Source organism: Elaeis guineensis, chromosome 11 (genome assembly GCF_000442705.2).
Source record: "Elaeis guineensis isolate ETL-2024a chromosome 11, EG11, whole genome shotgun sequence".
Lineage (NCBI taxonomy): Eukaryota > Viridiplantae > Streptophyta > Magnoliopsida > Arecales > Arecaceae > Elaeis > Elaeis guineensis.
The window spans coordinates 610,533-682,621 of record NC_026003.2 but is presented as its reverse complement, the minus strand read 5'-3'; the positions used below and the strand labels follow the sequence as shown (position 1 = coordinate 682,621).

The 72,089-nt window shown below is 37.2% G+C and overlaps 1 pseudogene; it reads right to left on the bottom strand.

Annotated features, from left to right (window-relative positions):
* Window positions 1–32,983: 32,983 nt before the first annotated feature.
* On the bottom strand, window positions 32,984–35,535 carry LOC105053510 (protochlorophyllide reductase-like; annotated as a pseudogene).
* Between the last annotated feature and the right edge of the window lie 36,554 nt (window positions 35,536–72,089).

Sequence of the window (72,089 nt, the reverse complement as noted above, 5' to 3'; positions counted from 1 at the left end):
AGGGAGATTGAGGGAGACCTTGAGTAGATACTGAAGCTGGAGTGGGATCAGTGGAAGACTGAGCATGCCTTTTCTTTCAGACAATTTCTTCAGGCTCACGGATTGATTTTCTTCTTTGGGGAAGTTTCATCTTCGGAGCCATATTCAATATAGTAGCAGGCAATGAGACTTGGAGGAGTGGAGGAGGGATCACAAGATAGTGAAGAGGATTTTGGTGGAGAAAAGAAGTGGATTTTGGAAGATCGTTGAAGTGCTAGGGCACGTTCCAACCGCGCCAAACACTGCGAGAAAGCACAAAAAATTCCTTTTCAAGGTGGCGATTTTTGGTGGAGAGGAGGGAGAATTGCTTCGAATTGGATCCTTGGATTTGGAGCAAAAAGAATTGGAGAAGACGGCTTTTGAAAGGAAGACGATGAGAAGATGAGTCATCTCACAAACAGGGATCCAGTATAAAAACACTGAACTCGTTGGAAGTTGGTGGGATTTACAAGTTTGCCATTGAGTCGACTCATGGGGGTCGACTCATGAAGTTCAAAAAATCAAAAAAAATATGAATAAATTCCAGAAAAATTTGAAATTTTGGGAGAAGGAGCTTTGCTCAAAGATAAGTTTTTAGAATGATAAACTTGAGCTTTTGGGACCAGGATAGATGTTGAAAATTGAGCTCTAAGAATATTTGACATCAATTCTTGGAAATTGAGAGAAAATTTAGGCATATGGATCTAGAATTCCTAGATTTCTCCTAATTTCACAGAATCTATCCTCACTAAGGGCCTTTGTAAAGATATCAGCTAATTGACTTTCAGTGCAAACATATTCAAGAATAATATTTTTGTTTTGAACATGTTCTCTTATAAAATGATGTCTTATTTCAATATGTTTGGATCTTGAGTGTTGAATTGGATTTTTAGATAGATTTATGGCACTTGTGTTGTCACATCTTATTGGTGTTTCATTAAGTTTGATTCCAAATCTTCGAGTTATTGCTTAATCCACAAGATTTGAGCACAACCGCTTCCGGCTGTAATGTATTCGGCCTCAGCCGTAGACAGTGCCACCAAATTTTGTTTCTTGCTAAACCATGAGATTAGGTTAACTCCAAGAAATTGACAAGTTCCACTTGTGCTTTTTCTATCTAATTTACATCCAGCAAAATCAGCATCTGAATATCCTAATAAATTAATTTGTGAGTCCTTAGAGTACCATAACCCTAGAGTTTGAGTACCATTTAAGTATCTAAGGATTCTTTTAACAGCATTTAAATGAGATTCTTTAGGATTAGATTGATATCTAGCACATAAACAAACACTAAACATGATATCAGGCCTACTTGCAGTTAAATATAATAATGAGCCGATCATACCTCTATAGTATTTTAAGTCTACACATTTACCTTCATCATCCTTGTCAAGCTTACATGAGGGACTCATTGGTGTGCCAATTGGTTTGCAGTTTCCATTCCAAATCTTTTGAGTAGTTCCTTGATGTACTTGCTTTGGGTGATGGAGATTTCTCTTTTGATTGTTTGATTTGGAGTCCGAGGAAGAAGGTGAGTTCTCCCATCATGCTCATCTCGAACTCCCCCTGCATAAGCTTAGCAAAGTCTTGACAAAGGATTCATTAGTAGACCCAAAAATTATGTCATCAACATAAATTTGTATAATTAGCATATCATTTTGATTTCTTTTAATAAATAGGGTTGTATCTACATTACCTCTTGTAAAACCATTATTTAGTAGAAATTTGCTTAGCCTTTCATACCATGCTCTAGGTGCTTGTTTTAATCCATATAAAGCTTTATTTAATCTAAAGACATGATTAGGAAAAGCATGATTTTCAAATCCAGGGGGTTGTTCTACATATACTTCTTTAGCAATATATCCATTTAAAAATACACTTTTAACATCCATTTGAAATAACTTGAATTTCATAAAGCAAGCATATGCAAGTAGAGGTCTAATAGCTTCTAATCTAGCAACAGGTGCAAAGGTTTCATCAAAATCAATTCCTTCTTCTTGATTATATCCCTTAGCAACCAGTCTTGCTTTATTTCTAATTACATTTCCATGCTCATCTAATTTATTTCTAAAGACCCATTTTGTGCCAATTATTGAATAATTTTTAGGTCTAGATACTAAGGTCTAAACATTATTTCTTTCAAATTGATTAAGTTCCTCTTGCATTGCATTAATCCAGTTATGATCATTTTCAGCTTCTTCAAAAGTTTTAGTTCAAGTTGAGATACAAAAGCACAATGATTAACTACATCTCTAAGTGAAGAACGGTTTTTACCCCATGCATAGGATCACCAATAATTAACTCCTTAGGATGGTTGTGAACATACCTCCATTCCTTGGGTAGGTCATTTGTACCTTGAGGTTGTTCTTGAGTTTCTTCACCTCTCTCATTTTGTTCGTCTTCTTGATCCTTGTCTTCTGGAGTTGCTGAATCTTTCAGAGTGATCTCCTTCAAACCTTCTATTAGTGGATCTGCATCATCAACACCCTCATTCTTCCTTGAAGGAAGATCGTTAGATTCATCAAAGACAACATGTATGGACTCCTCAACTATTAAAGTTCTTTTGTTGAAAACTCTAAATGTTTTACTAGTGGAGGAGTAACCTAGAAAGATTGCTTCATCTGATTTTGCATCAAATTTACCAAGTTTTTCTTTGCCATTATTTAATACAAAACATCGGCAACCAAAGACATGAAAATATGCAATATTTGGTTTTCTTCCTTTCCAAAGTTCATAGGGGGTTTTCTTTAAAAATTTCTAATTAAAGCATGATTTAAAATGTAACATGCTGTGTTAATTGCTTCCGCCCAAAAATATCTTGGAAGGTTGCTTTCACAAAGCATGGTACGGGCCATTTCTTCTAAGGTTCTGTTTTTCCTTTCAACTACCCCATTCTGTTGGGGTGTCTTAGGAGCAGAGAAGTTATGGCCAATTCTATTTTCATCATAAAAATTTTCAAAATCTTGATTTTCAAATTCAGTTCATGATCACTTCTAATATTTTGAATTGAAAAACCTTTTTCATTAGTGACTTTTCGATAAAATTTAGTGAAAATATGAAAAGTTTCATTTTTGTGTGCCAAAAAGAAAACCCAAGTAAAACGAGAGTAATCATCTATAATTACAAAGCCATATCGTTTTCCTCCTAGACTAGTGGTTCTAGTTGGTCCAAATAAGTCCATGTGTAAGAGCTCTAAAGGTCTAGAAGTTGAAACAGTATTTTTGGATTTAAATGAAACTCTAGTTTGTTTACCTAATTGGCATGCATCACAAATTCTATCCTTTTCAAAATTCAGTTTTGGCAAACCAAGAACTAAATCTTTCTTAATTAATTTTGAAAGAGAATGCATGCTAATATGTGCAAGTCTACGATGCCACAGCCAACTAGTCTCATTAATTTTAGCATTTAAGGATACTAGGCATTGCATGTCTAATTTGGCTAAATCATTCAAATCTACCATATAAACATTGCCATGCCTATGTCCTATAAATTTAATGCCATCGTTAATAGGACTAGTCACAATGCAAACAGATGATTCAAAAACTACTTTATACCCTTTATCACAGAATTGACTAATGCTAAGTAAGTTATGCTTTAAACCTTTAACTAATAAAACATTCTCAATGTATTTGGAGGGAGTGATACCAATGTTACCTATCCCGATGATCTTTCCTTTGCCATTATCTCCAAAGGTGACCATCCTCCATCCTTAGCATCAAGCGTGATGAATTGTGATTCATCACCAGTCATGTGTCTCGAGCATCCACTGTCAAGATACCATTTCCTGTTTCCTTCTTGGGATGCTAGACCCACCTGCAAGCAAAGGTCAAGTTTCTGTCTTAGGTACCCAAGCTTTCTTGGGTCCTTTTAAGTTAGTCAAAATGGTTCCTTTTGGAACCCATATTTTCTTTGTGTTTGCATATTTGTTAATAAGACATGTGTATAATTTATGTCCTATTCTTCCACATTTGAAACAAGTAATATTTGTAGACTTGTTACTTGAATAATTTACATAGATATCCTTCAGAAATTTTTGTTTCTTCAGAGGTTTATAGCCAAGTCCAGCCTTATCATATATAGCTTTCTGATTATCAAGGATCATATTTAGTTTGTTTGAACTTAAGGTGAACTTATCTACTATAGGTTTCAGCTTGTTAATTTCATTCTTTAAGTTTTGATTTTCTTGAATCAAGGTGGATTTTTCAATTGAAAGGTTTTCATCTTGTTTCACTAAGGACTGATTTTCCAATTTCAGTTCTTTATTTTTCTTCCCTAGTTTCTTTAATTCATCAATTGAATCATAGAATGCTTCATGCAATTCTTCAAAAGTAAATTCACTAGTGGATTCAGAAGTTACCTCATTTTCGTGTGCCATCAGGCACAGGTTGGCTTGTTCTGTTGAGGTTTCCTCATCGGAGCTTGAGTCATCACTCGCACTCCAGGTTGCCATCATTGCTTTCTTTTTGAACTTTTTGGGACCTTTCTTCAGTTGTGGACATTCAGATCTGAAATGTCCCGGCTTCTTGCACTCGTAGCATATAAGGGGTTGATCTTTCTCTTTCTCTTTGCTTTGTTCCCCTTTTGTGAACTTCTTTCTCATCCCTGTTTCCTTTTTCTTAGAAACTTCTTAAATTTTCGGATGATGAGTGCCATCTCTTCATCCTGTTCTTCATCTTCAGTGTCATCCGTTTCATAATCAGGCAAAGTTATGGATTTGAGGGCAATGGTTCTTTTCTTTTTGACTTCATCCTCTTGATGTTGCTTCATGCTAAGTTCATGAGTCATCAAGGATCCAAGAAGCTCTTCTAGAGGTAGAGTGTTCAAGTCCTTTGCTTCTTGGATGCAGTCACCTTGGCTTCCCAAGTTCTAGGCAATGACCTGAGAATCTTCCTTACAAGCTCACTGTTAGTATAAGATTTGCCAAGACTCTTCAAACCATTAATTATATCAGTAAAACGAGTAAACATAGCAGTTATGGACTCATCATGCTCCATTTTAAACAATTCATATTTATGTACAAGCATGTTTATTTTAGATTCTTTTACTTGATTTGTTTCCTCATGGGTTACTTCTAACCTATCCCATATTTCTTTAGCAGATGCACAAGTAGAAATGTGATTAAATTCACTTGCATCTAGTGCACAATAAAGAACATTCATGGCTTTGGGTTTAATTATGCCAATTTCTTATCAACCTCATCCCATTCTTTCTCGGGTTTGGTTGACTCCTCACCATCTATAATCTTGATGGGTGTGTGAGGACCGTTCACTATGATACTCCACATATCATAGTCGAGTGCTTGTATGAATATCTTCATCCGAGCTTTCCAATAGGTGTAATGAGACCCATTGAAAAGTGGAGGTCGGTTTGTAGATTGCCCCTCGGCTAGAGAAGTATCGACATGGGTTGCCATAGATCTTTGGCTCTTTGATTGTTAGATCAAAGAAGGGCTAGAGCACCGGGCTCTGATACCACTTGTTGCCCAGCTATGCAACCCAAGAGGGGGGGGTGAATTGGGTTTCTAAAAATTTTAGGCTTAATTAATTACTTATGATGAACAAAACAAAGACTTTAATTCAATATTAATTACCAAAAGCAGGAATGCAAGGATATAATAAAGAAATAAAGAGAAACAATAAAGTACACCACAAACACAAGGATTTATAGTGGTTCGGTGCCAACCTTGCACCTACATCCACTCCCCAAGCTCCTACTTGGGAATTTCAATCCACTATACTTGTATTCAACCCGAATACAAAACGTCGGAAACTCCGACACTAGCTATCCCAAGCTAGTCTACTTGTTTCCCGGGTACAAGCTAACCCAAAATACTCCGATTTCAGGTTCGGATCAACCTTTCCTTGTTTTGGAAATCCTCCAAAAACAAGAACAATTACTCACAAAGAGTAAGAAAATTTAGAGCACAAATTAATACAATAACAGCTCCTTAAATGAGCGAATATAACAATAAAAATACTTTACTCAAATGAAGAAACCCTTTTTGGATTTTCTCAAGGTGGATGAACGCTTGAATGAATGCTTGAGAAGAGGATGATCTTTGATTGAAGACTTCTTGAAGGCTTTGAAAGATCTCTTGATCAAGGTTGAACAATAGGCTTGAAAGATCCTCTCTTTGAATGCTCTTGCTTTTCTCTTTCACAATCTCTCTTGTATATTGTGGATCCTCTCTCTTTTTCTTTTGGGTATTTCGTTGATCTCAGGCTTTTTCGTGTAGATTTTGGATCCTCTTGTATATAGGTTTGATCTCTCCTTTTTGATCTGCCATTTCTTTCACCATTTGAAACATTTTATAGCAATAAGAAACAAGAGAAAACAATTTAGGCAGATAAAGAGCCGTTAGAGCAATTTTAGGAAGCATAAAAGGCAATTAAAATGGGCAAAAAAATAGCCGTTGCTGACATTTTTCATCGTAGGGGTCGACTCATGAGTCGACTCATGCTTCAGGAGTCGACTCATGAGTCGACTTCTGTTGCAAAGACCAGAGAATGAGTTTCTGGAAATTCTTGGCTCAAATCAGCAGGGGTCGACTCATGAGTCGACTCATGCCTTGTGGGTCGACTCATGAGTCGACTCACAGGTCGTGCCAAGCCAGAAAACTAGCGTGCCAAGGGGAATTTTTGCGTGCCAATCAGCTCATAGTGCCATGAGTTGACTCATGAGTCGACTCATACACTTCAAACATTCATAACTTCAAAAATATAAGTCCAAACACAATGAAATTTTACCAATAGATTACTAATCATTTGTTCTACCAAATGATACTATCAAATTAGGATTTTAATAAATTATGATTTTGCCCCTGAAGAGCATAAGGACTTTTTCAATTTAAAATTATTTGTATCCCTTCAATCTGCTTTGTAATCATCAAAATCAATCTAGGAGCAACACTACCTTTGGCACTGTAGGCTAGGTCATATCAATAAGAACAGGATAAACAGGTTGCTCAAGAAGGAATTCTTGAAGTTAGTGATTGTGAATCACTTCCAACCTGTGAGTCCTATCTTCTTGGGAAGATGACCAAGTCACCTTTTACTGAAAAAGGTGAGCGAGCCAGTGAACTCTTAGGTCTGGTACATTCTGATGTATGTGGACCCATGAGCTCAAGTGCAAGAGGTGGATTTTTTTACTTCATAACCTTCACAGACGACCTATCTAGGTATGGTATGTCTATTTAATGAAGCATAAGTCGGAATCATTTGAAATGTTCAAACTATTCCGAAATGAGGTAGAAAAAAAACTGGGAAGTGTATTAAAACTCTTCGATCTGATCGAGGAGGTGAATACCTTTCCAATAAATTTCTGACGTATCTAGGGGAGAATGGGATTCTCTCTTAGTGGACTCCTTCTGGAACACCACAGCATAATGGTGTGTCTGAAAGGAAGAATCTGACCCTGTTAGACATGGTTCGATCCATGATGGGGTTTGCTGGTCTGTCGATCTCCCTCTGGGGATATGTGCTCGAATCAGCTTGTTACCTTCTAAATAGAGTTTCGAGTAAGTCTGTAGCCAAAATACCATATGAGATATGGATAGGACGTAAGCCAGTACTCTCACACCTTAGGGTTTGGGGGTGTCCGACTTATATTAAACATTTAATTACAGACAAGCTTGGACCTAGGTCTGACAAGTATAATTTTATAGGGTACCCAAAAGAGACCAAAGGGTATTATTTCTACCTTGCTGATGAGCAAAAGGTGTTTGTCAGCCTTAAGGCAATCTTTTTAGAAAAGGAGTTCCTTAGTGAAGGAACTGTTGCCTCTAAAGTCAAACTTGACGAAGTTCGACAGGTGGAAAAACTGACACATGTTACTGAACCTGAACCGATTTGATTAAATCAGATTCGGAGCCCATTGATTATGCTCCCTTAAGGCGGTCTGGTAGAGTACCACATCAACCGGACAGATACTATGGTTTCTTGGTCCGGGATGGTGATCCTGTCGAACTTGATGAAAATGATGAGGATCCGATCACCTACATGGATGCAATGCAGAGACCTGACTCTGAGAAATGGCTAGAGGCCATGAAATCCAAATGGAGTCCGTGAAGGTCAACGATGTGTGGACATTGGTTGACCCACCAGAAGGAGTAAAACCCATAGGGTGTAAGTGGGTCTTCAAAAAGAAGAGGGGCGCAGACGGAAAGGTGGAGACCTATAAAGCCCGTCTGGTTGCCAAGGGATATCGTCAATGTTATGGTATAGACTATGACGAGACATTTTCTCCTGTGGCAATGCTCAAATCCATTCGGATTATGCTTGCGGTAGCTGCCCATCTGGACTATGAAATCTGGCAGATGGATGTGAAGACAGCTTTCCTAAACAGAGAGCTAGATGAAGAGGTGTATATGATACAACCTGAAGGGTTCACATCCACAGATGAGTCTAAGGTGTGCAAGCTACAGAGGTCCATTTATGGACTTAAGCAGGCATCTCGGAGTTGGAACATACGTTTTGATAGGATGATCAAAACGTATGGCTTCATTAAGAACGGAGAAGAGTCCTGCATTTATAAGTGGGCTAATGGTCCAGTAGTAATATTTCTTGTATTGTATGTGGATGACATTCTCTTAATTGAGAATGATGTCCCTGCATTACATGGAATAAAGATTTGGCTATCGTCACAGTTCTCCATGAAGGATCTGGGAGAAGCTTCTACATCCTAGGGATGAGGATCTATAGGGATAGATCCAAAAAGTTGCTTGGCTTATCCAGTCCACGTACATAGATACTATGCTGAAAAGGTTCAGCATGGAAAATTTCAAAAAAGGCTATCTACCGATAGGCCATGGAATTTCTCTCTCGAAGAGGGATTGTCTGACAACACTCAAGAGAGAGAGCGTATGGGTAGGATTCCATATGCTTCGACAGTGGGATCTATCATGTACGCCATGACATGTACACGACCAGATGTGGCATACTCACTAGGGGTAGTGAGTAGATACCAATCTGATCCAGGAGAGAATCACTGGAAGGTTGTTAAAACCATCTTGAAGTATTTAAGAAATACTAAGGACCAGTGGCTTATATATGGTGAATCGGACTTGAGACTTATAGGATTTACAGACTCTAGTTTCCAGTCTGATCGCGATGATAGCAAGAGTGTGTCAGGATTTATTTTTACCCTTAATGGTGGGACTGTCTCCTGGAAGAGTTTCAAGCAACACACTGTGGCTGATTCAGTATGCGAGGTGGAGTATATTGCTGCATCAGATGCTGCCAAAGAAGCGATGTGGCTGAGAAAATTCATCACCGAGCTCGGAGTAGCACCCTCCCTTGTTGGTCCAGTTCTGCTCTACTGCGACAGCTCTGGAGCCATTGCTCAGCGAAGGAACCAAAGGCACACCAGCGGACGAAGCATATTCTGCGCCGCTACCATCTCATCCGGGAGATCGTGGATCGAGGTGACGTCGACCTTCAGAAGATCGACGGGAAGGAGAACCTGGCCGACCCATTCACTAAAGCCATTGCGGTGAAGGAGTTCAACGACTACAAGTCAAAGATGGGTATTAGATACTGCACCGATAGGTTTTAGGCCAAGTGGGAGATTGTTGGGAATAGTGTCCCAAAGCCAATCGTCAGCTATTGACGGTTGTGCTCCTTTTGTATTAGTACATGAATTATAAATAAATAAAAGTTATTTTGGTATTTTTTCATTACAAATGTTTCATCTTTTAATGAACTCCTGTGTTGTGGTGAAGTCCTTAGGACTATTTAGACTCGATAAAGGAGGATTTATCGCTTAGTCCTTAAACATGTTCGCGATCAAATGATACGTTGTTACCAAGGACGACAACGTTTATCGAGCATAGGTCGTTGTGTGCCATATGGGTTGGTTGTCCTCATAACTAAAGAGTGTGGAGACACTGGTATGGCATACAGGTGAGATGTAATGGTACATCTGCACTGAACGTGACCAACTCCGGAGCTATTTCTGCTGTCAAGATTTGCTCCGATGGGATATGGGTATAAATGTCCTCCGACCTGAGACTGCCATGGTGACTTGCAAGCAACTCACTGCACTTAGGCACTGGACTACCTAAATTTCTAATTCAATGACGGAAGGCTGCTGGGTGTAGTCAAGTACTTGACTTGTCGGTGCGTGTGTCAAGATGGGATTGACCACTCCAGTTTAGAAGCTGTGTACAGTCGTGTTTCAATTTAGCAAAACCTTGCCAGGGTAGTCCTAGTGAGGAGTCACAGGACTAATTGAGTTGAGCACGATTCGGATGATATCATCAGGGTTGACAGTTTAACCCTGAGTCGTCCTAAACACAGGGGTCAAAAGGGATGAATTATACGGTAACCATATTCACGTAGGTTCTGAATGTTGCGATTGTGATTATTCGACCTATCCGATCGTCGGGTACCATTGCTAGATGGTCACTTCGATTAGTACAGGAATTGGTTCCTGTGCTACCGGCTTAGGTTCGAACCTGTGGGGTCACACACATTAGAGGTTCCTTTCTGATCTGATGGCTGATTATGAGTCTTATCTGTCTGGGACTCTATGATTGAGAATTAAGATTCTCTGATCATGAGTTCCACACATTTTGGGTATCGAGGTCAAAATTTTGAATTTAAAATTTGAATTCTTTGATCAGGGTTTCATATCGATGGTCTCTGATGCCTGATTGCCCATCGGATTTGGACTCAATATTTATGAGAGGTTTAATTAGTGATTTGATCACTAATTAACTCAATTTGATTGAGTAATTATTTTTGGATCAAGTCCAATTGAATTGGATTCAGTTTGGATTGACCCGATTAGGTTAAATGTTGACCTAATCGCTAAGGTGGTTTAGTCCCTGATTTGATCAGAGGTTAGGCTTAGTTAATTCCTGATTTAATTAGGATTTTATTGAGCCTAATTAAGCCTAATTATGTTGGGTTTAATCTATTCTAATTGTGCTTAACCTATTTAGATTAGGTTGGCTCAATTTGAATCAAACCACCTTGTTTTAAATTCCCTGCGACACCCAACTTCCTTGCACCCATTTGAATTCACGAGAAGAAACTTCTCATGAAATTTTTCTCACGCAAAACCCTTCCCCACGCCCTCATTTGTGCACCATATGGATGGATAAAATAATTAGTTAGCCATTCAAATTCAAAGCATGTTTGAATTTGAATGGATAACTTATCACTTGCCCCTTCATCCTTATCCATTTTGTGCCCATATTACTTACACGAGAAAAGGTTTCTCATGAAATATTTTCCATACACAAAGAGCACCCCCTTCTCTTCTCACGCCCAAAAGGATAGGGATAAGTTGGTTTTTATTTGAATTCAAATTTGATTTGAATTCAAATGTGTAACCTCTTGTCTTTATCCTCTCACGCGGATAAGACACATTCGACGTTGTTTTAAAAATGCAAAAAAGGTGGGCCGTGCGTAGAAAAATTAAGAGAAAGAAAGTGGGGCGTGAGAAAGGCTGGTGTGCAAGGTGAAGGTCCAAAACCTTCCGAGAGAAAAAGAAAGAAAAGAGAGAACATTGGGCGCAGGGTTTTTGGTGTGTACCCTAGGGTTTCTACCTAGGGATCGGGAAGTGAGATTGGTGTGCCACGAGTGTCGTGAGTCCACCAAATTTTAGGAAGAGATCCATCAGCCTCTCAAGCAACTGTGCAGATGATCCAGAGCATCCGAGAAGTTGGCACACATCGATCGAAGGAGTTCGATCAACATCTGCCATCAAAAGGGTAAATCACGAACTAGCATTCGTGAGGAGCTGATCAGATGGGAGCTTCGTGTGGACGATCCGTAGAGGCCAGACATTTGTGTGGCTACGACATGATGATCAGAGCCCCCCACGGTGATCAGATTGCGGTGATCGACTATCCACAAAAGGTGATGTGTTCTGAACACAGTACTGTAAAAGGTTTACTGATTCAAATTTGAATTTCAAATTTAAATGCATGCTGTTGTATCATATTTAGATCCTAGTGTAGGGTTAATTAGTATTAATTAATGAGATTAATTAATAATTTCACTGTAAAATAGTAATTTTGAAAAAGTTTTACAATTACCATTTTGCCCCTGCACAAAATTTTTGCTACACCTTTCCCGTGGCATCGGGGTAGAGGAAGTTCCTCCTGGTAGCGATTGACTATTTCACCAAGTGGGTCGAGGCTGAATCGCTGGCGAAAATCATAGAAGCTAAAGTGCAAGACTTCGTCTGAAAGTCAATCGTTTGCAGGTTCGGCCTGTCGAGAACCCTAATTACTGATAATGGATGACAATTTACGGGAGCGAGATTCATCAAATTTTGTGAGGACCTAAACATCTCCCACAACTTCACGTCCGTAGCCCATCCTCAGGCAAATGGCGAAGCTGAAGTGACCAACAGAACTCTGCTGCAAGGGATCAAGACAAGGCTCGAAAAAGTGAAGGGAACTTGGGTAGACGAACTTTATCATGTGTTATGGGCGTACCGAACTACCCAAAGACTATCCACGGGGGAGACCCCCTTCGCTCTAGCCTTCAGAATGGAGGCTGTTATCCCAATCGAGCTCAAGCTCCTGTCGGCACGAGTCGTGGCATTCAACGAGCATCACAATTCGCAAGGTCTTAAAGCCAACCTCGACTTGCTAGAAGAAAAGCGGGAGGTAGCTCAAGTTCGGATGGCAGCCTACAGACAGAAAGTCGCCCGCTATTACAACTCCCGGGTCAAGAATAAAGTCTTTAGAGCAGGAGATCTAGTGCTTCGACGAGCCACCATCTCGCAACCTCAGGATCGAGGGAAGCTCGCCCCAATTGGGAAGGTTCATACGAAGTCAAAGAAGTAGTCCGACCCGAAACTTATTACCTCAAGGAGCTCGGAGGAGCAGACCTCCCACGACCATGGAGCTCTGAAAACTTATGAATGTATTACCGATAACTTTATTTTAAATAAAAGTTTTATATCCGCATGTCTCCTCTTTTGACGTGAGCCTATATCGACAGGACAGTTAAAACAAACCGCGTCGGGAGTTGGAGGAGAGCTTCGTCTCGACGCAGTCGAAGGCTCGGTTTCCCTAGACGGATGGGGGGAGAGGCCCTGCAACGCCCGTATGTACCCCCACAGCCATGTTAGGGATAGGAGGAGAACCTCGCCCTAACTTGAGCAAAGTCGAAGGCCCGATTCTCCCTAGACCGGATGGGGGGAGAGGCCCTGCATCGCCCATATGTGCCCCTACAGCCATGTCAGGGACAGGAGGAGAACCTCACCCTAACTTGAGCAAAGTCAAAGGCCCGATTCTCCCTAGATCGGATGGGGGGAGAGGCCCTACAATGTCCGTATGTGCCCCCACAGCCATGTTAGGGACAGAAGGAGAACCTCGCCCTAACTTGAGCAAAGTCGAAGGTCCGGTTCTCCTTAGACCGGATGGGGGGAGAGGTCCTCAGTGCCCATACGCGCCCCCATAGCCATGTTAGGGACAGGAGGAGAACCTCACCCTAACATGAGCAAAGTTGAAGGCCCGATTACTCTGAGATCGGATGGGGGGAGAGGCCCTGCAACGCCCATACGTGCCCCCACAGTCCTGTTAGGAGCGGGGAAAGAACCTCATCATAATACGAACTGGGATCGATTACATCAAAAGTAAGGAAGAACATCGCCCTGGCGCCGACTAAGGTCCGATCATCCAAGACCAGATAAGAAAAAGGGGACCTTCTCAGTGGCCCCTTCGCGCTCCCGCGACCCCATCAAGAGTAGAGGGAAAACCCTCACTCGAAAAAGAAAAAGGAAAAAGGGGAGGGGAGTTAAAAAGGAAAGTGACGGACTGAGTCAGCGACGAATGGGAAACAAAAAGCATCAAAGATGCAGGAACCTCATCCCAGCAAGGATTGGGGTTCTTATCAAAATTCCCGACCTTCAAGAAAGCTCTCAACACAAGCCCGAGATAAGACGACTTCCTCAAGGTGACGAGAAGCTCGGACCTCCGAGCTCGAACTCTGAAAGGGGGCGTCAAACCCGAGCGGCCCCGAACAAATCTGCGGCCATGGATGAAAGGATGGGCCAATGCGACGACAATCGGGTACCTCCGAACGGCATCGATTTCGAGCAAGGCAAAAGCCGCAAGAAGCTCGGCAAGTGACAATTCAACACATGAGTAAAAGAGGTAGCGAAAAATTCTCTTCTCATGTTATTTATTAAATATGCATTACAGAGCCATTAAGGCTGAAGAAGAAGGATGACTGGAAAAGCGAGCCGACGCAGCAACGACCAGTAACCTCTGGACGACGTCAAAAAAAAAAAAAAAAAAGAAAAAGAAAAAGAAGGGAATACAACAATAACAATGGTGAAGAAAGAAGTTGGCAGGCGGCAATTCGACGCAAAGTGTGGACGAAGTAACAAAATCTCCTTCTCATTCTTGATTAGCAAGGTGTACATTACAAGGCCCTGGGGGCCGAGGAAAAAGAACATTGTTACAAGACTCAAAAGGAATACGTTGGGGACCACTTCAAGCTTTCGACTTCTCCTTCCGGTTCCATCCTTCTCGGCAGCATTTTCCAGTGCATGTGATAAATCCCTCAGCTCTCGCCCCCCGCCTCGTTCCGCTCCATCGTCGAAACCCCAGCCCTAGGGGGAAAAGGGGGGGATAGAATTCAAGGGGCAGCGACGATGACGGCAACAGCGATGACGACCTGCATCGGGAAGAACCGAAAGTACCTCGGAGGCCGCGATGGCACCGGAGGCATGCACCACCACCGTGTGCTCCACGACAACCACTGTCCTAGGTACTTCGGCAAGGTCGGCATGCGCTACTTCCACCATCCCCGCAACAAGTTCTACTGCCCCACCGTCAGCGCTGACCGCTTCTGGTCCCTTGGCCCCGACGACATCAAGAATCTCGCCACAGCTTGTGATGACAACTCTGCCCCCTTGACCGGTGTCACCCCGTTCAACTACTTCGAAATTCTCGCATGGAACGCGCTCACCGGTTGTTTCCGTTATTAAATCCTTGTTGTTAAAGGAATTCTCCCTCGAGCCCCCTTTGAGGCGGTGGGAACCCTCAGTGATAGTTCGACCATCGGAGAATTCGCAGGTCGCTGTTTTCCCCCTCATACTTCTCTTGATCCGTGGTATCCTCTGAGGTTGGCCTTCGGGGCAGAAGCCCCGACGGGAGAACCCCTCGAAGGGGCTCGAAAGACTGAAGGCGGCGGGGAGCCGGTAGAGATGGCGAAGACTGGTGCGAAGAGTGCTTAGAGTCAAAAAGGGCACCGATGGAGTGACTAAACTCTCAGCAGAAGAAAGGTGTCAACTCTCAGGCGAAGTGAAGCCCCTGGAGGGAAAGGGGGGCTTAAATAAGCGATGGGGCCTGGCGCAGTTATGGTGGCGGATATCCCTAAGTCCACCAGCGCCCGCCATGTGTCCCACTCACCGTGACGTAGGACTGGCTGCTAGCGGGACCATTATGGTGTGGCGCTTAGGACTACGCACTGGGGGGAATTTCGAAAGGACTCTTCGGATCGCCCTAATCAGAAAAAGACTCCATACGCGCACATTGAATGCCAAGATTTTCGAGGGCGGTCGTGTGTGGAATTCAAAAAAATGACTTCGACTGTGAAAATTTTTCTGTACTTCCTTCGTTCGAAACTCGAACTTGGAAGTAGGGAGACTGGTGTTGGGTATAAAATCCCCCCCCAGCCGAAGTTCATGTCAGGAGTGACCATTCAGGGATTCTACCAGCATCCGACCTTCGGCGACTTCTCTCCTGCAGTCGAGTCTCACAGCATTCTCGAGTTATACCGACGGATAAACCCCCCACCAGCATTGACCAGATTCTTCATGACTGTAGGAAGACTTCGTCCGGACTCCTACGGGAGTCAGACTTCATCCCCGATTCCGACTGCAGATAGACTTCGTCCGGACTCCCACGGGAGCCGGACTTCATCCCCGACTCCAATTGCAGATAGACTTCGTCCGGACTCCTACGGGAGCCGGACTTCATCCCCGACTGCAATTGCAGATAGACTTCGTCCAGACTCCTACGGGAGTCGGACTTTATCCCCGACTCCAATTGCAGATAGACTTTGTCCACGACTCCAATTGCAGGTGGACTTCGTCCGGACTCCTACGGGAGCCAGACTTCATCCCCGACTTCAATTGCAGGTAAATTTCATCCGGACTCCTACGGGAGCCGAACTTCATCCCCGACTCAATTGCAGATAGACTTCATCCAAACTCCTACGAGAGCTGGACTTCGTCCACGACCCCAATTGCAGGTAGACTTCATCCGGACTCCTACGGGAGCCGGACTTCATCCCTGACTTCAATTGTAGGTAGACTTCGTCCGGGCTCCTAAGGGAATCGGGCTTCGTCTCCGACTCCAATTGCAGGTAGACTTCATCCGGACTCCTACGGGAGCTGGAATTCATCCTCGACTCTAATTGCAGGCAGACTTCGTCCGGACTCCTACGGGAGCTGGACTTCATCTCCGACTCCGACTGCAGGAAGACTTCATCCGGACTCCTACGGGAGCCGGACTTCATCTATAGAAAGCCTCTGACTGGGCTCCTACAGCAAATGGCCCCCGCCTATAGTACTAACGCTCAAGGCACCCAACAGTAGACAGCTCGCCAGCAGCATCCGAGCTCCTCTCAGATGGATAGCCACCTCTCTTCGTCAGGTGCTTCAACCGAACTTCGGTCGACAGGCTTGGACTCCCTGACAGGCCACAGTAACGCCACGACTCTGCTCCACCTCCTGCGATGGATTCTACGCGCTCCATCACTCCCTGTAACAGGCCCCACGCGGTAGGCTGCAGTAATGGCCATGATTCTGCTCCACTTCCTGCGACGGATACTGCGCGGCTCCATCGCTCTCTGGCGAGTCGCGACAACGGACGCCGCTCCACTCTCCACAACAGACTCCACATGGTGAGCCATGGTGACAGCCACGACTCCACCCCATTACTCTTCATAATAAATTCCTCTTGACCCCGAGCGGCCCACTACTAGGCGGTTACCAACGTCGCTATCAATCCGTTGCTCCCTCCGCTATAAAAAGGGGGGCCCCAGATACGTTACTCTCTAGGCTCTAATTTCTATCCCAAAAACTCTGCTAAAATTTTCGTTCGAGCACTCCATTCTTGCTGAGGCAGAGAACTGACTTGAGCGTCGGAGGGTCTTGCCGGAGTAACCCCAACTCCGGTTTAGACTTCTTTTGCAGGTCTCGACGGGACCGCGATTCCCTCGACTCCAGGTTCTCCAATGCTGGCGATTTTTGCACCAACAGGTCCTATTCCTCCTTTCGGATATCCCGTTGAGTTGAGGTGGTCCAGAAGAAGTCTATGGAGAGACTATGCCATTGTCCTTAAGATATCTTAAAAATTTTTGCTTGAGATATTTACCTCCTCGATCAGATCAAAGAATCTTAATAGATTTATCTGTTTGTTTTTCTATTTCATTTCTAAATTTCTTAAACTTTTTAAAGACTTTAGATTTATGTTTCATTAGATACACATATCCATATCATGATAGATCATCGATAAAGGTGATAAAGTAGCTATAACTATTCCTGACTGCACATCAAATGGCCCATGCACATCGGTGTGTATCAGGACAAGTAACTTGGTGGCCCTTTCTCCATGTTCCATAAAGGGTAACTTGACCATTTTTTCTCAAAGATAAGATTCATAAGCTGGGTATGACTCTGAATCAAAAGAGCCAAGGATCCCATCCTTTTTTAATTTGTTTATTCTATCCTCTCCAATATGGTCTAGTCTATGATGCCACAAGTACTTTTGGTTAATTTTATATTTGGATCTTTTTTGACCTATGGTACTCACTACTTACTCATTTAAATTTACATTCGCATCAATATACAAGTGATAAAGACTATCAATTAAAAGAACATATGCAATCAATTTTTTCATAAATAAATGAAATAAAAGTCTTTATTAAAATTAAAATCAAAACATCCTATGCTAGCACAGACATGAAAATTAAATTCTAACTAGCTACAAAAATAAAATAAGTCTTTTAAATCTAATCTAAATTCCAACGATAATCAAAGAGGATAATTCCAATAATTTTTGTAATTTTTTCTCTATTATCGATTTGAAGGATCATGTCTCCTTCCCTCAACCTCTTACTTTTTATTAGATCCTGTATTGAAGTACATATATGAGCACTCGAATCAGAGTCTAATACCCAACTAGAAGTAGAAGAAATCATAAGGTTAGTTTTAATTACGAGCATACCTTCTGAAGGTTTGTTATTTTTTTTGATCTTCAGACTCTCTAGATAAAGTGGATAGTTCTTCCTCCAGTGGCCTTCAGCATCACAGTGAAAATACTTTTCCTTTGCTTCAGCCTTCTTCGAAATGTTCTTCTTTGGCTTGCTCTCTTTTTTCTACTTCTTTACGGATTTACTCTTCTTCTTCTAATCAGACTTTCTCTTGGATGAAGAAGTTCACTTCATAGTGAGAATAGTGTCCCTTGAACTCTTTAAGGTTCCTTCAATAGTGACCAACATATTGATCAGTTCGGATATGGTGCAATCAAGTTTATTCATATGAAAATTTATAATAAATTGACTATATGAACTCATAAAGGATTGAAGGATCAAATTCATTTACAATTTCTTTTGCATATTAAGTTCGAACTTCTCAAACTCCTCAATATCCTTGATCACTATCATACAATGCTCATGGACTGATTGCCCTTCGTGCATCTTCAGATTGAAGAGTCTCTTGGATACTTCGAAGCATACTGTGTGACTTTGCTTACCATATAACTCTTATAGGTGAGTGATCATATCCCTAGTAGTGGGTATATGCTCATGCTGGCTCTGCAACTCGTTTGACATAGAGGCCAGCATATAGTACTTAATCTAACTATCTTCATCCATCCACTTTTCATATGCTGTTCTTTGCTCAGTAGTAGGATGGTTTGATAACATTAGGGATTCTTAGTTGAGTACATGACCTAATTTTTTAGAAGTTAGGATAATCCTGAGATTTTTAAGCTAGTCTTTATAATTGATTTTGATCAAACAATTGGACTCAAAGATGCGGGCTAGAGGGTTTGAAGCTGACATGGTTTAATTACGAGAGTAAAGATTCAAGTTAGACTTTTATACTTTAAATTTATATTTACTCTAGAGACTTTAAGAAGCAAACAATGACTCCCACTATTTTTTTGGATCCTTCCACTTTTCAGATGGAAAACAAAGATCCTAATATGATAACTAGATTTCTAGTGGATGCTGTGGTCTTACCGATGCTATATATCTCATCTATAGTTATTGGTAACATGCATACCGATGTATGAAAAAATTTTGTCTAGATACTTCTCTAAGTATGTTGTAGCAACTTGATCTCTAAGTTATGTCAGCTTATCTAACAGTTATTGACCACATTCTGACTCACTATTCATAAGCAGGTGCAAAGCCATCATTGGATCCCTCACCTAATAGTTATTGAGTCCAACCCTATCTTTATTTTGAAACAACTCTTTACTAATAGAGTGGTTGTATGTTTTTGGTGCAACTAAACCATTGTGACCAGCTGAGAACAATCAACACCAGTACCATGCCCGAACATCTACAATGGTAGAAGACTTATGGACTTAATATTTATAGAAAAGTTTAAGTTTAGGTCTCATCTAATCAGTCATCATATGATCGATCTAATTGGCATGGGCTAAACCAAACCACCAAGTAATCTTATTCAAGACTCAATCTTTCAAATTAGCCAGATAAGTAGAGATCGGTGAGATCCTCCCATTGCTTTTTTTAGACACCAATAAATTGGTCAGATAAGCGAATGGAACTAATTAAATAACCACCTCTTAATTACTTGCCTTAGACACTAATAGATTAATTGATCGAAATAGGTTAGCTTAAGTAAATCAGGCTCAGACCATCGAGCTAAATTAGGTCCTTAGGTTAATCAATTTTACATATAGAATTTAATCAATTTAATTAATAATAATTGTATGATCTTAAAACTTAATTGATCTAATCTTAATCAATACTTGACTCAGTTTGATTAATTACTTAATCAAATTAGACCCATAATATTCAAATCAAAAATCTCAGATACAATCAAATTACATGATCTAATTTTTGATTTATCCATGATCAAAATCCTCATGTATAAACATAAATTTTAAATTTTAAAATTAAATTTTAAATTTAAATTTTTTATATAAAAGATAAGTTTTAAATCATGAAACTAATTTACAGATTTAACATATAAGCATATATCTCATATATGTATGTAAAATTCAGATCTAAATAAAAATTCAGATCTTAACATGATATTATATATCTCATATATAAATCATAAATATATTGAAACTAATTTTTAGATCTAAATATATAATCATACATCTCATATATGAATCATAAATTAGGTTAAAATAATTTTTAAATTTATGCATGCATCTATATATCACATATACATAAACTAGAATCCTATCTAGAATAAATTTTAGATCTATACATACCTTCACATATCGAATATATGAATTAAAAATTAAATATAAAATAAATTTTAGATTTAAAATAATCATCTATATATTTTATATATCAAGAAAAATTAAATTTTAAAACTCTTTTAAAAAATATATATGTTAATTTCATATATATGAAATCCGTGGCTCTAATACCACTGTTAAATTTTATGTCGAAGCATGCATGTATATTTTAAATTTTTTTTTTAATAATATAGTAGAATAAAAGATTAAAATATCTTTTAATCTAAATCATACATGCATAAAATATACAACATAAGGATCTACTTCATATGCTGAAATTGAATACATACTGAATTTTATGCTGAAATTATATATGTGATCGAATCATATACCTATTTTATAATTTTTTTCTTTAAATTTAAATCTGAAAGAGAGTAAGTTTTCTCTTAGCTGTATAAGTATCCAGCCTCTATGGGTATCCACTCAAGATCAGCTTGAACAGTCTTTTTTTGTGTTGATCTTTCTTCTTCATGATCAACTCTTTGATTCTTTTCTTGATCTTTTTCTTCTCTTCTTTTTTTGATTATGAAGTAATCAAGGTCTGAAAACTAGCAAAGAAAAAGAGACGTCCAAGCTCCTCTTGGGTGTGGAGATGGAGGATGCCCAAACCTCTTTGGGTGTTGGATCCAAAGGGAAAAGAGAAGGGGGCATGGGGGGACCTTATGGGAGGCATGGGCTACTAAAAATCTAATGCTAAAAAGCCTTAAAGAATATCTCTTTAAATAGATAAAAGGTTTGAATCCTATTCAAAACCAAATAACCTCTTAATACAAGTCCTACTTGCATTAGGAATTCTTGTAGCCTTAGATGTTTGATCCTTTTAAGGAGATCCATTAGGTGCCAACTATTGGAGCCTTTGTATCTACTTTTTTATATGCCACATGGGGCTTAGGAGATGCCCCATGCTAGTCCTTCATGCCCGCTTTTAAGTGGACATGCCCAACTTGATCAAATTAAGTGGCGCTCCATGCAAACAATCAAAAAAATTGATTAAAAATTTGAATCATTAATACATATGATCCAAAATCCTAGGCACCTAATAATTGAAGCCCAATGAATCTAATTCATTTAGGTTGTTAGCATATAATTAACTCAAATTAATCTTATCAAATAAGAAATACAAGTGCAATGAGAAAATTGGGTTCAATCATGTACTAGCATGGTTATCTTGAACCCAATAAGATTTTTCTAAATCTAATTGAGACTTCATAAGCTCAATTACTTATTCCAAGTCTAATTTCTTTATTGTGTGACCCCACAGATTCAATTCTATCTGATAGTGAGATATATAATGATCTCTATCATAATATAATTGAAACTCTTTTTAATGGATCAAAATAATTCTACTCTAACTCATCAAGGATTATTGATCCTGAGTAATCCTAGTGAGCTCTCATAATCTATCAGTAACACCTAGCAGTATGTAGTGGCAACCCAATAGAACTGAAAAAGAATCTCAAGATATAGTTCACATGTGATTCAGTCCCTTTATCGTGAGTCTTGATAGATGGCAGGTCATGGAGAAATCATCAAACCTCATCATCAGTCATATGATAGATTTGATTAGCTCAAGTCTAATTATGATCTTCATAAAAATTTTTTCTATTATCACACTACTGTGGCCATAGACTCTTGAACTTAGCCTCTTAAAACCCATGAAACTATTCTTCTCTATCAAGATCGATAGATTCTTTCTAAATATGCATCCTACTCCTATAATGGATCAACTATCATGAACATCTACTATAAGATCTCATCGAAGCCATATTTATATGTCAGTCAAACTTCAGTAGCCTCATTGCGAGCAATCATACCATCGCAGATCAAAAGATCATTTATACAACTACAACATTGAGATAATTACTGACGATTGATTAGAAATCCAAATGATCTTTCATATAATCATGCTCAGTACTAATTATTCTTTAACAACTATCCACACTCATCGCTCGATATCTCTACACTGTAGACTAGAGACTCATCTATCCTGAAGAAAGCGATCTTTACATCAATCTTTCCAAATCGATCACCATCCTCATAATGATACTATGATCGGAAGCATTTAAGAATTAATTATACATGTCTCTAATTCTCAATACTTTGAAAATATGCATCAAAGTATTAATTCTATGAATGATTCAAGGATACATCATTCTTGAATAAAATTAAACTTGTCCTTTTCTTGATCAAATTGATGTATTAAGTATAAAATTATATCCTAGATTTATTACAATGTGTCAGCCCTATTGACTTCTAGGACATACATCTAATAGAGAGGATGTTTGAAAAGCTGTAGATGATTGCTCTTGAAATACTCTCTAAATTCAGCACTTAAAACTCTCTGTAGATGATTGCTCTTGAAATACTCTCTAAATTCAGCACTTAAAAATCTCTCTTTTCCTTTCTTGTAGATATGCAATGTGGCTCACTCTTATTCTTGAAGGTGTCTCACTTTAAGCTCTCATTTTCTCAAAAACTTACTTCTAATTTGATTCTTTGACCTTAAATATACTTAGAGATGGCTGAACAGAGAGTTCTAACTGTTGGAAGCTCTGAAATGACTATTAGATTGGAGAAATAGCTGTTAAGCAATGATCAGAAAACTAGCCGTTAAACCTGTCAGGAGTCATTGAGTCAGCTTGAACTGATCTTGAGTTGGCTCGATTTGGATTCGAGCTTGCTCGAGCTTGTTTCAAGCTGGGTCAAACTGTAGAATGAAGATTCAGCTTTTTGAAGTTCTGACAGAGCCAGCTTGGGTCTTGCTTCAAGCTAGCTCAAGCTACAAAACTTGAATTTTAGCATTCTGTCCATTTGAGAGAGCTGGCTCGAATTTATTTTGAGCTGGCTTGAATTTGTCTTTAGTTGGCTCAAATTTGTCTTGAGTTAGCTCAAACTACAGGCTTGAAAAACTAACTTTCTGTCGATCTGAGAGTACTGGCTTGGATCTTGTTTCGAGCTGGCTTGACCTGCAGAACCCAAAAATATCTTCTCTGTCACCCTGAGAGAGCTGGTTTGGATCTATTTTGAGCTGACTCGGCTACATGCAAATCAAAGTATCAAGGGTATTTCGTGCCAGAGCTGACTCGATTCTTAAGTGGGTCCACTCTAATTCTTTTAGGTGATTTTTCTTGTGTCGAAAGTCTTCAAAAATAATTTTACTTAACTCAATTAATCTTGAATTACACTTGGAGTCTTTCAACAGCATTTTTTCTCATTTGATCTTCCAAACTTGAATTTCTTGGTCCCAATCTCTTTTAAATAATATTTTCATCTTCTAATTTCATTTTCTTCTTAACGAGCCATCCTTGTTTCAGTGAAAGAGTCAGCTCATCTTGCTATGGGTCAACTCCACTAAGTCTAAACTTAAATTTTCTCCCTTGAAGACTTTGACTTAGTGAATTTTATGGAGATCTTTTCGAATGAATATTTCTTCAATTTTATCACCTGAAAAGATCTAAAACATTCTTGAAATACATGATTAGATATAGGATATCCTCAAAATTTGGCAATCATCAAAATCAATCGCGGGGTCAACAATCTTCTCTTTTTCGATGATGGCAAAACTTTGAGTATATACTAAAGAAACAGATAATGTGAATCAAGATATTATAAATAAGGAATGAAAATTCTTAACGAACCTTTAATTCATTGTACATACATATTTTATATACTTATATCAAAATAATATTTCAATTCAAATCAATGATTATTGAGGTTTCAAGCATCAAAATCATCGAGTTTGTAAAACATTAATCCTTTAGGCATCTACTCAACTAGGCATACTTTTTTTCCTTTTTGACAGCATCAAAAAGCTTATGGGAGGAATCAAAAAATAATATCAAAATCAATCAAAGTTAAAATAGAGAAATTATCAAATTCAAAAAATTCAATTTCAAGAGAGTATCAAATTCGAACTGAATGGCACATCTGATACCAAATTAAGCATGTTTGATACTAAATTCATATTGATACCACTCTCCCCCTTTCTAAATAGATCAAATTCAGATTTTTCAAATTAATATGAAGGGATAGAGCTTTTCAAAAGATTTGAACCAAAAAACAAATATATCATACAAATCAATATTTGTTCTTTTCTTTTCTTAATAAATTTCAATCAATTGAGTTTTGAAAAGGTATGTATCAAAAATATATCAAAGATAGTATTAGAACAAAAATAATTTTATAAAAATTTTTATTGCACATCAAAAATTTAGTGATATCTTCATATTTTCAAATGATTTGCAAGATTGGATTTATAAATTTATTTCTTGGAGTAAGAATGAGTTCCAATTCAATTTAACTCCACTTGATTGTCCAAATGATAAAATCAGCATATAAAAAATTTAGTATGATGAGTTTCAAAATTAAAAATTTATATCAAAATTAATTTATTAGGAGTGAGAATATATTTCAAATTTACTTCAACTCCCATTAGTTATAAAAAATGATTTGTCAATCAAATTGAATAAATCAAATAGAATGAACACATGAGAGTGCAAAGTAGAAAAACTATAAAGTAACTGATTAAGAGTTTAAGGTCAATATTCAAAATCATCGATATTTTTAATTAAATCAAATTAGTTAATTCAATTAATATCTCTCTCTCTGTATTTAAGAGTAAACACTAAAAAATTCTATTACATGATATTTTTCTTCTCCTCTTTTTCTTTCAAATTAAGGATCTTTAATTAATATCAAATTTGACTTTTAAATTCACATTTTAAATTTCAAAAAAATTTTGATTATGATAGCCAAGTGTAGAATGTATTTCAACTTCATCTAAATAATGTTATATTAGGAATATATCAATACAAAATTAATTTGAGACACAATACTCATTATTTTTACCAAAAATAATGTAATAGAGTGCAAGGCAAGATTTAAAAGAACATCATTAAAATTAATTATATTCAAATTTTATAACTTTCCCTCTTTTCAAATTTTAGATTGAATTTTATAATAATATATATTTAAAAAAAAATTTCTTTTTTTTTGAATAAAATAGATGCATTGAGTAGATTCTTAAATTTAGTTATAGAATTGCTTTAAACTTAATAAATCCCAAAGAGATAGATCTTTTTTAAATTAAGCATGTTAAGTAGATGTTTCAAAGCAAGACATAAGATATATTTAATTTTATAAAAAAGTATTTCTTTTTCTTCTAAAGAAGTATTAATCAATTTGATTTATAAAGGTACCAATCTTTAGAATTTGTCTCATAGGTATAATGTCAAGGTTATATAAAATATATTTGAGATAAAGTAATCTTTTTGTTTTGTCAAAAGATTTGAACAATTGAGTATAGGACAACATATGATACCAATTATGAAAATATGATACTCATAATCCATCTAATACCAATTATGAAAATATGATACCAATTGTGAAAATAATCTTCTTTATGCTATTTATCCTAAAAACCAATCCAAATGGTAATTTCTAAAAAAAAATTTTGATACCAAATTATGAAAAGTATTTAAAAAAATGATCAAAAATATTTTTGATATTAGTTAATTATCAAAATATTGATACAATCAAACCATATAAAGTGTGAATGATGAAATCAAGTACAAATAATTTTTCAAGAATAAATCAAGGAAATAAAGGTGTACAAATAAATCCATAATTTTTATTTTTATTAATTTTAGAGTAATTTTTTTTAAGTTCTAATAATATTATCTTCTTCTATTTTTCATAGTTAATACCAAATGATTCACTTATCTTGATACCCCCCACCCTTTTTTAACTGTATATATTTAATTAGTTTCAAGAAAATAAGCTTTCACTCAAGTTCCATTAGACATAAGCTCTTCAAAACTCATCTCTTTCTTCAAAGCAAAATGTAATTGATTTTTCAAAACTCTTTCCCTCTTTTTTTTATCAAATTTAAATGTCTTCCTTTCAAAACTCATCCTATCATTTTTAAATTCAGATCAAACTATTATTGGGCTTGAGTGTTTAGGAATTTGTTATCAAGACAAGTCATTTTGAAATAGATCATATAAAATTCAGATCATCCTCTTCTTAAACAAATATCACTCAATTAAGTTCAAAGAGATATGAAAATATGTATATTTTATTTTTTTTATTTTATCTCAAATGAGTTTAAGAATATAGCTATCTAAATTCAAATTTGAGATAAAATGTTCAATTTCTTTTGCCCAAAAGATTGGGACAATAATTTGCAAGGCAAAAACAAAGATACCAAGTATGAAAAGCATTTTACAAAATAATTTTCTAAATTGATCTTGATACTAATTAATTGTCATAAGATTAATCCATGCAAATCACAAAAGTTCATTTATAGATTTTCTTTTAAGATTAGTAATGATTTTCAAAATGAATCAGTAGAACAAATAGATCAAGACAAGCATAGAATGAATACTCATCAATATTTTCAGTTTTTATTGATTCTCAAAAAAAGTTCTCTTTTAATATTCCAATAATGTTTTCTCTCATTTTTCATAATAAATGCTAGAAAATATATTTTCTTTTGATTTGTATGCAAGTAATACATTTTTCAATCAAGCTTATTTTAATTTAATTCTCTTAAGTCAATACAATATAGGGGACTACAAAAATTTGCTGAATTTTAGAAAGATAGGATTTATGCCCATAAAGCTTAATGCAATTTTTAAGGATATTTTAATAATTAAGCATCTTGTGGGGAAATGTTAAGATTAGTTTTATTTGTAATTTTTGCAATCTAAAGAATTCATAGATAATTAAGCCTCTTTTAAGTTTCTCAATTGCAAATTTTAATATGGGGAAGCTAAGATACGGTGTTGAATTTCAAGATAAATTCATTTCATATTGATTCAACACATGATACATAGAGAAAAAAATATTGCCTTTAAAATCAAAGTATTCAAATCATAGTATAAGATTATTGCAAACATCAAAGTCAATCAATCATACTAATCTTACCAATAAATGAAAAATAGTTCAAGCGAGTAATCACAATATGCAACTACATTAATAGATCATTAAAATAGATTCAATCAAAATAATTTTAACAAATATTGATGGAATGATGTGAGAAAGATTTAAATTATACCAAACATCATGACTCATCTAAGTTCATTTCCAAAGTATCCATCCATAAATTTTTTTTTTTTTCATTCCGTTGGATCCTTGGTACACCTACAAAATTATTTACTGATTTTTGGTACCCAAGTCATCTTGGATCCATAGAGGTTAGAGCACATGATTTTTTTTGAAATCTAAATTTGTATAATAAAAATTTGACCAATTCTTTTAATATTGTATTCAAAAATTTTGTAGTCAATTTTATTACATTTAAAATATTTAATTGAATAATTTTCAAATGAGGCTTTTGTAGACATGTTTTTGACAAATTTTTATTTTTACAATGAATTATAGCCAATTCTAGCTTTATCAAAAATAGTCCTTTGATTATTTAATATAGCTTGAAGCTTTTAAGATCCTATTGTCAATTTTTCAAGTATAGACTTCAAGTTTTTAATCTCTTTTCTTAGTTTTGTATTTTTTTTCAAAAGAGATTTTTCAAAAATCTGAAACTTTTCTTATTCTTTCATTAAAGATTTTTCAGATTTAGTTATACTCTCTTTTTCTTTGGATAGAGCTTCCATTTGTTTCAAGAGATCTTCTTCTTCTTTGGTAAAGTTTTTCATATTCTTCAAAAGATCCTTTTTTTGTTACTCAAAATTTTATTTTTCTCTTCAGTCAAAAATAGATTAGATTTTCTAAGCTCTTTATTTTTTAGCCTTAACTTCTTGAATTCATGCATTAAATCATTAAAGGCCTCAAACAACTCATCAAAAGTAAATTTAGAAGAGGTTTCAAGGTTTATCTCATCATCATCAGCTATGAGGCAATGATTTGCTGCTTCTTCTTCTTTATTATTTTTCTTTTCTTTCTCTTACTCCCCCTTAATCAATGATTTTTTTTCCTTTGTTTCTTTTTCTTTTCCTTTCTTTCATCCTCATGAGCCATGAGGCATATGCTAGGGTGAGTTTTCTTATCTTCTTGAAAGCTTGATGTCTCTTCTTGATTTGCTTCCTCAAAAATTATTTTTAATTTTTTCTAAATTTATTTAGCTAAAATACATGAAGAAATCAAGTTAAATTCAGTTAACTCCAATGAACAATAAAAAATATTTATAGTCTTAGCATTTAGTTGGATTATTTCTTTATCATCTATTAATGCATTAGGTGTGTATGAGCCATTGATTATAATTTTTTATAAGTTATAATCTTATGCTTGTATGAAAATCTTCATCCTAGCTTTTAATAAATATAATTTAATCCATTAAGCATTGGGGGTCTATCTATAGAATAACTTTTATTAAGAAAAGATACTATTTTAGATTGCAAGATCTTTTACTCTAGACCGCTAGGTCAACAATTAATATTAGAGCACCTACTTTGATATCACTTATTATCCAAAGGTAGCAACCCAAGAGGGGAGGGTGAATTGGATTGTTAAAAATTTTAATCAAATTTACTTTCTAAACAATAATGTTTCTCAATTTGAATCTTAACTAAGTACTTGTGATGTGATCAATATGTGCAGTAGCAAAAGCAAATGATTAACAAAACTTTGCAACAAATAATGTAATGAAAAATAAGAACTAAAAGTAAGTAAAGCAAGAAAGTGAAGAGAGCAATGCATAATTACAAACATAAATTTTATAGTGATTCGATACAATCTGCACCTACATTCATTTTTCAAGCTTCTCTTGAAATCTTCACTATAATTCTTCTTTGATTACAGTATATTTATTTTTTCAAGCTTACAAACAAAATCAAGTTAATTTTTCAGGATCACCAACCAAAATTTTATATCGTTAGTTTTTTGAGCTCACTAATAATCCAGTTAATTTTTCGGACTCACTAACCAAATCTTAAACTCATCTAATTATGGGCTTGAACCAACCTAATCTCAAGTTTCTTTTCTTACAAAAAAACTTATAAAGAAATTATAAAACAAGATAAAGATTTCAGTTCAAATAAAAATAAAACAATGAACTCTTTTATGCTTGAAGAAGAAGCTAAAAGGATCACTCGATTGAAGCTTGATTTCTCTTCTTTAAATGTTGTGAGGATGCTTAAAAAGCTATGGATAATTGCTCTTGAAATGTCCTCTAAATTTAGCACTTAAATTTTTTTTTTCTTTCTTGTAGATGTGCAATGTGACTCACTCTTATTCTTGAAGATGTCTCACTTTAAGCTCTCATTTCCTTAAAAACTTGCTTCCAATTTGATTCTCTAACTTTCTCTAACTTTAAATATACTTAGAGATGGATGAAGAGTAAATTCTAATTGTTGAAAGCTTAGAAATAGCCATTGGAGTGGAGAAATAGCCATGGAGCAATGGTCAGAAAATTAATCGTTAAGCCTGTCAAGAGTCATCGAGTCGGCTCGAATTGATCTTGAGTTGGCTCAATTTAGATTCGAGCTAGCTCGAGCTTGTTTTGAGTTGGCTCAAACTACAGAAATAAAGATTTAACTTTCTGGAGTACTGACAAAGTCGGTTCGGATCTTGCTTCGAGCTAGCTTGAGTTGTAGAACTCAAATTTCAGCTTTCTATCCACCTAAGAGAGCTAGCTCAAATTTATCTTGAGCTGGTTCGAACTATAGATTTGAAAAACTAACTTTCTATCGATCTGAGAGAACTAGCTCAGATCTTGTTTCGAGCTAGTTTGACTTGCAGAATCCAAAAATATCTTCTCTATCATCCTGAGAGAGCTGGTTTGGATCCATTTTGAGCTAGTTTGATAGTATGCCAAACCAAAGTATCAAGAATGTTCTGTGCCAGAGTAGGTTTGATTTTTGGATGGATTGGTTCTAATTCTTTTAGATGGTTTTTTTGTGCTAAAAGTCTTCAAAAATAATTTCATTTGACTCAATTAATCTTTAATTATACTTAGAGTCTTTCAATGGCATTTTTTCTCATTTGATCTTTCAAACTTGAATTTCTTGGCCTCAATCTCTTCTAAATAATATTTTTATCTTCTAATTTTATTTTTTTCTTAATGAGCCATTTTTATTTTAGTGAAGGAGTCGGCTCATCTTGCTATGGGGTTGACTCCACTAAGTCTACACTTGAATTTTCTTCCTTAAAGACTTTGACTTAGTAAATTTTGTGAAGATCTTTTTGAATGAATATTTCTTTAATTTTAATATCTAAAAAGATCTAAAATATTTTTAAAATATATGATTAGATATATGATATACTCAAAATTTGGCAATCATCAAAATCAATCGCGGGATCAACAATAAGAATCATCATATCACCATTCATTGTTTCAGATCATATCACCTTTCACTATTTCATATCATAACAAGAAGCATCATAACAAGAACCAACATGAACCACTTTCAACAAAAAGCAGTCACTAAATGTCTATATATCCTAAACCAGCAACCTGTGCTATACACTTTTAATAACCTAAAGTAGACCATACAATATGTAACACAACATGTTTCATAACATATGTATTGAAAAGCTGAAACATTAGAATATATTGAAGAAAAATAGTGTTTAACATCAACAACAACAGTGGATTAATCATAGACAACCACAGTCATGACAAAAAAATATAGAGAATAAAAACATTCTCCAACCTGATGATTGACAAACATAAAGCATAGTCATCACAGACAACCCACATTGCATCAAAAGCATTATCCATCCTTTATATGTAAAAAGATAAAAAAAATTAGAATCCTAATAGTGTACTTTAACATCTTCCAATGCTATTTTGCTGGCTATACAACAAATCTGCACTCTCCTCCATAAAGTAGATTTGGTATTTTGATTGCCCTCTCGAGGCCTTCCCCTTCTACCAACTCCATCCCTTAAAGTAGATAAACTGATGAAGCAGATCCTCCCCTTGAAGCAGATCTACCTCTTCCCCTTAAAGCAGATCAAGTTGTAGCCATTCTATCATATGCTTGGGAGTGTTGTTGTACTTTTTTCTAAAAAAATTATAAGAAAATAAGGTAAGTAACTCGATGCAATAAAGTTTTGAAAAAAATCACAATCTGTACATTTTTCATCATCGAAGCATGCTGACAAGTCCTCCTATTATGGCCAAATCCTTTATAATTATCACACCTTATAGTGGTCAACCTCTTCTTCCAAACAAGTTCATCTTTTTACTTTTTTCTATTTTTTCTTGATCTTTCAGGCAATCTTTTGATAGATGGAGGCTGCAAATTCTCATCATCATTTCTTGGGTTAAGATTGCTATCAAGTAATGGATGATCTTGTCATTTAGAATCGTGATAATAGGCCAATTAGCATCAACTTTTTTCATAATGAAGAGAAGTCCATATAGATACAAAAGAAATGATATACAAACCAAATAATGGAGGCATCAAAGCACATACGAAAGCAAGACTGGAGTAGAGAAATTCTGTCAGTGCATGGGGCACTTGACAACAGAACTGGGGCTGAAATTTTATATATAGACACATCAGACGATCTAATCCAAAAAGATGGTCTAGATCTAAGTGGTGTAAGAAAAATATGCTAGGATTTGGGGCTCTGAATCATGTTGAGAGATGGAGAGAAAGAGATAATCTTTTATTTTCAATACTCCAAAAGAATGTACAAGAGCCTGCATATATAGAGAATGTACAAGGGTCTTTTTTTGATGGGAATATTTCCTACACACTTTTGTGGTAAAGAAATATAGTGATATTCTAGATAATATTTTCTACGTACTTTTGTGGTAAGAAAATATAATAATATTTTAGAGAATATTACCTACATACTTTTATGGTAAGGTAATATTTTACATATGTTTGTATACATTAACAATAGAGAAGAATAACAAAAATTTTATACATACAAAATATGTGCATAAATATATATTCTCACTAGGAGCTTAATCAAGATGAGCTAAAGCAAACTAAGTCAGTCCTAGCTTGGTTTATTTATTAGCTGAGTAAGCTGAACTCGAGCTGAATTTTGAACCAGATGTAAGTTGGCTTGTGAACAAATTTCTTATTTGGTAGCACTACAAGTCTCTGAAGCCATGAATATATTTTGAGATCTATATGTAGTTCAAAATTTGAGCCAATGAGTCGACTAGATGCAACATTCATACAATTCACCTGTCGAATTCTGACTTACGACCACTTAATTGTCCATTCTCTGATGATCAACCTGAGCTTTTGCAGCAATTCTTTGCCTAATTCAGATCATCCATGCCAGAGACACATCATTTTAAATATTCAACTCCAATCGATGCAGCTCTTTGATTTTTTTTTTTAATAGCTATTGCTTCTTATTAAATCAATGGAAGGCAGCCTCTGTATCATTTCAGACTAGAAAAAAGGGATGTCCGCACTCTTATTATCTGTCTAACAGAATTTTTTTTTTCAACCAACAAATTCTAGAACCAAACCCGCAAGACCGGTTAGTGGCGGTTCATGAGCACTCCCCCAGATGTGATACAGAAAAGAGCACACTTGATGAGATGAAGAGGCATCAAGCATGCAGGCCAACCAGTTTCTTGTTGATCTCCCACACCATCCGAGCCTTCTCAGGATCGCTAGCCTCTTGCGACAGCTGATTCTTGAATGATGCAGAGTTCTTGTTCCAGCTTCAGTATACGCTGGATTTGGTCAAATTGGGTTCGCTTACCACCTGAAACAGATGAAATCCTTCTAGTTAGTACGTACGTGGAGCCTCCATGCCTATAATTAATTTAACTCTTTTTGCTCCGACACACATTTGAAGACGTATTGTTCGTTATATATAGGACTAATTATACCTGTGCAAGTCTTTTGCCAGCTTTGTCCTAAAAAATGAAGCCTTTTGTGATGTACTTTTGGAACGGAGGGAAAAGGAGCCTGAACAAGGGGATGTGCTCCCTGAAGAAGTCAGTGGTGGCAATGCAGCCAAGGTAAAGAGAAGCAAATGTGATGCCTGTCTCCTCGTGGTACCGCCTATGGAATTCTGCATCATCAGCATGTTGCAGACCTTGCTACCTTGTATGCTTTTGCTCCATCAAACTCTCCCTCGTCAATCATGGTGGAGCCATTCATTCCATTCAAGCCCCTTGCGAGCCCCATAGGTCTCCCAGGTTTGCCTTGGGTGGCACGTTCATGTTATCTGGTCAGGTCAGGTCAATTCACACCAAATTAAATAGAGAAAAATTCACATCTCCACCATGATCATGATCATGACCATGACCATGCATGCAACCCAAATTAAGCTTCGAGAAGCCTAGTTTAGTAGCTTAATTTCTCTATCCATTAATTTAATTTAATTTAATTTAATTCTACCTATTATCAAACCGATGATGATGAGGTGCCTAAAGGGGTAATCAGATGTGTTCGGGTCCTTGAGGAGCTCCTGGGCAAGGAAAAAGTGGCCAAGGTGGTTGATCCCGACGCTCATCTCAAATCTTCGGCTGTGTAAGTGGGCTCCCTTGTAGTTGGAAGGTAGACAGCAGCATTGCACACCAGCACATCCAGCGGTATCTCGGAGAGCTGAAAGTTGTTGACGAACTGACAGACGCTCTCCAGGGATGCGAGGTCGAGGTGCATGATCTTGTAGCTCTCTTTGGACATGCCCGCTGCCTTGGCTACTCTCTCCACCTTGAGGAAGTCACGGCAGGCCATCACCATATTCCATCTCCCATTCTCGGCCAATGCCTTGGCTGTTGCGAGACCCAGACCTGAGGAGGCCCCTGTGATCACTACATTTCCCTTTCACAGTGTCTACTTCCCTTGCGGGGTGACTCGATCGATTGTCGGGGAGGCTGTAGTTGTTGCTGTCTCTACTCTTACTCCTTCCACTGCTACATTATTATTCACACTTTGGAAATAGTTCACAGCCAGAAAAAAATGTGGAACTCATTGATCAAAGGAGTTAGGCCTGCCTAACATCAGCAGACCATGTGGTCTGAATTAACCAACCAGCAGGAATATGTATCCACTTCCAATACATTACAGGTATAATTAAGAGTAAGGCATTTCGAGGATATGGGAACAGAACTGCAGGTCATATGAGCTACATGAATGGAAGAAATTAAGGAGAAGCCCTCTATATTACATATACAATTTGAGCTACATGCTTTGAAATAGCCAATTTGGAAAACATGAACAGAGGAATTGATGTCCTTTGTGTTGCAAAGTAGCTAAATTGAGCTTCAGATACCATAAAGTTAAAAGCAATGATAGCCTATTAGAAAACCATGCATGTACTTTAAAATTTTTCTTCGTTGAATAAAAAAAAGGCACTCCAGATTAATGAAGCTGGTTTCATCAACTCCAGCGCATATAGGCAAATATCCACTAATTCTCTACTCTCTTTTGAATGCTCTGATTGGCTGCAATCCAACTTGCCAAAGAAGGATAACAAATCACAGCATCCAATGTTCAAGTCGAAGTTTGAGATGTGAAGTGCAGGTGATGAGATCAAAATTACATATTGAGATCCTCAAATTTTATATACTCTTGAATATCAGCACTTCATCAAATTGGTCCATGTCTTTGTCTTGAGATAGAGTAGTTCCATTTCCATATGATCAATTTATCCTCCACAAGGAGTGTTTTCTCAGCTGAGATAAGATCAACAATACTGCAATTCTTCACAATGATCACCAGCATTTCAACCACATGAACTCACCAGATAATCATAACCATTTGACAATGGAAAATATGCAATTGCCTACGGAAACCAAATTTTGAATGCGAATATGTTAGTCATAGATGTATTCATGTCTAAAGAAATCCAACCAGTGAATCTAGAAAGCAAAAGAGGAGGAATCCGTACCTTACTACACTTAAGAGCTGCACACTTCAAGTCAGATTTAACATGGTCCAAAAGTGAAGCCCCGAAGAAAGCCGAGTCCTTGATACCACCACTGACCTTCCCCTGCACCATGAACACCTCCCACATGGCTAACCATATTCACATCACCCATTCCAAGGACAAGAAGGAACAAAAAAAAGCATGACTACATCTGTCTCCAAACTCACCTCTTTGTGGGTGGAGAGAGCTGAACGAAAGAAGGAAGCCTGGAGGGCCATTAAGAATTTCTAGTGTCAAAGAGTGGTTGGTAGTAGAGAGAGGAGCCATTGAGGCACTGGAGGATGGAGGGGGAGGGCTTATAAAAGGGATAGCATGGCTAGATAAGGCGATAAAAACTAGCTCGGCACATGCCAACTCGACTAGATATCCTCCAATGGGATTTTTTGGTTTAGATTTCTTCTTGACGATATTTTGCCCCGCTTCTTGATCCATCTACATCCCAGAATAGATTGTCCTAATTGGATGCTCGGTCGAAGAGGAATAGCAGACCTGGATATCCTATCCCAAAAGTTATAGTGAAGCCGTTAGGCTAGGGTCCCTTGTCTTGCAGTATAGTTGCCATCTCATTTGTAGATATTTAGTCACATAAAGAAAAAAAAATATTAGATGGAGCAGATTCAATGCACCAGTATAATAGTCACTCACCCAGATCTAGTGGACCACTAATCACTCACCCAAATCCAATGGATAAGTCCAATACTCACTTGCCATATTATCTCCCCTTATATTATCTAAACTATTCAAGATTAAAATAGAGGTGACAACCTATCATATTATCCACCGTACATATGCTCCAGGATTTGGATTGGCATCGGATCTGATCTGTCTAATAATTTCTTATGAGAAAGGTAAGGCCTTGGTCTCTCTCGATGGCATGTGTGCGTTGTAGGCTTGGTATATTGGTAACATTGCTCTAATTGATTGTAGGTTATTCTGGACTCTTAGAATGATATTAAAACCTAATGTGAAGTATTATTCAGATTAAAAGATATGTCAAATAATATAAGGGGGTGTTTGGTTCGCGATTGAAATCGAAATCAAAATGAAAATCAGAATAGTTTGGAATTAGAGTTGGAATGGCTTAATCCCCCAAAGCATTTAGTTTGTGATCTGAATCAGAATTGAAATGAATGATTCCCATTATTGTTGCTTGGTTCATTTGAAGATAGGAATCGGAGTCAACTTAATTTTTATTTTTATTTTTAAATAAATTTTTTAAAATTAATTATTTTAAAATTAATATTAAATAAAAATTAAATATAATAATAATATCTTTAATTTTTTTAAAAAAATTATTTTAGCCCCATGCCATCGAACCTTAAGCCTAACTCTTCCCCCCTCTCACCGTGATGGCCATTGCCACCGTCCGCCCCCTCGTTACCATTTACCCCCCTGAGGGAGACCTGGCCACCGACAGATCCAACTCTGTCTCCCCTCTCGATGTCCTCAAGGCCTTGATTTGCCCCAACATCATCAATTTCGTCCATGCCAACCTCTCTAAGAACCACCACTAGCCCTATGCCATTTCCAAGCTCCCCGATCACTAGACCTCTACGGAGTCTTGGGGCATCGGTCGCACCATCTCCCGTATCCCCCACATCCTTGATGGTGGTACCCACTGTGCCAGCCAGGGAGTGTTCGGTAACATGGTCCGTGATGGCCGGATGTTCGCTCCCACAAAGATCTGGCACCGTTGGAACCATCGCATCAACATCAACCAGCGTTGCTTCATCGTAGTCTCTGCCCTTGCTGCCTCCGCCATCCCCTTCCTGGTCATGGCTCGAGGCCACCGCATCGAGTTCGTCCCTGAGCTCCCCCTTGTCATTTTTGACTCCACTGAAGACATTGTTCTCAAACCAGATCCGACGGTAGGTGTCGGCGACATTCTTCTGCTCGATGGAGGAGCAGAAAATGGCCTTGAGGGCAAGGGCCTCAAGGGAGGAAGGGGAGTGAATGAGGAAGATGATTTTCTTTTTTATTCTCATTCCAGTGCAATAAGATTTTGATTTTATTGGGGTGGATCCGGATTCGATTAGGGAGGAATGGATCATTTCCATTCCTCTATGGAATGGGAATCGAAATTGGATTCTCCCCAAGCAAATAGCTGTAATGGGAGTCATTCATTCTAATTTTCATTTCAAATCTTAATTATCCCAATCAAACACCCCCTAAAAGTGTTACACATGAGCTGGGGCTTATCATAGTGGTTATATCTTTTTCTTTCTCACAATAATAGCAGAATCTAAATTTGATTCTTAGTCTATGCATCCCTGTAACTCTAAATATGAGTAACTATAGTATAGGTGGATTTCTCTCCTTTCCACCAAAAAAAAAAAAAATTCATATAGTGTTAGATATTGGTTATTAGCAATTGGCTAAAAATAGAGCTAACATTATGTTGGTGTGGTTTCTCCTCATGTGGGACTCATAACCCCTTAAAATAAAACAAAAAAGGATGATATGGTGTTTTAAGGTCATGTATTGTTGGGGCAATAAAGAGTTTGTGTGGCATGAAAATGGAGACAACAGCAATAGGGAAGAAAAAAAAAATTGATGTTATTTTTATCAAATAATCGGATGGTTGATCATATCTCAATTTTTACAAAATCTCAGTTTATTGTTTTGAGCATCGAGAGCTACAAGTTGAATGATTTTGATTTTTGAAAAGTTTTCTCCATTAATTATTTCAAGTATCCATACATTTGATAAGATCTATCTTCTACTTTTGTTTATTATTGAAATTTGCATTATTAGTAATGATTATTTTTATTATGAAATCTGAGATTTATTTTTAATGATATATTTATGTAACCTTTAGTTAATCTAGAGAAGACTTACAGTAATCCTATTATTCTAAATAGTAGGAGATTCATATCAAAATTATGATGTCTCTTTTTATGGGTTGCTTGATTACTTTTTGTTTACTAAATTATTTAAGTAAATTGTAGAGATTATTTTGCTTTACTATATCCCATTTAATTGCACAAAAAGAAAAAAGAAGTTTGCAACTTTATTATTCATGATTGCAGTTTTTTTTCTAATAAAGTGGTATTAGAGGAAGCTTGTTACTGGTTAAAGTTTTTTGTATTGATTAAATGAAAGAATATATGAATGAAAGTATGGTTAAACTTACATCTTCTAATTAGTCAATTTCAAAGTTTCGAAAGAAAAATTTATTATTCTACAAAAATTTGTATGATTCCACTGAAGAAGATAATATCAAACCAAGTGAGAAAACTCAATAAGAGTAGCAGAAAATAAATAAAAAGATGGTTGGATTAATCAGATAATAGATAGATGATAGTGTTTTTCATCATTTTGTCATAGAGACTGTTGCTGCAAGACTCTAGAAGATGGTTGATGTGGCTAGAGATGGGTATCGCCTGGGATTTGGGATGTTGAGAGAACCTGCAAGGAAAGTCTACACTCACCAAAGGCATTCTGGTGGGGAACCCTTCAATGCTTAAGTCAGCCAGAGCTTTAAGAATAGTAGAGAGAAAAGAGGGAGTGAGGTTGTGCGGTGCAGGATGCCCTTCTCCTCCTCTCATTTCAGCTTTTCTTATATTGGGATCCCCTTCGTACCTCTTTTATTTGAAAGTTGAGCCTGTAGGTTGTTAGCCAAAATTTGTAGGTTTGTAAGGCCTGATTCTCTCGACCATTGGAACACATTTTGGTCATTTATTTAAAAAAAATCTTTCGCTAGCCATAGAATCAAGGTTGTTATTCATGGGCATTGTAATGGCCTTCATTCGGGTGGCTAGTCGAGCTAGTGATCTGAAGTGAGCGTAGGGTTGAGGTCTCGAGCCCACATCCGGTGTGGCTTCACCAAGTCACTTTTGGATGCTCACCATGGGAATAGTTGATCTAGTCCTTAGGTCATCTATACAGTACTTGCCTCCCACTCTCGAGTTCGAAGTCATCTTTCAACTTTGGATGAAGGAAGTACTTACCTTGGTGGTCGAACTGCCGACCCGGTTCCCACATGGATGCATCCGCATTACTATGCTTTGAAAAAGCTTTTGAGGACTAATGATGCATCATTTTGCGATCTGTGCCACCATTATTAGGAAGGAAATTTGAGGAGTCATGGAACGATGCTTCTGAAGAAAAAAAATTTGGGGATTATCTTTGCACTCATGGGGACTCACCATGTGGCAGGTGGCAGTAAGTCTCGAGGTGCACTTTACAAGTTGCCTCATATGGCTCGATGATGGAAGGGTGAGATGAAGAGTCGCAAGGTCTGTTGCTCTCAAGGCTGGCTTAATGACAAAATCTAATGATTTGATGGCCAAATCCATGCCATTGGTGGTCTGTATAAATAGATCACCCATCTAGTTAGATTTCTTGTCATCCAATTGCCAGTTACTCTTTTGTCGTTGTAGCCATTAGAGAAAAATTCTTTTTTTCTTGTCTTGGAGTAATGAAGCTATCGTTGTCATCCATCAAACTAGTGATGAAGAAGAAGATGAACTCCTCAGATAGGGAGTCCTCATCCAAGAAGGTGAGGAGTACCCAGTCGGAGTCTTCTACTTTTGATCTATCACTGCCCCTAGTGGGGACTGAGGATAACTTAGTTGTGGTCATGCTACTGCATCAGTTGCATTGGAGTCACTTCCTACTTTTTTTTCTTTTGGGCTAGGCCTAGCCTCCCTCCATGGGGTCAAATGGATCGACGAGGCTTGGGGTGGACCCTTTTTTGCTTAGGGATAGAGGGGGGTTCACCGAGGCTGCAGTAGGGGTTTCCATCGAGGCCAGATTTAGATGCATTCAGGAGTATAAGGCTTTGGCGAATTTTAAGCATGAGATCATTGAGGTATTTTTGGCCACCATCATTTAGGACTGCAAGGCATGCCTGCAGTTGATGGTCTCGAAGCTAGACCTAAGATATCTTTGCCCCAAGAACAGCGATGAAAAGGTCAGGGCATTTTCTTCGGATGAAGACTAATTCTTCCTTTTTTTTGTATTTTTTTGGTGTCCTCTCTTTGACAAAATTTTGTAAATAAACTTTTTGATTAATTAAAAACATATTTTCATCTTGTTTACCTTTCACATGAAGTCTTATGCTTCTTTGTGATGATTGTACTAATTAGCTCTCATTGTGATCAAGGGCTCGGGTGGCTTGGTTGGGTCAGTTTCCATAACTGAGCTAGGGTCTCCTTTGACTCCCCTTAAAGTGCTTGCTTTGCCAATATACAATGGGTGAACTTTTAAAAACCGTAGACTTGTTTGCTCGTCAGATGCTGGATGTTGATGGGTGCCATATCACCTTCTATGGATCAGAGAAGATGATGCATCTCAGGGATCGTGTGGCAGAGAGCTGTATAATCTAGAGGCCTAGTGAGGCTCCATTTTTAATACTGATAAGGATGGTACATTGAAAAGGTCCATTAGTGCTCCTTTCTCCAGGAGGCATAGTTTTTGAGGCCTTTCAGATGGCAACACTTGTCACACCATCAATAGTGTGCTTGAATCTACTCGGGCCTGCTCCCCTTTTATAATAGGGATCCTATTGCTCGAGGCCAGTCTTGCCCTGATCATCCTTTAGAATGTCATGGTGGCATCATCTCATTCAGCACCAAGGGAATGCTAGAGCTTTCCTCCATCTGGAGAAGTCTTCGAAGGGTTAAGCCCTCTATTATCATTGTCGCTTGCTTCTGCTGGTAGTGTGGGGTCTCTGAAGGATTAGTCCATATTGGCTTCAATGGATCATATGAAGTCCTTGAAAGGTTAGCCCCTGTCGACTTTAATGGGCTTGTGGGATCTCCAGAGAGTTAGCCCCTATTAACTTCAATCAGTCGTGTGGGGTCCTCAAAGAGTTAGCCCCTATCAGCTTCAGTGGGCCATGCGGTGTCCTCAAAGGGTTAGTCTTTGTCGACTTTAGTGGGCCATGTGGGGTCTCCAGAGGGTTAGTCTTTGTTACAGTGGTATCATGAATGCCTCAGATTTACAGCTCTATGGGCTATGACTATGCTGTAAAGAGATATGCTGTGAAGAGCTACCTTTATATGAGCTGACCCTGATATGAGCTCCTTTATGCTGATACGAGGTATTCTAAGCATCTATATTGATATAAGCTGAGGCCAAAAGCAATAAATAGCCCCACATGGAGAGCACATAAAGGTTAAAATCTCTTTTGATTGACAACCTATATAATTAATAGATGAGACTCTCATCTACCACGAGGTGACACCACTTATTTAACAAGATCAAAAGATCAGACACGATCTTCGAGATTATTCAAAAGGGATATGCAAATCTTCTACTCAGTATGCCACTAGCAACGATCTCCTTATTTCACAAAAATGATTAAGGGCTAAATTATCTCACCCAGTTTGACATGTTCAATGGCCTGACAATCTCGAGATCGTGCAATCTCACAGCTAATAACCCAGTTGTTCGACATCTTTCTATATAAACAATCAGAACCCTGAGGATCCAGGTAAGTCCAATCGAATCCTTCTCAGAGAATCTGTTGTTGCTTCTTTATTTTTTGTTTTTCTAATTTGAGCATCGAAGGGTCCTCGTTGGAGCCACAACCTCCGATTTGGGACTTATTTTGCAGCTGACTCCAACACTAGCATCTCTGCTCGAGATTTTTAGTGTCCGTCTTCCAACTCCGATCGATTTAAGCAGCAACAGATAGAGGAAGGGCTACATTCGTATTCATGACTCAAAGATGGATATCTTTTCGGCTTTTCAATACCGTCGCTTTTCGATAGGCAGCCAGCCAGCTGACAATCAAGTTCAGCCACTAACGTCGAAAATCTCTCCGTCGGTTCAATTGATCATCCCTCAACCAGTTTAATCGGCCCTATCGGTGTCAGTCACGGTCGATCAATTTGATCAACTGTTCCAGCAAGTTCAACATTTGACGACCATAGTTCAAGTAGTCCAGACTTTTCTCGTGCCCTTTCAGGTAGTGCCACAGCCTCCTCAGATTGTCCATGCACCTTCTACGGTGGTACGTCATACATTTTCCTAGGTGTTGCCGCCTGTGCCTTCCACGATGATGCCCCTGTAGAATCTTATTTTGACTGCAGCTCTGCAGTCACATCTCAACTAGAGCCACAAGCACCTCCTCAAAGTTTGAAGAGGAGGTTGACTCATCAAAGTCACCTTAGGGTCCAACAATCGATCAGACGGCGATCTCCAAGCCCATAGTCGGGCCATGACTCAACCCCCGAACATCGATCTCCTTTGCGCTTGAGGCTGGTACTGTCCATGAAGTTGACTTTGAAAGGCAGTTCTAGGAGCTCTATCAGTAGTTGGGTCAGAAAATTGAAAAGGTCCTCAACGATAATGGCTCTTTGGCACTGTCCTACGAAGGGTATAACAGCCAGTCACCTTTCATCTCGAGGATTGTGCAGAAATCATTTTTTCTACACTTTAAACTGCCTCAGCTGGAGGTCTACGATGGGACTATCGACCCCATCGATCATGTAGAGACCTTCAAGACAGTCATGTTTTTCAGAGAGTATTGGATGCAATCCTCTGTCGAGCATTCTCTCCAACTCTTAAGGGGACCGCTCGGTAGTGGTACTCGAGTTTGAGACCGACGTCTATCTATTCTTTGATGACTTGTATCGATCTTTCATCGATCATTCATCAGCAGTCGATGACAGTAGAAGTGGTTCGACTACCTCCATACTATCAAGCAAAAAGAGGACGAGTCAATCCACTCTTTTATGAATAGATTCAACATGGCAACCTTGAAGGTCTAAAATCTGGATCAATTGACTACGATGGCGGCAATGACAAGCGGTCTCCTGAAGAATGATTTGAAAAACTTATTAGTTAAGACTTATCCTCGAGATCTCTCAGATATGCTTATCTGTGCAGAGAAGTACATCTACAAAGAAGAGACCTTTGCCGATGATACTCCTGCCAGTTCAACCATGATGGGATCCAATAAGGAGTGCCATCCAAGGTGAGAGGAGAAAAGATGCCAGCGCTCTTGGTCCCCACCCCTGAGATGGAATAATGGGGGTCAAAATCATTCGATCCCGCAGTCTTTCGAGAAGGATTCCACAACCATCACCTCCTAGGCAGTATGATAGCTATACGCCCCTGAATGTTCGTCAGAGGGAGGTGTTGCTATAAGTGGGGCCTGAGTTATTTGTGCCCCGACTGATGAGAACAAGGTCAGAATACCGTCGAGATCCGAATAGACACTGCTTTTACCATTGTGACCATGATCACGAAACTGAAGACTGCCACCAACTTAATGACAAGATCAAGAGGCTTATCAAGCAAGGGCAGTTGAATCATTTTATCCAAAGAGCAGCCCCTCAATATTGAGCTCTGAGAGTTCAACAGCCGCCTTCTCTGCCTCAATAGCATCTCCCTCAACCTTAATCGTAGCAAGCACCAACGTGGTAGGAATGCTAGCAGGTCAGAGGGCAAATGGTGGAAGAAGAGTGACTCATCTGATTAAAAATCCACATGATTATGGGGGTGTTGAAAAATGTTGGCAATTTCATGCATATATTTCAAAAATTTTTGAAATAAATCACAACAGAAAGCAACTAGATTAATCATATTAATCTAACATCCATATGATCAGATCAATAAATCAACTTACTCTATTATCTATGATATGATATATTGCATATAAAATCTAAAAAATTAGAAGATAAAATCTACATGCATACATATGAATAGTAGATCAAATCTACTTCTAATCTGAGTTCAAAACTCTATACCTGAGTGCAGGTCGACGATCACCACTGCTGAGAGATGTGGTAAAGAGGATCCTTTCTAGTTGCTCATAGCCGCACACGTGTCCGACCTCTATGAATAGTCCACTCGAAGCTCTGATCTGATCGGTCTCCTCGAGAGCACTAGCTCGCATGAAGACCATCTTGTTCGCTGATCTGGATGTTTTCTTTAAATCTTTCGAACCTTTTCAGAGGTTGAAGAAGGACATCTAGAGGAGATGAAGATGTGAAAGAAATATGGAGAGGAGACACTCTTCTCTCTACTTTTTCTCTCTTCCAAATCCTTAGGAACAAAATCCTAGGGTTTTAATGTTTCGCTCACCCAAAGAGGAGAGGGCTCTCCTCTTTCTCATGCCATGATATGTCATGCCTCCACCCACCACCATGAAGATCTCTTTCTAATCTCTCTCTTACGTGCACAAAAGAAAATAAATCCTTTTATTTTGACATGAAAGTGGATAGGGTTTGAAGAGTCCGACAATGTTTGGACTCTTGCATGTGTTGTCGCCCCCTCTCACAAAACCAACACCCAAAAAATATTGGATGCCCTAACCAAATTATTTTCAGGGTAAATCAGATCCTCATCTGATTTTCCATAGTGAAAACTTCCCTTTTGTCACACACAAGAAAAGGAAAACAAGGTGTGGCATGAAGGTGGTTGGGATGAGAACAAATTTTTCTTGATAAGGAATCAAATTTGAAATCAAATCTCAAACCTTTCGTTATCAAAACCAATCCATATTTGGTGTTGAGAAAGGGGCAACATTTGATGTTATTGGCATGGAGAAACCTCATGCAAAACTACTTTTAACATGAGGAAGGGGGGCATCTAATATTTGGATGGCACAAGGGAAGAGTCCAACACTACATGGACTCTTAGTTTCCTTATTTGACTCCAAATCAAATCACATTTAGTTAAGCCCAAATAGATAGTTGAAACCTACTCTAATTAGGTTCATAAATTTTTTATCAAATTATAATCTAATTAAGAATTGATTGAATCAAAATTCTGATCAAATCAGGGATAATTCTTTCTTAATGATTAGGTCATCTCATAACCTAATTGGATCAAACCTAATTGAATCTAATTCAATTAGATTTGATTTGATTTAATCCTCTTTGCTGAATCAAATTAAACTAATCAATAATCTAATTGTTAATTAATCTTCTATTAGTCTACTAACACTTAGTGAATAAATTTATTTTAACTTTTGCATAAGGTTAACCATCAATTGAATTGACGATTAAATCTTTGAACGATTCTTAATCATTGATCAGCCACATGATCAGTCAGAAGCTTCTTTTGAGTATAACCCTATAAGTTCGAACCTAAGCTGGTAGTATAGGAATAAATTTTTAAACTAATTGATGTAACCATCTAGCAATGAGATCCGACGTTCAGATAGGTCGAATGATGGCAAAATAATATTCAAGAACCTACTGACATATGGTTACCGTATAATTCATCCTTTTGACCCTAATACTCAAAGATGACTTAGGATTTAATTGTCAACCCTAGATAAGTCATTCACATTATATTTCAATCTTTCAAATCCATCACATAGATTATCTGGGTTCAGATTTTACTAAATTAAAATACATTAATACATTAACTCTTACTTATTCGAAGAGATCAATTCTTTTTTGACTCACGCATCAACTTGACAAGTACTTGACTGTACCCAAAAATCTTTCATTACTGAATTAAAAATTTAGACAGTCTGACACCAATGTACAATGAGTTGCTTGCAAATCACCGTGGTGATCTCAGGTCGGAAGGACACTTATATCCATACCCTTCGTGAGCTACTTTTGACAGCAGAGTGCTCAACAGTTGGTCACGTTCAGTGATGATGTACTCCTACATCTTACCAGCATGCCATACCAGTGTCTCTACACCATTTGATTATAAGAACAACTGATGTATATAGCATACAATGACCTATACTTGATATCGCTATCATCCTAATAATAGCATATCGTTTGGTTGTGAACAAATTTAAAGACTATGCGATAAATCTTTCTTTATCGATCAAAATAGTTCTAAGAACTTTATCACAATACAGGAGTTTGTTAGAAGAGGTAATCTTATGATGAAAAAGGCCAAATAATTTTTGTTATTGATCAATTCATATACACTTATAATTAGTATAATTATCAAATGATTGGCTTTAGGACACAATTTTCAATAACTCTGACTTGAACTAAAGCCAATCAGTATAGTATCATATATCCATCTTTGATTTATCATCTCAAAATTCCTATATACTAAGGCATTAGTAAATAGATCGGTTAGGTTCTTCTTTCTGTCAATCTTCTAAAGTTTGATGTCATCTCTATCCATGATTTCGAATAAGATGATAGCGATGTAAAATACTTGATAAGCTAATGGGACTTTGGCTCCTAAGCATGAGCTATGGCTTTGGTGCTATACAATATAGTAGAACCATCATTGGAGGGTGCCAGTTCTAGCTTGTCAGTGAACATGTACAATCACATAGCTTCTTTGCAAGCATCAGATGCTGCAATGCATTTTGTCTTGCAATTTGCATTGGCTATATTTTTTTACTTAAAACTTTTTCAGTAGATTGCTCTATTATTTAAGGTAAGGATGTATTCTAATACGTTCTTGCTATTATTATATCCAACTAAAAATTAAAATCAAACTCCATAAGTTTTAAGTCAAATCTTTCATAATCGAGTCATCGGTCTTTAGTATTTCTCAAATACTTAAAGATAACCTTTCAGTGATTCTCACTAGATCTTGCAGGTATCCACTCACTATCCTTAGTGAGTATACCATATCTGATCTTATACATGATGTACGTGATAGAATAAATTTTACTCATAAATATTTTATGTATGTTGGATTGGGATAACCCAAGCAGCTTCTAAGATCTATCTCTATAGATCTTTATCCTTAGGATGAAAGATGCTTTCTTAAGTCTTTTATAGATAATAGTGATAACTGTGAAATCTTTATTTTCTGTAATGTAAGGAATGTCATTCTCGATTAAAAAAATTTTATTCACATACAAAATAAGAAATACACTTACAGAGCTATTAACCCATTTATATTTACAGAATTTTATTTCATTCTCAATGAAGCCATACGTTTTGATCACTTATCAAAATGCATGTTCCAACTTTGAAATATTTAGCATTGCCATAGGAGAAAATATCTCATTATGGCCAATACTATAATGTTAATAATATCCTTAGGCAACCAGACTGGTTTTGTAGGTCTCCACCTTTTCATCTGCATCCTTTGATCCTGTTGAAGATCCATTCACACCTATGGGCTTTACCCTTTCAAGTGGATCAATGAGTGTCCATACACTGTTGACGTTCATGAAACTCCATTTCAAACTGTATGGCTCCATGCCACTAATCGAAGTTGGACCTCTGCATGACATCGATGTAGATAATCAGATCCTTGTTGTTCTCATCGAGTTCAACAGGATCACATCCTAGAACTAAAAACTGAAGTATCTATTCGATAGATGTGGTACTCTACCAAATTATTTTTAAGATAAATATTGGACACCCCAACTAAATTATTTTTAAGGTAAATCAGATCCTCATCTGATTTCCCATAGTGAAAACTTCCCTTTTGTCACACACAAGAAAAGGAAAACAAGGTGTGGCATGAAGGTGGTTGGGATAAGAACAAATTCCTCTTGATAAGGAATCAAATTTGAAATCAAATCTCAAACCTTTCCTTATCACAACCAATCTATATTTGGTGTTGAGAAAGGGACGACATCCGATGTTATTGGGATGGAGAAACCTCATGCAAAACTACTTTTAACATGAGGAAGGGGGGCATCCAATATTTGGATGGAGAATGGGAAGAGTCCAACACTACATGGACTCTTGGTTTCCTTATTTGGCTCCAAATCAAATCATATTTGGTTAGGTCCAAATAGATAGATAAAATCCAATCTAATTAGATTCATAAATCCTTTATCAAATCTTAATTCAATTAAAAATTGATTGAACCAAAATTCTAATCAAATCAGAGACAATTCTCCCTTAGCAATTATGTCATCTCATAACCTAATCGGGTCAAACCTAATTAAATCTAATTTAATTAGATTTGATCTAATCCTCTTTGTGCAATCAAATTGAGCTAATCAGCAATCTAATTATTAATTAATCCTCTATTAATCTACTAACACTTAGTGGATAAATTTATTTTAACTTTTGCATAAGGTTAACCATCAATCAAATTGATCAATCACTTGAATGATTCTTAATCGTTGATCAGCCACTTGATCAGTCAGAAACTTCTTTTGAATATAATCCTATAGGTTTGAACCTAAGCCAGTAGCACAGAAATAAATTTCAAAACTAATCGATGTAATCATCTAGTAATGAGATCCAACATCTGGATAGGTTGAATGATGGCAAAGTAACATTCAAGAACCTACTGGCGTATGGTTATCATATAATTTATCCCTTTGATCTTAATGCTCAAAGATGACCTAGAGTTTAGCTGTCAACCCTAGATAAGTTATTCACATCATATTTTAATTTTTCAAATCCATCACATTGATTACCTGAGCTCAGATTTTACTAAACTAAAATACATTGATATATTAACTCTTACTTATTCGGAGGGGTCCATCCCATCTTGACTCACATACCGACTTGACAAGTACTTGACTGCACTCCAAAATCTTTCATTTCTAAATTAAAAATTTAGGTAGTCCGATACTAAAGTACAGTGAGTTGCTTGTAAATCATCATGGTGATCTCAGATCGGAGGGACACTTATACCCATACCCTTTGTGAGCTACTCTTGACAGTAAAGTGCTCTGCAGTTGGTCATGTTCAATGACGATATACTCCTACATCTCATTTGCATGTCATACTAGTGTCTCCACACTATTTGGTTATGAGGACAACCAATGTATATGATACACAATGACCTATACTTGATATCACTATCGTCTTAGTAATAGCATATCATTTGATCGTGAATAAATTTAAGGACTACGCGATAAATCCTTCTTTATCGATCAAAATAGTTCTAAGAATTTCATCACAATACAGAAGTTCGTTTGAAGATGTAACCTTGTAATGAAAAAGATTAAATAATTTTTATTATTGATTAATTCATATATATTTATAATTAGCACAATCGTCAAATGATTGGCTTTAGGACATAATTTTCAATAGGAGGTCGTCTGAAATCTGAGTTGAATGATGAAAATCAGCTCACATCTAGATGAGATAATCAAATACTGACTAATTAATCTTTTGTAGAAAAATACGGATCTTGTTACCTGATGATCAACTTTGATCTGATGATCTAATGCTGCAGTGAGCCAAAGTCTCACAACCTACCAAGCAGGCGCTAGAAGGAAGGCTATTGCCCAACCAAGTGGATGAAGTGGCATGCGCAGGAACTTATAGGCTAAAGCAGCTTGATGGGACTCTAATTTTTAGACCATGAAACTTGGTGAACCTCAGTATATATTATCAATGATGTAACTACTTTTCATGAAAATAAAATTTGCAGGGCCATCAATTCATGATTGGCACTCGAGTTCTTCAAGAGTTGCTTCCTCCTTCTACTCATGACCCTGAATTATAACTACGATCAACTAATATGAGGGATAACTTATCAGACCCTCAAGAAGACCTCGATGACTTTGAGGTGGGACTAACTTACCAGACCCCAGCAAAGTCCGAGTCATGTGAGAAGCGGAGGGAGACCCTTAGGAAATCTTTAGAGGGCTAACTTACCAGAACCTCGAGAAGATCTCGATGACTCTGAGGTAGGGTTAACTTACCAGATCCCAGCAAAGCCCAAGTCATGTGAGAAATGGAGGGAGATCCTTAGGAAACCTTTAGAGGGCTAACTTATTAGATCCTCGAGAAGACCTCGATGATTCTGAAGCGAGGCCAACTTACCAGACCCCAGCAAAGCTCGAGTCATACGAGAAGTGGAGGAAGACCCTTAAGAAACCTCTAGAAGGTTAAGTTACCAAACCCTCGAGAAGACCTCGATGACTTTGAGGTGGGGTTAACTTATCAGATCCTTGTAGAGCCTGAGTCGTATGAGAAGCGGAGGGAGATCCTTAGAAAATCTTTAGAGGGATAACTAATCAGAGCCTCAGAATCAGACCCTTAGAATACTGTCAAGAGTGCAAGATGCTATTGGTACAAGCTCATCGTTGGCACACACTGCCTCTCACACAAAGACGAGAAGTATTAGATGCCGTAAGTATAAGATCGTCGTAGGCACACAACACCACTTTTGAAGGCTAACTTACTAGACTCCTACAGAGCCTGAGTCGCATGAGAAGCAGAGGGAGACCCTTGAGAGAATCTCCAGAGTGCTAACTTACCAGACCCTCGAGAAAACCTCCATGACTTCGAGGTGGGACTAACTTACCAAACCTCTGCAGAGCCAGAGTCACATGAGAAGTGAAGGGAGACTCTTGAGGGAACCTCCGGAGGGTTAACTTACCAGACCCTCAAGAAGATCTTGATGACTTTGAGGTGGGGCTAACTTATCAGATCCCTGCAGAGTTTGAGTCATACGAGAAGCGGAGGATAACCCACAGGACCTTCGGTAACCCATCAATCTCTATTCGGGCCTGCTCATTGAATCTCCTCTGAGCCGATCTCTTTCTGAGGACAACCCATGGGACCTTCAGAAGCCCATCGATCTCTATCTGGATCCGTCGAAGTTCTTCCTCTGGGCCATCCATCAAGTATTCCTCTGAATCCATCGAGCTTCTTCTTTCGAGTAGTCTGTCACCTTCATCCAGGCCAAACTCTGGACAAACAAAGGCTAATCAAAAAGACCCTCAACTCAACTATCAACGACCCTTCATTGGCCCTAGCTCCAAATGGCCTATGATCGACTCAAAATTTAGGATCATTTTCTTAACTGCTTCTATCATCCGTATTGGACATCCCTAGGTCTGAGGCATCATGTCAATAATACTCTTTCATCTAATTCTCAGACTCAGGAGTAAGGAGATATGTTACGGTGGTATCATGGATGCCTCGAATTTATAGCTCTATAGGCTATAACTATGCTGTGAAGAGGCATGCTGTGAAGAGCTACCTTCATATGAGCTGAGTTGATCCTGATATGAGCTGAGCTGACCCTAATATGAGCTCCTCTATACTGATACAAGGTATCCTAAGCATCTATGTTGATATGAGCTAAGGCCAAAAGCAATAAATATCTCCACATGAAGAGCACATGAAGGCTAAAATCTCTCTTGATTGACAACCTATACAATTAATAGATGGAACTCTCATCTGCCATGAGGTGACACCACTCTTTCAATAAGGCCAAAAGATCAAGCATAATCTTTGAGGTTATTCAAAAGGGATATTCAAATCCTCCACTCAGTATGCTACCAGCAATGATCTTCTCACTTCATGAGAGCGATTAAGGGTTGAATTATCTTGTCCAATTTGACATGTCCAACGGTTCGATAATTTTGGGATCGTGCAATCTCACAGCTAACAACCCAGCTGTCCGGTATCTTTCTATATAAATAACTAGAGCCTCGAGGACTTAGGTAAGTCCAATCGAATCTCTCTTAAAGAATCCATTGCTACTTTTTTGTTCTCTACTTTTTTGACTTGAGCATTGGAGGATCCTCGTTGGAACCACAACCTCCGACTTGGGACTTGTTTTGTAGGTGACTTAGCACTAGCATCTCCGCTCAAGGTTTTCAGGTGTCTGTCTTCCAACTCTGACCGATTTAAGTAGCAACAGTCTCTATTAGCTTCAATGGGCCATGTGGGGTCTTTAGAAGATTAGCCTCTATCGACTTTAATGGATCGTGTGGGATCTCCAGACAGTTAGCTCCTATTGACTTTAGTGGGCCATGTGGGGTCTCTGAAGGATTAGCCCCTATCGACTTTAGTGGGTTGTATGAGGTTCTTGGAGGGTTAGCCCCTATCAACTTTAGTGGACCACGTAAGGTCCCCAAAGGGTTAGCTCATATTGGCTTCAATGGGTCATGTGGGGTCTTCGGAGGTTAGCTCTTTCATCCTTATTGAAGAAAAAATGGATAATTCAAAGCATGTATTTTTAAAATTTTACAGTAAAAAATAAAAGATTAAATATTTTAATCTTCTAAACATACTTTGGATCAGATCTAAACTATCAATTAAGGATCTATGATATTAAAAATTTATATATAAAATCTGATATAAAATAAAAAACTGCATCAATCACATCGATATCCTGAATCTGATCTAACCATTAGATCACATCGGTTGAGTTTAGAACTCATCATCTTTTCATAGGTCGATGATCTCTACTGCTAGTAGATATGGTATGAAGTTTTTGCTGATGTCGAGCAGCCATACAGATCATCCGACATCTACAGATCACCACTCAAAGCCCTGATCGGATCTTCCTTCACGAGAGTGCTAGCTCGCGTCGAAGGTTTTAGATGGTTGATCCAAGCTCTTTCTTTGGATCTCACAGACTCCTCTGGATTAGAAGATAAAGCTTTACAAGGAGGTGGTAGTGTAGGAGATTGAATAAGACTCACTCTTATATTTTTCTTCTCACAAAATGTAGAGTTGAAACCCTAGACCCTACACCTCACACCCGAGAAGAAGAACACTTCCTCTGTTTCTCACGCACGGAAGCCCAACCCACTCTCAACTTTTCATGCCCTAACTCTCAATTTTTTTCAAAAATTACTTCTAATCTCACACAAAAGTGATCTCTTCTTAAGGGTGGCATCCCATGAAAGATAAGGATAAGGAAAAAGTAGTTTCGGTTCAATTTTAAACGTTGGTTGATCCTTATCACCAATTCAAATTAAATTTAAATTAAATTTTGAACCAAACTTTATTCTCATCTTATAAACTCAAAGAGGGGTTGACCAACATCAGAATGGTATAAAAAATCTCATGCAAAAATACTTTATGTGTGGTGAAAGGTGATAGCATGAAGAGAAAAGTCTAACTCAATTTGGACTCTAAGTTTTCATTCAAATTCTAACCCATTTGAACTCAATTTTAAACCAACCAATTTATAATTCCAAAGGAATCAAATGTAGATATTAAAAAGCTTCTAGGCATGAGGAAAATTCACATAAAAAATTTTTCTCACGTGAAGAATAAGAGGGTGCAGAGAAAGGAGGCGCAAGGGATTTGAATTCAAATTATTTTCTCATTCAATTGGATTCTTAACCCAATCAAATTAGGTTAGATCCAATTAGATCACTAAACCTAATATAATTAGATAGTAAATAGTTTTGATTAAATTTTAATCAAATAAAAAATTAATCAAGCTCATGTTCTAATCAAATTAGAAAATGAACATCCTTAGCGATTAGGTCATCTCATAACCTAATCGGGTCAAATCAAATTGAATCCAATTCAATTAGATTTGATCCAAATCTCAATACTCAATCAAATTAAGCTAATTATTAATCTAATTACTAATCAATTCTCCTATAATTTATCAATAATTAATGAATTGATTTATTATAATTTTTGCACATGGTTAATTATCAATCAAATTAATTATTTTATCCTAGAATGATTCTTAATTATCGATCAGCCATATAATCAGTCATAAGCTTCTTTTGAGTGTGACCCCATAGGTTCAAATCTAAGCCGATAGTATAGGAACAATCTTTCTATACCAATCAAAGTGACTATCTAGCAATGATACCCGACGTCCGGATAGCTCAAAAGATTGCGAAGCATCATTCAAGAATCTATTGACATATGGTTACCGTATAATTCATCTTTTTGACCCAAATGCTCAAGGTGACCTAGAGTTTAACTGGAAACCCTGATATGGTCATCCACATTATATTTTAATTTTTAAAATTCATCACATGGATTATCTCAATCGAGATTTTACTAAATTGAAACACACTGATACATTAACTCCTACTTATTCAGAGGGGTCAATTCCATCTTGAATCATACATCGACTTCTCAAGTACTTGACTGTGCTCAGAAATCTTTCATTACTGAATTAGAAACTCGGGTAGTCTGACATCAAAGTACAGTGAGTTGCTTGTAAGTTATCGTGGTGATCTCAAATCAGAGGGACACTTATACCCATATCCTTTGTGAGTAACTCTTGACAGCAGAGTGCTCAGCAGTTGGTCACGTTCAGTGAGATATACTCCTACATCTCACTTGCATGCCATGTTAGTATCTTCACACTCCTTAGTTAAGAGGGCAACCAACGTATATGGCACACAACGATCTATATTTGATATAGCTATCATCCTAATAATAGTATATCATTTGATCGTGAACTTAAGATTTAAGGACTAAATGATATATCCTCCTATATCGAATCAAATAGTCCTAAAGACTTCATCACATAACAGGAGTTCAAAATAAGATGTACATAGCGATAAAAAAATTAAATAATATTTATTAATTTAATAATTTATATATAATTATAATAATATGCTCAACTATCAATAGGCTGATGATTGACTTTGGAATATAATTTCTAACAACTTTCACTTGGACTAAAGTCAATCGGTACAGTATCATATACCCATCTTTGATTTATAGTCTTCGAACTCTTTGACACCGAGGGCATTAGTAAATTGGTGGCCAGGTTCTCCTTTCCATCGATCTTCTGAAGCTCGATGTCATCTCGATCCACGATCTCCCAGACCAGATGGTAGTGGTGCAGAATGTGCTTGGTCCATTGATGTGACTTCGATTTCTTCGCTTGAGCAATGACGTCAGTGCTGTTGCAGTACAACAAGACGGAGCCATCAAGGGAGGATGCCATTCTGAGCTCGTTGATGAATTTTTACAACCACATAGCTTACTTCGCAGCATTGGATGCTGTGATATATTTCATCTCGCAAGTAAAGTCGGCCACAGTGTGTTGTTTAGAACTCTTCCAACAGATTATTCCATCATTCAAGGTATAAATATATTCTGACATGCTCTTGCTATCGTCATTATCCGATTGAAAATTAAAGTCTGTAAATCCCATAAGTTTTAAGTCGAATTCTCTATAGATAAGCTACTAATCTTTAGTATTTCTCAAATACTTAAGGATGATCTTTACGATCTTCCAATGGTTCTCACTTGGATCGGACTGATATCTGCTCACTATCCCTAGTGAGTATGCCACATCCAGTCGCATACATATCATAGCGTACATAATAGATCCTACTGTCGAAGCATATAGAATTCTACTCATATGCTCTCTCTCTTGAGGAGTTGTCAGACAATCACTCGTCGAGATAGAAATTCTTTGGCCTATCGAAAGATAGCCTTTCTTGAAATTTTTCATACTGAACCTTTTCAGTACAATATCGATGTACATCGATTGAGATAATCCAAACAACCTCTTAGATCTATCTCTATAGATCTTCATCCCAAGGATGAAGGATGCTTCTCCTAAGTCCTTCATGGAGAACTGTAATGACAACTAAACTTTTATTCCTTGTAATGCAGGGATATTATTCACGATTAAGAGAATATCATCCACATATAAAATAAGAAATACTATCATCGAGTTATTAACCCACCTGTATATGCATGGTTCTTCTCTATTCTTAATGAAGCCATATATTCTGATCACTTTATCAAAATGTATGTTCCAACTTTGAGATGCCTGCTTAAGTCTATAAATGGACCTCTAAAGCTTGCACACCTTAGACTCATTTGTGGATATGAAACTTTCAGGTTGTATCATATACACCTTTTTTTCCAACTCTCCATTTAGGAAGGCTGTTTTCACAGCCATTTGTCAGATTTCATCATCTAGATGTACTGCTATCGCAAGCATAGTCTGAATGGACTTGAGCATTATCACAGGAGAAAATATCTCGTCATATTCAATACCATAATGCTGACAGTAACTCTTAGCAACCAGATGGATTTTATAGGTCTCCACCTTCTCGTCTGCACCCCTCTTCCATTTGAAGATCCACTTACACCCTATGGATTTTATCCCTTCAGGTGGGTTAATCAATGTCCATACATTATTGACCTTCATGGACTTTATTTCAAATTTCATGGCTTCCAACCACTTATTGGAGTCAGACCTCTGTATCGCATCCATATAGGTGATCGGATCCTCATTGTTCTCATCAAGTTTAACTGGATCACCATCCCGGATTAAGAAACTATAGTATCTATCTGATTGATGCGGTACTCTATCAGATCTCTTTAAAGATGTTTCTACAATAGATTTTGGATTTGATCTAATCAAGTCCAACTCTATGGGTTTACTAGATTGTGTCTATTTTTCTATCAATCAAACTTCATCAAGTTTAATCTTTGAGGCATTAGTTCCTTCTTCAAAGAACTTTTTTTCTAGAAAGACTGCCCTATTGCTGACAAACACTTTCTGTTCGTTAGTAAGGTAGAAGTAATATCTCTTGATCTTTTTTGGGTATCTTACAAATAGACACTTGTTAGACCTAGGTTCAAGCTTGTCAGCTTTCAAACATTTGACATAAGCCGGACATCTTCAAATTCTAAGGTGAGAGAGTGATAGCTTATGCCTTGTCCACATCTCATGTGGTGTTTTATTTACGAACTTACTTAAAACTTTATTTAAAATATAATAAGTCGACTCGAGTGCATATCCTCAAAAAGAGATCAACAGACTTGCAAAGCTCATTATGGACCAAACTATGTCTAATAGGGTTCGATTCCTCCTTTTCGATACACCATTATGCTATGGTGTTCCAGGAGAGGTCTATTGTGAGAGAATCTCATTCTTTTCTAAGTATGTCAGAAATTCACTGGAGAGGTATTCTCCTCCTCGATCGGATTGAAGAGTTTTAATACTCTTCTCAGTTTATTTTTCTACTTCATTATGAAATCATTTGAATATTTCAAATGATTCTGACTTATGTATGATTAAGTAGACATACCTGTACCTCGATAGATCATCTGTAAATATAATAAAATAATAATATCCATCTCTGATACTAGTGTTCATCGACCCACATACATTAGTATGTATCAGACCTAGAACTTCACTGGCTCGCTCATCTTTTTCAGTAAAAGGTGACTTGATTATTTTTTCAAGAAGACAGGACTCACATGTTAGAAATAATTCATAATCACTGACTTCAAGGATTTTCTCTTATATCAACTTATTTATTCTGTTCTTATTAATATGACCTAACCTACAGTGCCAAAGGTAAATTCAAAGACATCACTAATTCTAGGATGTTTGCTGAATATGTACATTATATTAACAGGTTATGACAATATATAAATACCATTGTTCAACTGTCCATTCATCACATTAGCACCATTCATAATGATATTAAAATTATTTTTTTTATTAAAATTTCATAATCATACATGGTTAAGAGGCCTACAGAAATAATGTTCAATAAAAATGAAGGGCAAAAGTGACATTCACTAAGAACAATTATATTCGACTTGAATACAAGCTTAATAGTCCCTAACGCTAGAACTGAAATTGATCTTCCATCTCCAACATTAAGGAACCTTTCATCTTCTTCAAATCTCCTACTAACCTACAGACCCTGTAACAAATTATAAAATTTAAAGGGCTTCGGGTATCTAATACCCAAGTAGTAGAATCACAAATTGAAAAATTATAAGGTGTTATCATATAATTATCTTATCTAGTAATAACTTGCTTCTTTCTTGACCTGTTCGGATCCAAGGAGGCAATGTACTGAGGATAATTCTTTTTTCAATGCTCTTACTTCTTGCAGTAGAAGCATTTCGTCTGATTTTGATCGGACTTGGGTTTTTTGGTCTGACTGGGTTTGGGTGCCCCAGCATTTTGTACCCTTTTTTTGTTCTTCTTTTCTTTCTTAAAGGGTCAATGTCTAGAAGAAGAACCTCCCACAACATTCATCGACTCCTTTTCTTGTGCCTGTCAATGTCGTCGGATGTATCAAAGGACTCGTTCAATATTTACAACATATTCTATAGCTGAGTATTCTCAAAATGATGGCGAAACTCAATATTCATTGCCACCAGCATAATACAACAAATCATAGTTCGATCATTGAGCCACTTCTGACAAATGTCTTTGACCATGCTATGCATATTCGGAGCTGGCTCCTTGGGTGTTGGATCTATCAATACATATAAAATCTGTTCGTGCTCTAGAACTATTTTAAACTTTCGATACCGGCTATCAAAATTTGATACCATCAATTTATCACTATCTAATAGTGATCAGAGCAATAAGGTGGTGGCCACAACTATAAAAAGAAAATCAAAACCTAATTAGTATATGAATTGATTAAGCCTAAAGATATAGATTTTAGTCTAAAGGTTCTCTCACTATTTTATTCGAATTGATAGTCTCTACCTTTAATTCAAAGAATTACACTAATTCCTTAGTGGGTACTAGAATCCACATGGACTACACATGGGTCTAAGTGTGGCTCGGTCAATCCCTGTGACCCCAAGGATAGGTTCTTAATTAATTATTTTATCAAATAATTTTTAGCATTCAATTTTGCCCCAGACATCTCTTCAACAGGCATGTGGTGCCTCCATTGAAAGTTCTAGTTATGTCCAACCATTAATATGCCAGAGTTTAGTATATCTGATAAACGAGTGACTAGGCCTAAGTGTGGCTCGGCCAACTTGACCATCATCAGAAAGACACAACTAAATCAATATACTATAAATGATAATTTTGACAGCCAGATGAGCACTAGACGTGTGGTGCCTCCAATGATCATCTAAATTGTTGGATACATTATCATTCAACTTAATGGAAGGCTATGATCTAGTTATCATTATAACTATTTCATTTTAAGAACCTAATAATTTTAGAAGATTTAATTAGTTGAATTGAGAGATGAGAAAAGACTTAACCAGTTAATCTTAATCATTCCATTGACTTCATCAAGTTAGATCAAAGAAGATCAGGTATAAGCTGGTCCAGCCAACCAGTCATGAATCCTCCCACTGACTTCACCAAGTCATAACGAGGACTCAAGACAAGTTGAACTAGGGGCACCTAAATCAGTCATACTGATTTTCTAGTTAGCATCGGTCAACCCCAATCATTAAGTGATCTAATCAAAATATGATTCACCATGTTGGCCAGGTAAGTGAGATCGATGGAAGGAATATGCCATTAACTCGACATAAATTCAATCTATACGAATAGCTCTCAATTAATGATCATCGATCAAAGCTGTCATACTTACCTTAGACACCAACTGGTTAGTCATTTTCAATTTGATCAACTTATAGACTTGGGTTCGACCATGGAGCTATGATCAAAGTCTATATTGTCTAATCAAAGATATGGACTTGACCAACTGCAACTATTGAAATTGATCAAGAAAAAAAATTAATCCAATCATAATTAACTTTTAATTAGATTTGATCAATTACTAATATGATCCATTATCAATGATTTCTATCCCTAGGTCTAACCCAGTTAAATGGACTTGACTCGAGCAAACCCATTAACTCATGAATAATGAAATTAATATCTTAGATCTTTGATTCTCAAAATCTAGATCGCTTAATTCTTAATTAAGTTTTGGGCTGACATGGGTTCGAGTTTGGTGTTTGAAAATAATTTTTAATTTTATAAAATATTTTTATAATCAATTATTTAATGATTAAAATATTAATTTTAAATCTAATATACATTATTTTAGATCTAAGATAAATTTTTAAATTTTTTTTATTATTCATTATCATGAAAAAAATTACGCAGCATCTCTACACATCATAGGAGATCCCATCGAATAGGTAAATGGAGTTGCAAAATCTTGATTTCTTCTATGATTGGACGGCTATGAGGATTTATCCAATCAGATTACTATGCTATTAAATTTTAAATTAATTATTTAGATTTAATTTAAATAATTAAAATAAAATTTTATAAAGATTAGTATAAACTAGGATAACTTTTACACTATAAGGGGTAAACCTTACAGCAGGACAACCTTATATCAGTTTGTACGATCAGATCTATAATTAATTTTAGATCTAAATATTATATATTAGATCTAATTTAAATTAAATTATAAATTTAAATATATATAATATTAGATTATATACAAAAAAAATTGTCATAAGAAACCGCACTCTAATACCAATTGAAAAAAATTTGAGTAGTTCAAATCATGTATTTTTAAAATTTTACAGTAAAAAATAAAAAAATTAAATATTTTAATCTTCTAAATATATCTTGAATTAGATTTAAATTATCAATTAAGTATCTATGATATAAAAAAATTATATATAAAATCTGATATAAAATATAAAACTGCATCGATCATATCGATGTCTTGAATCTGATCTAACCATTAGATCACATCGATTAAGTTCAAAACTCATCATCTTTTTATGAGTCGATGATCTCTGCTACTGATAGGTATGGTATAAAGCTCTTGCTGATGTCGAGCAGCCGCATAGGTCATCTGACCTCTACAGATTGTCCACATGAAGCTCTGATCAAATTTTTCTTCACGGAAGTGCTAGCTCGCGTCCAAGGCTTTAGATGGCTGATCCAAGCTCCTTTCTTCGAATCTCTCAGATTTCTTCAGATCAGAAGATGAAGCTTTATAAGAAGGTGATGGTGTGAGAGATTGAATAAGACTCACTCTTGTATTTTTCTTCTCATAAAATCTAAAGTTGAAACCTTGGACCCTACACCTCATGCTCGAGAGGAAGAACACTTCCTCTGTTTCTCATGCACGGAAGTCCAACCTACTCTCAACTTTTCATAATCCAACTCTCATATTTCTCATATCAAAAATTACTTCTAATCTCACATAAACTGATCTCTTCTTAAGGGTTGCATCCCATGGAAGATAACGATAAGGAAAAGATAGTTTCGGTTCAATTTCAAATATTGGTTGATCCTTATCATCAATTCAAATCAAATTTAAATTAAATTTTGAATCAAACTTTATCTTCATCTTATAAATTTAGAGAGCGATTGACAAATATCAAAATGGTGTAAAAAGTCTCATGCAAAAATACTTTATGCATGGAGAAAGGTGATGGCGTGAAGAGAAGAGTCCAACTCAATTTGGACTCTAGATTTTTATTCAAATTCAAACCCATTTAAAGTTAAATTTAAACCAACCAAATTCTAATTCAAAAAGAATTAGATGTGGATATGAAAAAGCTTCTGTTCATGAGAAAAATTTACATAAAAATTTTTTTTGCATGAAGAATAAGAGGGCATAGAGAAAGGAGGCACAAGAGATTTGAATTCGAATTATTTTCTCATCCAATTGGATTCTTAACCAAATCAAATTAAGTTTGACCTAATTAGATCACTAAACCTAATCTAATTAGATAGTAAATAGCTTCAATTAGATTTTAATCTAATCAAAAATTAATCAAACTTAAGTTCTGATCAAATCAGAAATTGAACATCCTTAACGATTAGGTCATCTCATAACCTAATCGGATCAAATCAAATTGAATCCAATTCAATTAGATTTGATCCAAATCTTAATGCTTAATTAAATTGAGCTAATTAGTAATCTAATTACTAATCAATCTTTCTATAATTCATCAATAATTAGTGAATTGATTTATTACAACTTTTGTACAGGGTTAATCATCAATTGAATTGACTATTTTACCCTAGAACGATTCTTAATCGTCGATCAGTCATATGATCAGTCAGAAATTTTTTTGAGTATGACCCTATAGATTCAAACCTAAGTCAGTAGTATAGAAATGATCTTCTTATATCAATCAAAGTGACCATCTAGCAATGATACCTGATGTCCGAATAGATCGAAAGATTGTGAAGCATCATTCAAGAATCTATTGACATATGGTTACTGTATAATTCATTTCTTTGACCCAAATACTCACGGTGACCTAAGATTTAACTATCAATCCTGATATGGTCATCCACATTGTATTTTAATTTTTAAAATCCATCACATAGATTATCCCGACTGAGGTTTTACTGAATTGAAACACACTGATGCATTAACTCCTAATTCGAAGGGGTCAATTCTATCTTGACTCACACATCGACTCTCAAGTACTTGATTGTGCTCAGAAATCTTTCATCATTGAATTAAAAATTTAGATAGTCCAGCATCAAAGTATAGTGAGTTGCTTACAAGTCATCATGGTAATCTCAGGTCGGAGGGACACTTATATCCATATCCTTCGTGAGCAACTCTTGACAGTAGAGTACTCAGCAATTGATCACATTTTGTGAGATATACTCCTATATCTCACTTGCATGCCATGCCAGTATCTCCATACTCCTTGGTTAAGATGACAACCAATATATATAGCATACAATGATCTATACTTGATATAGCTATCATCATAATAATAGTATATCATTTGATCGTGAACTTAATGTTTAAGGAGTAAATGATATATCTTCCTATATTGAATCAAATAGTCTTAAAGATTTCATCACATAACAGGAGTTCAAAATAAGATGTACACAGTGATGAAAAAATTAAATAATATTTATTAATTTAATAATTCATATACAATTATAATAATAAGCTCAACTGTCAATAGACTGATGATTGACTTTGAGACACAATTTTCAACACTTATTGTCATGGCCTTCGTGTCGACTTACCCATAGGAAAGGAGTGCCATATGACCTGGCAAGGTAAGGCATCGGCTTAGATATCCTCAGGTCTCTTCATCGGTACAACCTCTAGATTCTAGAAAGCCCTAGTGGGCTTTTCATCTTTTTTTGGATATTGAGCCACCTTCAGTCTCCGAACCTTGGGAGATTCAAGGCCTCTTCCACATGAGGGGTCCATCAGAGGAATCGGTTCACTGGGTTGGTCCGGGATCAGCTCCTTGTTGGGTCATCATGAGTCCTATGAGGTTCTTGAGGTGGCCTTGGGGGTGCTATCGTTGGGGTCGAGTTTCCTTCGACTTCACCTCGTCTCTATCTTTGCCTCACTTGAATTGACTGGCAATTTTATCCTTTCACATGGGCATTATGAAATAAAATGTTAGTCAAATTTTTGTTATGAATTGATATTGTATTTACACTATGGCTAACCATTATCGGTAGCATGATGACGGCACCACTACGAGGAATATACTTTGCTCAAAAAAGAAAAAAAATGATGCCCCCTGAGCACTATCTTGTATTCTTCTTTAATGTGGTCTCCTATCCCCCACATCATCGATGGAGGTGGAGATGGCATTGATGACACTGCTCGTCAGTCGGTTGCCATTATTTTCCTCACCTGGGGCTTGGATCTACTACTCCCGAATGTATTTGCTGAGATAGCCTCTTCAGATCAAGGTCTCAAGTTCATCCTTAAGTTGGTGGTATTCTTCAATGTTATGGCCATGATTATGGTGGAAGTGGTAGTACTTTCTCTTGCTTCTTCTATTTGAAGGGGCCTTGATTGGCTTGGGTCACCATAGATATCTCTGGTCTTCAATCTTCATCAAGATTTGGGATTGAAAAATGGATAGAGGGGTGTAGCTATCGAATCAATGGGATAGGCTTTCAGACTTATAGCTTTTTAGTGGTCGGGAAGACAACCTTCCGGCCTGGGCACTCGAGGATCTTTCTGACCTCTCTTCTTGTTAGAGTTTTTCTTTCTTTCTATCTACTTGCACACCACCTAGGCTTCTTCTACCTAGATGTACTTTTGGAGTCAGACCAGTAGGTTGGCATAGTCCTGTAAGAAATTTTTATTGAGGAAGAAGATGAGGCATTCATTTTGCAGCCCTTGCTTGAGCACCGACATTGCCACTGACTCATTGAGATCGTGGACCTTGAGTGTGGTGGTGTTGAATCATGCTACATAGTCACACAGCAACTCACCCTCTTTCTGTTGGAAAGAGAAGAGGCTATCAAAATTTCTTGGTTGAGTTTGGCTACTGCCAAAGTGGATAATGAAAAGCCTACCGAGCCACTCAAAAAAATGAATAGAGTCAAGTTGGAGTCCTAAGCACCATGCCCGTGTAGACTTTCTAAGGGTGGCTAGGAAGGTGAGGTAAAAGAGGGCATCCGAGGCATCTTACAGTATCATGAAGGTTATATAACTCTGTAGGTGATCAATAGGATCCATGGAACCATCATATGGCTCCAACTGGGGTATGTTGAACTGACTCGAGATCAGTTTGCCTAGAATGGACTGGGAGAAAGGTGGTTAGGAATTGAGGCTGAGGCTGTCATTGCTCCAGTGAGGTTCACTCTGAACTTCACCAAGACAACACTCGATGTCTCAGATTCTCTTCTTGAGCCGGCATAACATAATAGATCAGGGTTGAATCACCAGTGGAGGAAAAGCACCTTAAATGTGCCTCCTCCCTCAAGCTCCGACAGGTGGATCGATGGGCTACAAAGGTAGGAGAACAATGGGAGTTTCAGTGGGAGGTGGATCTCGAGCTCATGGAGTGAGATCGTCGATCGTGATAGGAGAGAGCCGCTTAGGGGTTTGACTCTCCTTGCTGTTGTTATTATTCTATAACTTGTTGGAGTTGTTGCATAATTTCGATCAGCGTTTGGATTTGATGAGCCAAGGCATCAAGCGGTGATGGATCTATTATGGTCGGAGGTTGCACTGTAATGGATATATGGGTAGCACTATTATGGCTATAATGGATGGATTGCCGATAGAACGCGGTGGAGTTCTGCGCTCTTATTCATACCATATCTCTTTCTCTCAAAAAGAGTTGGGCCCTTCCTTTAGCACCAACTGTTATCATAAGGCTCCAAAAGATGGCTGATGTGGCTAGAGACGGGCACCACTTGGGATCTGAGGTACTCAAGGAACATGCAAGGAAAGTCCACGTTCACTGGGGGTGTTTCGATGGAGGATCTTCCGATGCTTAAGTCAATTATAGCTTTGGGAATAGTAGAAAAAAAAGGAGGAGAGAGGTTACGGGGGTGCAAAGTGCCCTCCTCCTCCTAGTTCGGCTTTTCTTATCTTGGAGTTCCCTTCGTACCTTTTTTATTTAAAGATTGAGCCCAAAGGTTGTTAGTCATAATCTGTAGGTTTGTTAGGCCTAATTCTCTAGGCTATTGGGCCACATTCTGACCATTTATTTAGAGAAAAATATGCATGCCAGCCATAGAGTTAATGTTGTTAGTTGTGGGTGTTGTCATGGGCTTCACACAAGTGGCCAATCGAGCTAGCAATCTGAAGTGAGCAAGGGTCAAGGTCTCGAGCCTACATCTGGTGTGGCTTCACCAAGTCACTTTGGGTGCTCATCATAGAAATGATTGATCCGATCGGTGAGTCACCTCTACAACAGAGACTAATGCCCATAGTTTATAGAAGAAGTTGGAGAGCCTCTATAAATGAAAGATCGCATAGAATAAAGAATTCATGATTAGATAGCTTATAAATATGAAGTATAAGGAGAAAATTTAGTTGTCGAGCATCTGAATAGATTTCAAGATGCAATAAATCAATTGGCTACTATAAAAATAATGCTAGATGATGAGTTGCAAGCATTATAGTTGCTTAGTACCCTACCTAATTGTTAGAAAACTTGTAGGACAAGATCCGATACCACTCATTGTAGTAGGAAGAAAGAAGAGATAAAATATGAATACAATCAAGTATGTGGATCAGCCCAAGTGCTACCTCCACGGGGCATGCAAGCTTTACTATGAGAAAGAAAATAAATACAAGAGGAGAACATCTACTCTTAACTCTCATACACAAATTTCTCTCAACAAGAAGCACTCACCTTCACAAAAGCTCTCATAAAATCTCCTAAGGAGATCCACTCACAGGCCTGCTAGTGGTAGGATCCTTGACGTCTCTAGATACTTCCTGTGATCCAAGTCATTACATCATACTGCAGCTTCTGTCCCTACACATATGACCACTTTCCATAACCATTCAGCGACACTCTCGACTAGTCTGCCTGTTGTTCACATCAAGCCGCTCCTTATTCGCTACTGTTGGTGCCCTGCCACAGTTGCTCATGCCAAACTGCTCTATCTTCTACTCCACAGCCTCTTAGGCCTCTTTTATAGGCCCAAATCTACATCTAGGTCGCATATAGAGTCCTAACATAGCTCCTGTTAGGACTCAGTCTCGTAACAGGACTCCAGAACCCTTTGATCGCATCCCTATCATGCCCACATGCATCTCAACCACTCAATCATGATCGCACGTGACCACCACCATCAGATCAAACAAAATCACCATTTGCACATATTGTGGCCATTCGATCACATGCCACATTGCCCGCTCACCCACGCTCACCAGTGCACCATGATAAAAGCCTCCTGCATCGGGTCGATCCATTGCAGACTTATAATGTTGGAAAATATATATTAAAAGTCAATCGTCAGTCTGTTGACGGTTGAACAATCTTGTATTGTAATTGATTTGTTAATAAATAAAATATATTTTTGACATTTTCATCATAAGTTTTCATCTTCTAATGAACTTCGTTATTGTGATGAAATCCTTAGGACTATTTAGGTTCGATAAAGAGAGAATTTAATGATTAGTCCTTAAAATATTAAAAAATATATCTCAAAAGTCAATCGTCAACCTGTTGACGGTTGAGCAACCTTGTATTGTAATTGATTTGTTAATAAATAAAATATATTTTTAGCATTTTCATCATAAATTTTTATTTTTTAATGAACTTCATTATTGTGATAAAGTCCTTAGAACTATTTAGGTTCAATAAAGAGAGAATTTATTGATTAGTTTTTAAAACTGTTCACGACCAAATGATGGGCTGTTAATAAGGATGACAGCTTCTATCGAGCATAGGTCGCTATAGGCCATATGGGTTGGTTGTCCTCTTAACCAAGGAGTGTGGAGACATTGGTATGGTATACAGGTGAGATGTAAGGGTACATCATCATTGAACATGACCAACTTCAAAGTATTTTGCTGCTGAGAATGTCTCTGATGGGATATAGGTATAAGTGTCTCTTAGACCTGAGATCGCCTCAGTGACTTGCAAGAAACTCACTGTGCTTTGGTACTGGACTAACTGAATTTTTAATTCAGTGATGGAGAGCTTCTGGGCACAGTCAAGTACTTGTAAAGTCGGAGTGTGATCAAGATGAAATTGACGACTCCAAGAGTTGGAGAAGAATGAGTCGCTGTATTTCAATTTAGGAAAACCTTGGCTAGGATAATCCATCAGATGGATTTGACATTTTGAAATACAATGTCGACAACCTGATCAGAGTTGTCCTCACTGATCTACTTCTGTTGCAACTTGCATGTATTGCAGGTTATGGCTCCTGTGGATAAGCGATGATACAGCTGGAAGAGGAGAGGCAGGACGTCATCACCCTTTTTATTATACAGTTGAGCCTGATCGGTTGGTTGAGGGAACATGTCTTACAACCGCATAACAATAAGTGGTGTACGTGCTTCAAGAATTTCTTGGATAAACAATTCGCTGAAGTGAGGGTAGAATGCTATGGTAAAGGCGCGCAATCAGTACACGGATGCGCGGCAAATTGATTTGCAGCTCATTGCTCTGCATTTTGTTTAAAAATGTAACTCGTGATGCGTTCTGCTTTCCCTGTCGTATTTGCACTTGCCTATTCTATTTTATTTATTCTCAGCATTGCCCCTTGCACATATCCATGATGTAAGCTCTGGCAACCAGAATAGTTCTGTTATAGCCCAAATCCAAACCCAATTGAGAAGATCCAAACTTATTTAAAAAAAATAAAAAAAAATAAAAAAATAAGAACAGAGGAACCGGAAAGAAGACTCTCGGTAGAATCTTCTTCTCCGATTAAACCACCGTGATCAGGAGTCCTAGGACGATCAGAAGTCCTAGGATGATTAAGAGTCCTAGGGCTCTCTATAAAGAGACCTCCCCTTTCCTAAGAGACCTCCCACCGATCTTTTTCCCCTATTTTCCTCCCTAATTCTTCCAATTGAAGCCGCGGCCCTTGATTCGTGCTCACCGCGATTTCTCGCCAGCGGGATCACCGAAGGCTGAGGTAAGCTTTCCTCCTCTTCCTCTCTTCTTTCTCCTTCTTCCCGTGCCTCTGTGCACGACTGCCGACGATGGGTGTCGCCAGATTTTGTCGGAAAAGGGACCCCTGTTTGGTCTCTTCTTCCCTTTGGTTTTCCGACGTCGGTGATCACTGCCGACCGCCAGCCTTGTCTCTCCAAACTCGAGAGAGTTGCCCCCCTCTGCCGTCGGTTTTCGCCATGTCAGCCGTGGCCTGAACGGTCGGTCAAGGGAGGGGACCTGCCGGTCCCCTATTTCGGCCAGGAAGGAGCCCGAGAGAAAAGAAAAGAAAAGAAAGAAAAGAAAAAAAGAAAAGAAAAAGAAGAAAAAGAGAAAAAGAAAAAGAAAAAAAAAGAGAGAGAGAGAGAGAAAGAGAAAGAGAGAGACTTTCTCTCTCTGCTCTCTCTTGGAATTTTAGGATTTATAGAATTAAAAATATATATATATATAAATAATAATAATAAATAATAATAATAATAAATAAATAATAATAAAATAATAATAATAAAAGAAATACAAGAAGACTTTTCATGGATCAATCCAAAATCTTGGATATTGTCATCTAGTCGATCCATGTGAGGACATTGGATTTTAAAAAATTTTATATTTTTTAATTCGATGAAATTTTGATCAAAAATATGATTATTGATGTACCAGATCTGGAGAAGGATTTTTAAGATTTCTAGGATCTCTAATTTGAATTTTCTTTTGAGGTAAGTAGTATTTACTTTTATTGAATTTATCTGGTAAATTATAAATTCTGAATTATATAAATTCATGGTATGCTTGTGATTGAAAATATTTATTAAAATTAATTATGATTGAAAATAATTATTGAAATTATTTATGATTGAAGTTATTTGTTGAAATTATTTATGATTGAAGTTATTTGTTGAAAATTATTATGATGATGTATGATCATAAAGAATGATATGATTTAATTTGGCTCGAATATTACTTTTTTATATTATTTTTGAAATAATACATGAATTGGAAGATGATATGAATTGACAACCTGACTATGTAAAGAATCCTGTCAATGGGGGCATATACATTGGCAATTGATTTGTCCTGAGGGTTTATGTCACCAGCGAGACCAGCGACATATCGCCAGAGAGACTAGTGACAAACCACCAGCGAGACCAGCAGTTCCGAAGGACTTGCTACCAGATGATTCACAGCCTACCACAAGAAGATACACGGTATTATGATCCTGCCATAGGAAAAATATGATCATAGTCATGGTTGGTAAAAAGAACTTAAGAAATTTGATGAATTTAAGATGATAAGCATAAGTTAAAATTATGATGAATTAAAATTTTATATATGATTGATAGTGTGATGAATTAAATTATGAATTTATGAATTTACATATTGATTTTGTTATTATCAGTAAATCGATATGTACAGTATTATTGCCTGATTTATTCAGTTAAAGGTATACACTGCTTACTGGGCTATTTAGCTCATAATGAGTGTTATATTTTTCTTTATAGATCCAAAAAATTAGCATGATGTGGGATTTCGGTTGGGAGAGTGATTAGAGATGGAGTTAGCTCATTTGATTTAAGATTTTCTCAGAATTGATGCAAGACTTTTATTTTAAGTGGTTGACTTTGTCAGACAATTATTTTTTTTTGGACACTGAGTTTTGATTTGTTATTTGAACTAAGGTTTGATTGTTAAAAATTAAAAAATTATTTAACTTTATGTGTAAGATATCATGATGAGATGCCTTGCATGCTTATGAAAAAAATTTTTATGAGTATGTAGCGGTTGCCATCACCTTCGACTCACAATCTCGATTGGGGGCGTGACAATTAATATGGTATCAGAGCATAAGTAGATAGATAAAGACATGTAGAATAGAATGAGCGAGTGATGGGTAGATATTAGAAAATTTGAGAGGTTAGTTATGATGATTATGATCTGACCTGTCTCAAGTAAGTTTATAACTTTATTAAGAATAAGTTATTAGCTTAAATTTGTCATAGGTCAATATGCCTCCACGACGAATGAAGAATACTCAAGGAGCGGTTAGAGGGACATCAAATTCACTTGGTGATAACACTCCCCAATTGAATAGTGGCACATCTCAGCAGGAGGGAATCATTGATCCTACTAAAAATACTCCGACAGTACAGGAGGAGCCGAACATGACTCAACTAATGCAAACTCTGATCGGAGTAGTTCAAACACAGCAACAGTTACTTCAACAACAACATGCACAGCCACGTCAGCATCTTCCACCGACACCTGGACATGGAGAACATCTGATGCAGAGAAACAATATCGTAGAGTTTAAGAAGCTAGCCCCTCCAGCCTTCAAAGGAACCATCGAGCCACTGGAAGCAGATAACTAGATTATGAAAATGGAGAAGGCATTTGCCGTGCAAGAATGCCACGATGAAGAGAAGATCTGTTACACAGCATATCTGTTACAAGGCGAGGCATACAACTGGTGGCGTATATTTGAATAAAAATATGAACACGATAGGATACCACTCACTTGGGAGAGATTTCAAGATGAATTCTTTGACAAGTACTTCCCTCAAAGTATCAGAATACAGAAAGAGTAGGAGTTCATTCATCTGAAATAGGGAACAGATCCGTTGCAGAATATGAAGCTAAATTCATGGAGTTAGTCAAGTTCATTTCAAGATTAGTTGAGATTGAGCAAGACAGAGTACATAAATTTAAAATGGGACTGAAGACGAAAATTAGAAAACAAGTTGTACCCTACGAGTTAACTACTTATGCCTGAGTTGTGAATAAAGTTCTAATAATTGAGAGGGAAGTAAATGAAGCACATACAGAGAGAGAATGAAATCAGAAGAAGAGAAATAGATTTGGTGGAACTCAAGGATGAAATCAGAACAATAAGAGTCCAGCAAAGAAGCCAGCAAATGATAAGAATCGTGAGAATGAGACAGCTAGATGTTCGAGATGTGGCTGAAGAGAGCATGAGTCTTCTAATTGCCCAGGGAATACTGGTTCTTATTTTAGCTGTGTACAGAAGGGACACAAAATTGCATATTGCCCCCAAAAGAATGAGAATAGACCCACACAAATAAAGGATGGAGGTCAAAGGCCGAAAACTCAAGGAAGGATCTATGCACTCACACAACAGGATGCTCAGGCCTCTAATGCTGTGGTGACAGGTATTATTTCTGTATCTGGTATTTATGCTTCAGTTTTGTTTGATTCTGATGCTACACACTCCTTTATATCCACTACTTTTATTAGACAACATGATATAGTATGTGAACCTATGAAAACCAAATTATATATTGAGACACCAGTAGGTGGTATTTTGAGTACCGAAAATGTGTGCAAGTCATGTAGTATCAGAATAGGAGAAAGAGAATTACCGACAGATTTGGTGGTCCTAGATATGCATGATTTCGATGTCATTCTATGAATGGATTGGCTTGCTACTTATCATGCCTCTGTGGATTGTCATGGAAAGAGAGTGAACTTTCAAATACCGCAAGAATTAACATTCAATTTTGATGGAAGTACAGAACCACCCCTCCACGTATTATTTCATTTGTGCAAGCTAGACAAATGCTAAGAAAGGGATGTAGAGGTTACCTAGTATCAATAAAGAATAAAGAACATGATGAATTGAAGTTACAGGATATTTTTATCGTAAATGAATTTTTGGATGTATTCATTGATGATTTAACCGGACTACCACCAGACAGAGAAATTAAATTTACCATTGAGTTGGCACCCAACACCGGTCCGATTTCTAAAGCTCCTTACCGAATGGCTCTTATAGAGTTGAAGGAGTTAAAAGATCAATTACAGGATTTGTTGGATAAAGGTTTTATAAGGCCTAGTGTATCTTCTTGGGGAGTTCCAGTCTTATTTGTGAAGAAAAAAGATGGTAGTATGAGGCTTTGTATCGACTATAGAGAGTTGAATAAGAACACTATCAGAAATAAGTATCCTCTACCTCGAATCGATGATTTATTTGATCAGCTACAAGGTGCACAAGTCTTTTCTAAAATTGATCTTCGTTCAGGATATCATCAGTTAAAAATCAAAACAGAGGACATACCAAAGACTGCATTTAGAACTCGTTATGGACATTATAAATTTCTAGTGATGCCATTTGGGTTAATCAATGCTCCAGCAGCCTTTATGGA